Source organism: Pelophylax lessonae, assembly GCF_965119305.1.
Source record: "Pelophylax lessonae genome assembly, chromosome: 1".
In the NCBI taxonomy this organism is placed as follows: domain Eukaryota; kingdom Metazoa; phylum Chordata; class Amphibia; order Anura; family Ranidae; genus Pelophylax; species Pelophylax lessonae.
In genome coordinates this window covers 550,928,129-551,000,217 of record NC_138768.1, presented here as the reverse complement: position 1 = coordinate 551,000,217, position 72,089 = coordinate 550,928,129, and the positions used below count along the sequence as shown (strand labels likewise).

Genomic DNA, 72,089 nt, shown 5'->3' with positions numbered 1-72,089 from the left:
GGCAGTAAAAGTGATATACCTTCCCTGCCCGTGTTTGCTAGACCATGTATCTGTAGTCAGATGTATCTTGGCACCGACACTGTGTGCCAGAGATACATTCACTTGCCGCTGAACATGGCCATACAGCTCTGGAATGCCCTTCTGCGAGAAATATTTCCTGCCTGGGACCTTCCATTGTGGTATTCCAATGGCTACAAATTTCCGAAAGGCCTCCGAGTCTACCAGTTGATATGGCAGTAGTTGGTGGGCTATCAGTTCCGACAAGCCAGCAGTCAAACGTTGGGCAAGAGGGTTATCCGGCGTCATCATTTTTTTACACTCCAAAACATTTGGGCCACGGAAGCCTGCCTTTTTCCAGAACAACGTGAGGATGGCATGATGGAAGATGGAGTGGAGGACAATTGTGAGGGGAGAGGAGAAGGAGAAGAGGCTGGGCGGTGAGAGCCTGGAGTGTGGCTTTGTGGGTTCTGACGGCGTTGCTCCCACTGGGCTCGGTGATGGGAGTTCAGGTGCCTTCTTAAGGCCGTCGTCCATTGGTGAGTGTTGGGTGCACATAGAGAGGATGAGGAGGGTGCAGAAGAGGAAGGCTGAATGAGCCACTGAACCAAGTCTGGTGCATCCTTTGACATAATCGAACGCACCTTCTGAAACTTCACACTTTGGCTCCGGCCTACTGCTCCTGCCCTACCCCTACCACCCCTGCGTAAGGGCCTGTCTCTTCCTCTGCCTGTCATTTTTAAATTACCCTGTGACAAAAGTCTCTAGAGAACTGCAGTATATGTGGAACAAGGTATATAACACCTCGCTTCAATCTGTGGTATTGTGGGGCCACTGGTTTATCACACCAGTTCTACAAATAATTGGCCAGTAACTGTTAACGCAGGAAAAGAGGCAATATTGTTGAAGGAAACAAATACACTTAGACAAGTATACTCAGATAACACCCCACTTCAATATGTGGTATTGGGGGGGCCACTGGTTTATCACACCAGTTCTACAAATAATTGGCCAGTAACTGTTGTCACTGTGTATAGCACAGTTAACGCAGCAAAAGAGGCCACATTTTTGCAGGACTAAAATACACTCTTATAAAAGTATACTGTTAAATAACACCTCACTTCAATATGTGGTATTGGGGGGGCCACTGGTCTATCACACCAGTTGTACAAAAAATTGCCCAGTGAGTTTGGCACTGTGTGTAGCAGAGTTAACGCAGCAAAAGAGGCAATATTGTTGCAGGACACAAATACACTTATAAAAGTATACTCAGATAATACCCCACTTCAATATGTGGTATTGGGGGGCCACTGGTCTATCACACCAGTTGTACAAAAAATTGTGCTAAAGTGATAAAGACCATAAATATTTTATGAGTCCATAAACATCCCTAAATGAAGTGAATGAATAGTTTAAAGTCCAAATGATCGACAGGAACTCCTCATATGCAGGTGATATATATAAATACTGCTTACCAGATGCAGCAGTATAAATCACCTCATACAAAGATTCGCCAAATCCAAGCAAAAACCATATGACAGGATCTCATACGAAGATTCGCCAAATCCAAACGAAAACCATATGACAGGATCTCTCACCAGGATTCCCGGCCAAGGATCATGAGATATTGAATAATCGGGTGAAAAATTCAATAAAAAACATAGCGTGATACTGTATTACCAGTGAATGAGTTCACAAAAATACACCCTGTGTAGGGTGAAAAGGAATAGGTGCTGATACATAAACACCACCACCCTCACAGGCTGCTTACCAAATGAGAAAAATTATATAGGTATGACAGACAGAACCAAATCACCATCAAATTCCGTCCATGCAATATCTACAGTTGTATCTATATGAATTAACTTGTATCCCTGCTTACCAAAAACAGACAAGTTGAAAGCATATGAATAATCAGATGTTCTCCAGGGATGTGAAATTCTTATAGATTTCTTATCCTCCAACGATGTAATTATCTCAGAGATCATCAAACATGTGCAAAAGAGATATATGTACACATAGCGTAATATTTTCAGATGAATCGGCACACACCCAAGGTGATTTAATAAATATAAAACGTGAAGGGAGCCGCCACCACCCTTACAAACTCCTTACCAGATTCATGCGAATAGATAGATATCATATGAAGAAAAACTGCCACACACACCAACTCAGTGACACTGATATCACGGCCACCATAAACCATATATCGCAGCTTACCAGAGGTATAAGATTGTAAACCAATAAAGAAGGATGATTCCCGATGGAAGAATTACTATCGCTCTCTCAATGGTAATCGGTCACAATCAGGTGATGATCCGTAGTTTAACTCAGATGGTCACATGTAAATAATGGAAAGCCCCATAGTGTAAAACCATTTATTATGTAGAAAAAAAAAGAATTGCACTTTCAGGGAAACAAAGAAACAGCGCTGAATCGAAGCCGCCGGCTGGACAGCTTCAAACACCCGCCCAAGCGTCTCACAGAGGTGACGTCAGCACGCCGCGACCGACGTACATTTCGTCAAAACTGACATTCTCAAAGTACCCTAAGAACGTCAGTTTTGACGAAACGTACGTCGGTCGCGGCGTGCTGACGTCACCTCTGTGAGACGCTTGGGTGGGTGTTTGAAGCTGTCCGGCCGGCGGCTTCGATTCAGCGCTGTTTCTTTGTTTCCCTGAAAGTGCAATTCTTTTTTTTTCTACATAATAAATGGTTTTACACTATGGGGCTTTCCATTATTTACATGTGACCATCTGAGTTAAACTACGGATCATCACCTGATTGTGACCGATTACTATTGAGAGAGCGATAGTAATTCTTCCATCGGGAATCATCCTTCTTTATTGGTTTACAATCTTATACCTCTGGTAAGCTACGATATATGGTTTATGGTGGTGGTGATATCAGTGTCACTGAGTTGGTGTGTGTGGCAGTTTTTCTTCATATGATATCTATCTATTCGCATGAATCTGGTAAGGAGTTTGTAAGGGTGGTGGCGGCTCCCTTCACGTTTTTTATTTATTAAATCACCTTGGGTGTGTGCCGATTCATCTGACAATATTACGCTATGTGTACATATATCTCTTTTGCACATGTTTGATGATCTCTGAGATAATTACATTGTTGGAGGATAAGAAATCTATAAGAATTTCACATCCCTGGAGAACATCTGATTATTCATATGCTTTCAACTTGTCTGTTTTTGGTAAGCAGGGATACAAGTTAATTCATATAGATACAACTGTAGATATTGCATGGACGGAATTTGACGGTGATTTGGTTCTGTCTGTCATACCTATATAATTTTTCTCATTTGGTAAGCAGCCTGTGAGGGTGGTGGTGTTTATGTATCAGCACCTATTCCTTTTCATCCTACACAGGGTGTATTTTTGTGAACTCATTCACTGGTAATACAGTATCACGCTATGTTTTTTATTTAATTTTTCACCCAATTATTCAATATCTCATGATCCTTGGTCGGGAATCCTGGTGAGAGATCCTGTCATATGGTTTTCGTTTGGATTTGGCGAATCTTCGTATGAGATTCTGTCATATGGTTTTCGTTTGGATTTGGCGAATCTTTGTATGAGGCGATTTATACTGCTGCATCTGGTAAGCAGTATTTATATATATCACCTGCATATGAGGAGTTCCTGTCGATCATTTGGACTTTACACTATTCATTCACTTCATTTAGGGGTGTTTATGGACTCATAAAATATTTATGGTCTTTATCACTTTAGCGCAGCTTTTTTATTTATATTATTTCTGGGATGTTTGTCACATTTAAGTTGCTGCTTTGACTATTCTTTGATATTTAGCGCAGTTCTCTCTTTACTGTACAAAAAATTGGCCAGTGAGTTTGGCACTGTGTGTAGCAGAGTTAACGCAGCAAAAGAGGCAATATTTTTGCAGGACACAAATACACTTATAAAAGTATACTCAGATAACACCCCACTTCAATATGTGGTATTGGGGGGCCACTGGTCTATCACACCAGTTATAATACTTTAAAAGTGCTTTTGTCACTGTTTGTAGTATTGCTGCAGAAACGCTCAACACACCAGTCACAATGCTGCACAGTGCACAATACATATCCAGTATAATATGCTTTCTATATTAGAAAGTATATTATAAGTGGATTACACCCCTATATAGTGCACTGCACACCTATAACAAATACCAGTCCTTAAAATGACTTTTGTGGACCTTAACAGAGCGATTTGTGTCACTGACGATCTGTTCCTGGTGCACACAGCAAACCTCTCCCTACACTGACAAAAGAGTTACTACACCTATACCAAATACCAGCCCTTAAAAGGACTTTTGTGGACCTTAACAGAGCGATTTGTGTCACTGACAGTCTGTCTCTGCTGCACACAGCCAACCTCTCCCTACACTGACAAAAAGCAGAATGTGAAATGGCCGCCAGGTCAGGTCTTTTTTTAAGGTAGGGGGTATGTCCATGTGCTGAAATGTTTCAATTGGCTGTCCCGTTCCACCTGATGGCTGTGTCATGGGTCAAAGTTCTCCCCAATGTAAACTAATATGGCCACCACGAACAACGCCATATGTTCGCAAAATCGGCGGGCTGCGAACAAGCAAAGTTTGCCGCGAACCGACCGCCGGGCGAACCGCAAGGCCATCTCAAGTTCAGACCATCCAGTGGGCCTATAGAGCCAAGGGCCTGGCACCTCTGGAGGCGGTGACTGCTCACTCTTCCAGAGGAATCTTTACATCATGGGCGGCCTCCCAGCATGTTGCGCCTGAAGTTATCTGTAAAGCGGCCTCGTGGTTCTCAATACCTTTATGACACATTATTGTGTCGAACCAGCTTCTTTGTCCTCCTGTTAATTTTGGTTTCCAAATTCTGTCAGTGGATGGTGCAAATTAAACCTTTTTCTATTTGACCAGCAGTTGCCAACTCGGGTGAGTATGGCTAGTTATTTTCCGTACGTATGCTGCCATGGAGTCTGTCAGGAAAACTGAAAATTTCTTATCAAATATTTACTGTAATTTTCCTTTCCTGATGGACTCAATGGCAGCAGGAGTTCCCTCCCATCTGCTGGAGTAGGCTAGTCATGGAACATGGCTCCTGGCACGGAGCAAAATTTTCTGGGAGTTGGGTCCTATGGGCTAGGAGAGGAGGCAGAGCTACCCGTATGTATGCTGCCATGGAGTCCATCGGGAAAGGAAAATTACGGTAAGTATTTGATAAGAAATTTTCAGTTTTCTCTCTTATTTCAGCACTCTAAAAGGTGGCACTATAATTTTTGAAAAAATGATTTTTTTTTCTCAATTTAATATGTTTTAGGCTCCATTCACACCTGAGCGTATTGTTTTCCGGCACTTTTTCTGTTTTTTTTATGCGTCTTTTGCAGGTTATTGGAGGCAGGCATTGACATCCAACAAAAACGCTTGTAATCTGCCAAAAAAGAAACTCATGTACTTTTTTGAGCTTCAGGCAACAGAACGCTCAGATGTGAACAGGGGCCATTAAAATGAATGGGATTTTGCTTGTTGGGTGTTTTGAGACTTCAGAGATGAGCATTTTACAAGCTGAAAAATGCTCAGATGTGAACAGGGCCTTAAGGCTGGAGATCCTAACCTTGATTGTGACCCTAGAGCTGGATACACACTATACAACTTTTTTTGTTCGATTTCCTTTAGATTTACCTTCAACTATGTAGTGCAAGGGCCTGCCTGATTGCATAAAAAATGAAAGTGTTTAGGTTTGACCTCATATTATATGGTTTTGGTAAATCTAAAGGAAAAAATCTGAAGAAGATTGTATCCAGTGTGTGTATCCAGTTTTAGGCTGGCCATACATGTCCAACTTTTGTTGTACAATTTTCTGTCAGATCTACCACAAACCACATAATGTGAGGTCAAAGCTAAACAACACATTCACTTGTATCCAATTAGGCAGGCCTTCGTACTACATACTTGAAGGTAAATTTCAAGAAAATCTGACAGAAAACTGAAAGAAAATTGTATCATGTATGGCCAGCCAAAAAATCACTCCCATTCCTTCAATTTGGATACACTGATATTACGTTTTTTTGTATACTTAATGAAAAAAATATATATATAGCTCAGTTGTGCTACTAAAATCATATCTGATGAAAAGATTAAATACTTGGCTCCCTATGGTGTGAGTTACATAAAAAACAATGTATCTAAATCTAAATCCCAATGTCTTTTTTTAGTTTTGGATGAAGTCTAAACCTCTCTTAAAGAAGAACTATAGGCAAAACTTTTTTTTATCATTTGGACAGAGTAAGCGTTATAACCCCTATGAAGTTTATTTTATCATCTTCGTCCCACTGGGGAGATTTATCTTCACTTCCTGTCCCATTGCCAAGGAGAGAAAAACTCTAAAAGATAAGGTAATCCCTTGGGAATCCCTAAGTCACCAGTACTATGGTCCCCATTGGAAGATTTCCCCTCTATTTCTTTTCTGAGGACAGCCCAAAATGTTGGATTTTCTTTTACTTTTACTTACGATTATGGTAAACAGGACAAAGAGAGAGGATGAATCTTCCTAATGGGGGCACAGACCGCAATAAAACCTGACAGGGGTTCTAATCCCTCTCCACTCTTATCCAAAACTAAAAAAAAAAAAATGTTGCCTTTAGTTATGCTTTAAGTTTTTATTGCTGTGTCCTGCTGGGTAGCTGTCCTGGTCACCAGTTATTTTTTACCAGAACAGGAAGTGACAGAAAGCTTTCAGTGGGCACACCTGCTCCCAGCAACAGCTGTCCTAGAAGGTAATTCCCCTCACATTTGAGAGATTTCCTCTCTGTTAGTCCCCGTTCACATTAGGTCGCTCCGACTTAGCGGGTGACCTGTGAAGTCACATGCAGCGAGACTTGCACGGACTTCACATAATGGAAGTCAATGCAAGTCGCCTCCAGGTCACCCCCAATTAGTACAGGACCCTTTTTCTAAGTCGGAGCGACTTGTGTCGCTCCTATTAGAACGGCTCCTGTACTACACAGTGGGAGCGACGGTGCATGACTTGTCAGGCTGACCAAGTCGTCTGACAAGTCGTACTAGTGTGAATGGACACTTACTGTCATTGTTTACAGGACAGAACAGTACAGTGACAGTGCATATTTTTAGTACTGATCACTGTATTAGTGTCACTGGTTCCCACAAAGTGTCAAAAGTGTCAGTGTCTGATTGTCCATCGCAATATCACAGTCCCACTATAAGTTGCTAATATTCACCATTACTAGTAAAAAAAAAAAAAATTAAAGATTCCATAAATATATACCATAGTTTGTAGCTGCAATAACGTTCGCGTAAACCAATCAATATAGACTTATTGGGATTTTTTCTTATCAAAAACATTTAGCAGAATACATATTGGTCTACAATTAGAAGAAATTTCTTATTTTATAGCAGGAAGTAAAAAATGTTGTTTTTTTTTTTTTAATTGTCAGTCTTTTTTTTTGTATATAGTTAAAAAAAGAAAAAAATGCATTGGTGATCAAATACTACCAAAAGTTAAAGTAACGCAGTGCCATATCACACAAAATGGCCTGGTCGAGTGATTAAAGGGTAAGTTCAACTTTTTTTTTTTTTTTCTAAAATCCAGGTCCCCTATGTACCAATATGCTATTAATGTACCTCGGTTGCAGAAAAATAAACGCTTTCTTTGATTTTTAGAACAAGGCCTTACCTTGGTCCCTGCTGTGTTCATAGACAAACTTCTTGATTTCCTGGGATGTAGATTTGGGATGTGAGATCAAGTAAAACAGAGGAAGCAGTTTACCGGATGTCCTCATTAGCACACACACCCTGCAACCACCAACTAGGTTTGGTTCAATCTCATTTGATTAAAATTTGTCATCAAAAATAATAAGTAATACAGAAATGAAGAGGAACCCCGTGGGGGCAGTAATCATATCTTTTAATCACGTAGAATGTATAAACAAAGGGTATCATAAAAACATATGGTATACAAGTTAGGAAAATAGACCATAACAAGAGTCATGCAACACCATCTCCGGACTTCTAGACGGTACCAAACAAAAAAAAAAAAAAAAGTTACTTTGTTAGATAGATTTGGTATCGCCCTCCACACAGATCAGAAAGTCTGGTGCAATCAGTTTACTGATATATTTTAAAATTGGTAAAGAAATCATGTTTTAAACGCTCTGGCTGAAAACTCAAGGTGGATATGAGAGTTGCAAGAAGAGAGAGAAAAAAGAAGAGAAGATAAAGAAGAAGGTGGCGAAGGAATATAGACTCCATCATAGTTGACTAGATTCTGTGGGGTTATCCTCTGTAATCCAAGCCTGGAAGGCTGCGGAAAAGCGAAACAAAGAACAAGAGGTCTAACTTGATTACAATTTTTCCTCCCTATCCATTTCTTGCAACAGCACATGTTCCAGATCCTTGGAGTCTAGCTCATTCCACAAGGGGAGGTGTGGTAGTCGTCTTCCAATATCAGGGAACGACCATTCTGACCACTGCTAAAAAGTGTCTGAGGACATCTTTTTTTTGATAGGGCCTGGAATCATGGAGAGGAGTGCCAGTGTGGGTGGCATGGGGATTTGGCACACCATAAGTTTACAATAGAGAGTGAAGATTTGTAAACAGAATGCTTTAATTGGGGGACAATCCCACCAAATATGGAGCATAATGCCTTTGGTGGGATGGCAAAACCAACAAGTATCCGAGACTGTATCATTGAATTGGTCTAGTCGGATTGGAATTGAATTACAATCCGAAGGAGTGATATTAGTTTGGAGTTCCCTTTCCCAGGTTAATGTGTAAGCAAGGAGGTCAGGCATGTAAACATCTATCAAGATAGAAAATAATTGAGAGATTGCTTTGTATTTTCTTAATGAATTCAAAGCATTCTCCGATTAGACAAGATGGCGTCCACCAGGTCCTCCAGCTCAACAGTCTGTCCCCTGATGGCCAAACATATAGACTGAATAGGGGTGGAAGAGCAGGCCACACTATCCCTATAGCACAGTGGAATGGTCAGTGTCTTGCTTCTAAAGAGGTAAGTCTGTTAGGCTCTTTACAGAGGGGCTCTTCTTTATATTGTGGACTGAGCTACAGGCTAATTGGGGTGTCTGAACTGTGTACAGACAGAGCTGTTTTGCCTCTGGGTGTCCCCAAGTTTGGCTGCTGCTTCCAGGGGGTTTGGTCTTCCCTACACAGTTGTTATCTCTCCCCTGACCCACACACCTCACCTTGCTTTATACACCTTGCACTCTCTGCTGCAGTCCCCTGAGGGGTTCTCTCTGCCCACACATCTTCTCCTGCACTACAGGCCACTTGCTCTCCATTCCTGGCTAGCTCTTTCTCTACTCTCCTTTCCTCTAACCTTCTCTCTTTCGCTCCCACCAGCTCTCTCTGCCACCTACCAATCATTTCAAACGTCTCACATTGCTCCCTGCACCTTCTCCCTGCCAGTGGAAGGGGCCAAATCTGGCTGTTGGCATCTATCCTCTCCCTTCACACTGTCCAATTAGCCATGGGGAGGAGACAGGCAGCCGTATGGCTGTGTAGCTTCTAAAGATGAAAGACTACACTAGCTTAGCTGCTGCACCCAGGACACATGCTCTGGAGGGGTTTGGACCCCCATACCCCCCTTTATCTATGCTCCTGATCCCGTACAATGCAGGACCAATAGTTCTCCATTGTCTGTGTGAACCCCAATAGCCTGCTCACATCCCAAGGCTGTCAGATAGCAGAGAGCATTGGCTGCTAGAGAGTGAGGTGTAAGGTAAACAAATTCACCTTATTTATCATCCACTGGTCACAATGAGCAGTTAACACTTGTGCAAAGGGAACCCACTGCAAGGGTAATTTTGTCTCCCAGCCCAGAGGTCGGCTATAAGCTGTCCCTCTCAATTATTTTCAAATGTTGTGAATTAGGAATAAGAGCACAACTAAGGTATTAAAGTATAACTTTTTTTTTTTAGTTTTGGATGGAGTGAAGAGGGATTAGAACACCTGTCAGTTTTTTTGTTGCCGTCTGTGCCCCCGTTAAGGAGATTCAACTTCTCTATTTGTCCTGTTTACAGTTCAGTCATCCATCATTGAAAGTAAAAAGTAAAAGAAAATCTCAAATTTTGGGCTGTCCCCAGAAATTTAGAAGAGGGGAAATCTTCCAATGGGGACACTAGTTCTGGTGACTTAGGGATCCCCAAATGATTACCTTAATTTTCAGAGGTTTCCTCTCACTTCCTGTTTGGCTATGGGACAAAAAGTGAAGGTAAATCTCCCCAATGGGACAAAGATGGCAAAAATAGACTTTACAGGGGTTTTAACCCTTGCTTACTCTATCCAAATAAAAAAAGTTTTCCCTAAAGTTTTTCTTTGAGAGGTTTAAAAAAAAAAAAAAAAGTAAAAGAAAAAACACATTTTGGGTTGTCCCCAGAAAAGTAATAGGGGGGAAATCTTCCCATGGGGACACTAGTTCTGGTGACCTGGTGGTCTCCAAGGAATTCTGCTAATTTGCAGGGATTTTCTCTCACTTCCTGTTTGGTTATGGGACAGGAACTGAAGGGAAATCTCCCCAATGGGACACAGATGGTGAAAAAAAAATCTGACAGGTGTTTCTACCCTCCCTTGCTCTATCCAAAAAAAAAAAAAAACTCACCTGTTTATCTATACCATTATCGGGTGTCATCCAGGTAAAAAAGGTAATCCGCGTCATGCAACACATGAATCACAATGCCCAGAAACCTTTTATTAAAGAATTGTCGAACTCCTTTAGACAATGCTTGTTGCCGTAGGCTCAGTTCACATATTGGCGTCTCGGGCAGAATCGATGTGATTCAGCCTGCGATCCTGACTCATTGCAAATCACAGGACGCCCCTGTGATTTCTTTGGCATGCAATGGCACCCCAAACGTGCCGCGATTGTCGTCCGACGAATTGCGGTAAAATTGTGCAAACAGAATTGCGGGACACCTGTTGCCCAAAAAAAGTACAAGAACTTCTTTTGGGCGACAAGCATCCTTTGATTCTGTTTGCACGATTTTACCGTGATTCGTCAGGGGACAATAGCTGCAAAAACGTGCCACGTTTGGGATGCCATTCCAAGTCACGGGAATTACATGGGCATCCCGCGTTTTGCAATGATTCGGGATCGCCGGCAGAATCGCTGCGATGCTGCCCGTGATCTGAGACGCCAATATGTGAACAGAGCTTAAAGGTTATCTCTGCCTTCATACTTCCCTAAAGGCTATCTCTGCCTTCATACTTGGCCACCGTGCTGCAGCACTGTGGCCAAGATCATACAGCGGTTTACCAGGACAGGTTCCATTCAGAACAGGCCTTGCCATGGTCGACCAAAGAAGTTGAGAGCATGTGCTCCGTGTCAAATACAGAGGTTGGGGGGAGGTCAGCCTGTCAGTGCTCAGACCATACGTCGCACACTGCAATAAATTGGTCTGCGTGGCTGTCGTCCAGAAGTAGGCCTCTTCTAAAGATGATGCACAAGAAAGCCCGCAGTTTGCTGAAGACAAGCAGACTAAGGACATGGATTACTGGAACCATGTCCTGTGGTCTGATGAGACCAGGATAAACTTATTTGGTTCAGATGCTGTCAAGCGTGTGTGGCAGCAACCATGTGAGGAGTACAAAGACAAGTGTGTCTTGCCTACAGTTATTGCCTACAGTTAAGCATGGGAGTGTCATGGTCTGGGGCTGCATGAGTGCTGCCGGCACTGGGGAGCTACAGTTCATTGAGGAAACCATGAATGCCAACATGTACTCTGACATACTAAAGCAGAGCATGATCCCCTTCCTTCGGAGACTGGGCCGCAGGGCAGTATTCCAACATGATAACGACCCCAAACACACCTCCAAGATGACCACTGCCTTGCTAAAGAAGCTGAGGGTAAAGGTGATGGACTGGCTAAGCATGTCTCCAGATCTAAACCCTATTGAGCATCTGTGGGGTATCCTCAAATAGAAGGTGGAGGAGCACAAGGTCTCTATCAACCAGCTCTGTGATGTTGTCATGGAGGAGTGGAAGAGGACTCCAGTGGCAACCTGTGAAGCTCTGGTGAACTCCATGCCCAAGAGGTTTAAGGTAGTGGTGAAAAATAATGGTGGCAACACAAAATATTGACACTTTGGGCCTAATTTGGACAATTTCACTCAGGGGTGTACTCACTTTTGTTGCCAGTAGTTTAGACATTAATGGCTGTGTGTTGAGTTATTTTGAGGGGACAGTAAATTTACACTGTTATACAAACGTTACACTCACTACTTTACATTGTAGCAGAGTGTCATTTTTTTCAGTGTTGTCACATAAAAAGATATAATAAAATATTTACAAAAATGTGAGGGGTGTACTCACTTTTGTGAGATACTGTACATGCACATACAAATATAAACAAGCATGTCAAGTCTACCTACGTATGAAAATGACAATTCCACCACAAATACTAGTTATTGCTGCACAAGTCAGAGGAAAAGCAGTCATTTTAAGGCCAGTATCCACTGATGACCATTACCCACCTAAATATTGGACACTTTCATCCCCTTCATGCCCAAGCCAATTTTCAGCTTTCAGAACTGTCACACTTTGAATGACAATTACTCAGTCATGCAACACTGTACCCAAACAAAATGTTTTATCATTTTTTCTTCACACAATAACTTTATTTTGGTTCTATTTAATTAACGCTGGGTTTTTTATTTTTTGCTTGTGTAATATTTTTTGACTGCATAACTTGGCCCAGTGGTGCTGTGATTCGATCCAGCACCAATCAGTCTTCAGGTCCAGCCAATGATTTTTGGCCTGGACCTGCTGATCGGTTCTGACTAATCACAGACCAGCATGTGCCTGCGTTTACGAAACACAGGCACAGGAAATTACGGTCTCCTCTCTTTTGGAGCCCTTTTCGGTTCCAGTGTGAGAAGAGAGCATCAGACAGTGAGTTGAAGCACTACAGTGACACCAGTTCACATAGTTAGGCACATTTAACCCCCTGATCACCCTCCCAGTTAACCCTTTCACTGCCCTGTCACAGAGTCATTAATACAGTGTACAGATTTTTTTTACTGTATTAGTGTCACGGGTGACCCTACATAGCGATAATGTCAATCCCAGATAGCATCAGTTTCCCTGCTACATATTCCCTAATACATTTTAACCCCTTGATTGCCCCCAGTTACCCATTTCACTGCCATGTCACAGTATTTTTTCTGATCACTGTATTAGTGTCATGGGTGACGCCAGATAGCGTTAGCGTCAATCCCAGGTTACGTCAGATTGCCCGCCACATATTCATGAATACATTTTACCCTTTGATTGCCAGTATCATTAACACACACACCCTATTGACCTCCATTACTAGTATAGTGTCTGAACGGATCAATATCTTTGATCAGATCAGAACTTTACTAGTGTCCCCCCAGGCCTGATATCTGCTAGCACCAGCAGATACATTTTATTTGTAGCGGTTCAAACAGGTGCTTTTTTCTACCTGTGAGTCGCACTAGGTACCTATAAATTTAGTGGCCAAAATGTCCAAGGAAAGGTACACTAGTAAAGAGGCCTACAGGATTCTGAGCATGACAGATGAGAGCAATGGGGAGTCCCCACTGGCAGAATCAGGCTCAGAATACGAACCTGTAGAGAGTAGAGGCATCCTGTTAGATAGCTCAGACAAGGACAGGCATACCCGACCCCATGCCCAAGTTGCTGAAATGATACAATTGCATGGTTCTCTTATGCAGCAGAGTACCAGCACTAGTGCCGCACTACCTTCAGGTGAACTGGCGAGCACCAACAGCCTAGTACATCCAGATCATAGACACACCAGCACTGCAGTAACACTTGGTGATGTAGCGAGTCCCATAAGTACAGTCCAAGCTGGTGCAGTGGCTAGCACAAGTAGTGTTCCGCAGCCACCAAGAATTCAATCACAGGCCCATAGAGCCCATAGTATCCTTTCTGATGTGCTTATTTAAATCCCCTTGGTTTTTTCTGAGCTGTTTTTCTTGGAAGATCTGTACAGATCGATTGGGGATCAAAGCAATTTATATACTGATCAATTTATCACCGCCAACCCAAATTCATTCCTTGCAAGAAGCATGAAAACATACAATATAACAATTTCCCAATGTAGGACATTTGTGGGCCTAACCCTCAACATGGGCATTACTAAACAGAATGAGTCGTGGTCACATGTGTCCACGGACCCAATTCATCAAATGCCCGTGTTGTCTGCTGCTATGGCCAGACATAGATACAAGAATATAATTCGATTTATGCATTTAATGACAATAAACTCTGTTGTCCTCAGGGTGATCCTAAATGTGTTTGAATAAATAATTTTAATCAAAAATGTACAGATTTGTATATGCCCCAATAAGTTATCTGCATAGATGAGTCCCTCATTAATTTTTCTGGCCCCCTTGCTTTCAAACAGTTTCTCTCCAGCAAGCATGCCAGATTTGGAGTTAAAATGTATGAGCTCATGCGCCAACACAGTCGGCCATCAAGGCCAATTTCACCTTCGCATGGCAGGAACGGTCGCTACCATATCTGGGGATACATCTTACATCATCCATTGCCACTTTATACACGCACAATTACCCATCTATATACAAACAACTTCGGGAGGACCTCACTCGCTGGTCGGTCAGCCCTCCATCGTGGTTCGGTAGGTTGAATACAGTCAAAATGAACATCTTGCCTAGACTGCTATATTTGTTCCGCACTCTACCTGTGATGCTGCACATGTCGGACCTCAGGGACTTTCAGGGGACACTTATCCGCTTTATATGGGGGGACAAGAGGCCCAGGGTAAATAGACGTACTCTCTTCACCCCGAAGCTTAGGGGTGGACTGGGGGTCCCTGATTTGGTGAAATACTATCACGCGGCTCAACTTGCTCACCTAATTCGCTTCCATTCCCAAACTCCTCACCCCATTTGGATGCGATTGGAATCGGCCCACCTGTCATTTCCGATACATCACGCACTATGGTTGAGGGCCAAGGATAGACCGGGGGTGCTCTGCCCCACTCTGTCCTTCTCCCTGGGCATATGGGATAGACTTTCGAAAAGACACAGTTTTAAATCCCCCCACGCGCCTCTGGCTCCTCTGTTGGGCAACCCCTCGTTTCCCCCGGGCCTGTGCCCCTCGGCTTTCGAGTGGTGGACAAACAAAGGCCTCCTTTGACTGGCAGATCTCTGTGATCACCGTGGATTGCTCACCAGGGACCAGCTGGAGGAAAAATACTCCCTCCCGAGCGGTGAATGTTACCGCTACACCCAAATTTCTCATTATGTAACCTCCCTAAAAAACAAGAGCGACATCACTACCTCCACGCAAATGGAATTTTTATGTCGCATGGTGGATAAGCAAAAGAGTTACATATCCTCGATCTATAACATGTTGCATGATGACGAAACTAAACTACCGTACATGCTCCGCTGGGAGGAAGATCTAAATGATGATTTAGACCGAGCTGAATGGAATACCCTAGCACAATCTAACTCCAAATCCATCCTCAACACCTCTTTGATAGAGGCCAACTACAAGGTGTTCCTTCTCTGGTACATGGTCCCGGTCAGATTGGCGGCGGCAGTTCGTACTGAGTCCCCCGACTGTTTTCGGGGATGCAGACAAGCGGGCACGGTATTCCACACTTGGTGGACTTGCCCGAAAGTAAGACGCTTCTGGATCCGAACATACAATTTGATCTACTCATTGACGCAAGTCAATTTAGTTAAATCCCCCCAACAAGCCTTATTGGGTGGGCGGATCAAGGGGGAGTCTAAACCCGCTAAGCGCCTTATAGCTTTTATATTTACAGCGGCTAAAATTGTGATAGCCCGCTCCTGGCGCTCGCCGGTTATACCGCTGGAGCTGCTCAAAGCCAAGCTGACGTGGATCATGATAAATGAACGGATGGTGGCGCTGCTTAACGATAAAATGCGCCAGTTTGATAAGACGTGGGACCCTTGGCTCAGATATTTGGCAGGCCCCCATTAAGGGGAAGTGCTATTGGCCCACACGGGAGCTGGGGTGAGCGAGGTGACCTGCTGGGGGTGGACGGACCTGGGCGCGGACGCCCCCCTACCCTCTTGACCCACCGCTACTTCTACCCTTTCTATTTTTGTTTTGTTCCCCCCTTTTTTTTTTTTCTCTTTCTTTCTTTTCCTTCTCTTCTCTCTCCCTGCTTCTTCGTTCTTACTCATTACAGTGCACTGCCGGAAAGCCGGTGCCCCCCCTCAGTTTAGGGAGGGGGGCCAGGGCCGGGGGTCTGGGGCCTCCTCCCTCCTTGGGCGCAGCGTGTTCCCTTGTGGGGCGCCGGAGGGGGGGCTCGGGCCCCTGGCCAACCTGGCGGCCGATTCAGGCTGCCATTCTTAGCATTACTATGTTTCTGTTGCATTTTTTCTTTTATTTTACACCGGCTATATCTGTATCAGTTGTGCCTTGATTTATATTATGGGATGTTATGCTATCCTTGAGATATATGTTTGAGCCTTATGGGCGTAAATTGCACTGTTGTACACTTTGTTTATTTTTTGCAAAACTTTAATAAAAGTATTGGAAATTAAAATGTATGAGCTCTGTGAGAGGGCAAAAAAGTAGTCACGTGGAGCCCCGCAACTGTCCAGACTACATAGGGAGAAGTGGCAAAATTGATTGGGACTTGGTCTCACCCTTATTCCGAAAGGGGTACCACTTGAACGTAGACAATTTTCTTACAAGCGTGCCACTATTTAGACACCCTTTTGAATTAGAAATGGGCTGCTGTGGCACCATGAGACCCAATCGTCAGGGCTTCCCCGATTGGCTTGTAAATACCCGTTTTAGATGGGGGGAGAGAGCCTGCTTGAGAAATGATAAATTGCTCGCAGCGAAGTGGAAGGACAAATGGGATGATTTTATCCTGTCTTTCATTCACGCAAATAGGACAGTCTAAATTACAACGGCAACTGGTGTTGTTGAGAAGCTCCTCTGTGTCCACGAATACAACCTTTACATTGGATGGTAGACTTCAATGACCAGATGATGGCACCATACTTAATTTCCTGTATGGTCCGATGCTGGTACAAGAAAGTGTCTGTATATTTATTCCAATTGGCTGTGTTCAATGCTTTTGTACTTTACAAAGCGTCAGGAAGAAGTGGATACTTACTAAAATTTCAGGAAGAAATCATAACAGCCCTTTTGTATCCAGAAGGTGCTGTGGACCAATTTCCCAATCCAGTTGCAGTGAGCTGGCTGCAGGAGAGGCATTTCCGGATGTCCTCCCTGGTACCCTGACCCACAGAGCACCCCAAAAAAAATGTTGTGTCTGTAGTAGACATGGATTTAGGCATGACATCTGTTATTTTTGTCCCTCCTGTCCTGGCCAACCTGGTCTCTGCCTCAGGAACTGTTTCCGTAGCTACCACACACTAGTGGAGTATTAGTATAGGGTACAGCACGGCACAGTCTAGGGCACACATTCACACAGGGTCTTGAAAGATGTTAGATAGTCAGGAAACTATTGCATTTTGAGAGACACTAGCCTGGAAAGTTTAGTTTTTTACAGTTACAGGTAAGTTACAAAAATAAGAAAAAAAATAAAACTAAAAAAGCCATAAATAGTTGTTGTTTTATTGAGCTAATGTTCTGCTTTTACTGTTTTAATATTAACTATTGTTTGCTTTGCAGGAATGCCATTCAGCTGCAGCACTGATCTGTTTATTCTGACAGCAGCAGGGTGTCCTTTCAGATTACAAACATCAGTGACTGCAGTGCTGTAGGAGATTTCTCCACCGCAGTTAAAAAAAAAAGAATGTATATGCTGAAGCATGGGGCCTGGGGTGGTTAGTGGACAGATTGCCCCCTATGCTTTGTTATATATAGTTTTTCAATTTTCTTGGCAGAAGTTTCTTCATCCACATCGATCGATGTAAATGGAGAAATCTGTTAGGTTTTTTTTTTAATGTTCATTTCATGTGCTGAATGAAAAAAAAAAAACATTGCATGTATGCCCATCATTAGAAGTGGGTGGATGCAGGGTGATATATATTCTAATGGTGGGCATACAACACACTTTTTCTGGCAAAGAAATTCAGTTTTTTTTTAGTTATTGTTCAGTTCTTACTATGTTTTATTGTTAACTGTTTTTGCTTTGCAGGAATGCCATTTCAGCTGCAGCAGGGATCTGTTTATTCTAACAGCGACAGGGTGTGCTTTCAGAATACATACGTCAGTGATTGCAGTGGGAGGACATTTCTCCACTGCAGTTAAAAAAAAAAAAAAAAAGAACGTATATGCCGAAGCATGGGGCCTTGGGTGGTCAGTGGGTGGATCACTCCTATGCTTTGGCATATACATTTTTTTTTTTTAACTGCAGTGGAGAAATGTCCTCCCACTGCAATCACTGATGTATGTATTCTGAAAGCACACCCTGTTGTCTATTTTTTTCACTTTTCTTGGCAGAGATGTTTTTATCCACATCGATCGATGGGCTGAACGGAAAAAAAGAACATTGCATGTAATGCCCATCATTAGAAGTGGGTGGATGCAGGTTGCTATATTCTAATAGTGGGCACACTTTTTCTGGCAGAGATTTCTTCATTCACATCGATCAATGTGAATGGAAGATCTGTTTGGTTCTCTTTTTTCGTTCAGCCCACAAGCTGAATGAAAAAAAAAGAACATTACATTATATGCTCAACATGGACCAGTAAAGTACTGGTACGTCGTTGGACTTTGAGTGGTTATACCGGGATAATGCCTGCAGGTGTAGGCATCATCTTGATATTGTTTTTTTTTTTTTAAAGTCAGCAGTCGGCCTTCTTGTAAAATCAATCCTATTGGCTAATTAGCTGCTAGATTGCTTTTACAAGCAGTGGGAGGGGGCATCCCCCTGCCTTCCACGGTTCCGCCAGCTGACTATAGAGCTGATTAGAGACCGGAACTGCTCCCATCAACTCTATGGCCTAAGAAACCGGAAGCTACAAGCATTTAATTACTTTGGTTTTGCCGGAATGTACATAGTTTGTCACCGCTGCACAGGTGTGCGCAAATTTAAAGCATGTCATGGTTGGTATCTATTTACTCAGTGTAAGATCATCTTATATAGTTTACCAAACAATTGGGCAATATATTGTGTTTTTGTGCATTAAAATTCAATAAAGTGTATTTTTTCCAAAATAATTTGCGTTTGAAAAAGCACTGTGCAAATACTGTTACAAAAAAATTTAAACACCCACCGTTTTATTCTGTAGGGTCTCTGCTTTAAAAAAATATATAAAAGTAATTTTCTAGCAAAAAAATAATAATTTTTTCATGTAAAGAAAAAGTGTAAGAAAAATGCTTGGTCCTTAGGTAGTCAGAAGAGTGGGTGATGTGTGGCATAAGCTTCTAATGTTGGGCAAAAAAAAAAAAAAAAGCCAGGACAGTTCAAACATCCCCCCCCCCCCCCAATGACCCCTTTTTGGAAAGTAGACACCAAATAGGGATACCACATGTGAGAGACTTTTTGTCAGTCTTGTCACGTACAGGACCCCGAAAACCAATCACCCCCTTCAGGCTCTCTAAAGGCGTAAATTGCTCAATTCACTTCCTCACTACCCATCACAGTTTTGGAGGCCATGAAATGCCAAGATAGCACAAAAATCCCCCCAATTACCCCTTTTTGGAAAGTAGACACCCCAAGCTATTTGCTAAGAGGCAAGTATTTTGCAGATCTCATTTATTGCCACATTTTTTTTTGGAAAATAAAGAAAGAAAAACAAAAACATATTTTTTCTTTTCTTTTTTCAATTTTCACAACCTTGTCACAAGAATGAGATCTGAAAAATACTCAACATGTCTGTTACCTATTTTCATGGGTGTCTACTTTCCAAAAAGGAGTAATTTGGGGGGTTTGTGCTATCTTGCCATTTCAGGGCCTCCAAAACTGTGATAGATACTGAGGAAGTAAAATAAGCAATTTACGTCCTTTGAAATCCTAAAGGCAGTGATTGGTTTTCGGCACCTGTATGTGGCTAGGCTCCCAAAAAGTCTCACACATGTGGTATACCCATACTCAGGAGAACCAGCAGAGTGTATTTTGGGGTGTAAATCCACATATGCCCATGGCATGTTGTGAACAATACAAACAATTTAGGCCCTTTGAAATCCTGATGGTGGTGATTGGTTTTCGGCACCCGTAAAAGTCTCATACATGTGGTATCCCTGTATTCAGGAGAAGCAACAAAACTTATTTCTGGGTGTAATGCATGTACACCCATGGCATGTGTGAGAAATATATAATTTAAGTGACAACTTTGTGTAAAAAAAAAAAAAAAAAGAAAAACATTTTGAAATTTTTAAAAACGTGTGATAAAAACTAAAAAAATCTTCCATGGGCTCAACAAGCCTCTCAGCAAATTCCTTGGGGTGTACTGCCCTGCCATTTTAGCATCTCAAGAAATGCAATCGGCAGTCAGACAGTAAAAGCTGCGTGAATTCCAGTATATATACAATAGTTTGTAGACGCTAAAACGTTTGCGTAAACCAATAAATATACGCTTATTGGGATTTTTTTTACCAAAGACGTAGCTAAATACATTTTGGCCTAAATGTATGACAACATTTGAGTTTATTGATTATTGATTTCTTCAAAAAGTAGAAAATACTGAGGTTTATTTTCAAACTTTTCGGTCTTCTTTTGTTTATATCGCAAAAAAAATAAAAATCCCAGTGGTGATCAAATACCACCAAAAGAAAGCTCTATTTGTGTGAAAAAAGGACATAAATTTCGTTTGGATACAGCATTTCATGACCACTAAATTACCAGTTAAAGTAGCACAGTGCCAAATAGCGAAAAATGCTCTGGTCAGGTAGGGGGTAAAGTGGTTAAGGGGACATGGGAGGGTGTACTATTCTTACATACTTTTGCTAATAGGTGTTTGTTCCTTGTTCCCATCTCAAAAAGTTGGGAGGTATGTGATAGCTGTACTCCCAGTGGTCAGGAAAAATATCAATTGTAAAGTAAAGAGGTAGGTCCACCAGGTGGCATGCACCTCGTTGGATTTAGTACTGTAGCACATTTTACAAAGTGGCTGAATTCCTGGAGTTTTGTTTTAACTGCTTGCTAACCACCACACATAGGAAAACAGCGGCAGAGCGTCTCTCCTGCGCCAGATCATGTACCTAGTACATGATCCGGCACTTCTGGGTAGGTGCCTGTGCGCGCCACGGCTGTGCTTAGACACAGCTGATCAGCAGGTGCCGGCCAATGGATGTCAAGGAGCAACTACAAGCACTAAATGTATTCTCGCTGAAGAAGAGAGGCTTGAGAGGGGATATGATAGCGATTCACAAAAACCCTAATGGTGATCCCAGCATAGGAAAAAAAAACTATTCAGTCTCAGGGAGTGTAAGAGGACACATGGCCACACAATGAGATTGGAAGAGAAGCGGTTTAACCTAAAATTGCGCAGGGGGGTTTTCACTGTCAGTGCAATAAGGAGGTGGAACTCTCTTCCAGAATTGGTGATGTCAGCGGGGAGTATTGATATTTTTAAAAGATATTTGGATGTGCATCTTAGTGAACACAACATACAGGGATATGGGAAATGATTACCGTCACTGACACACAAACACACTTACACAGGTTGAACTAGATGGACGATTGTCTTTATTCAACCTTAAAGCGGAGTTCCACCCATTTTTAATAGGTTGGATTACATAGATGTATGTAATCCCCTTTAAAACGACTTTTACCAATGGAAACTTTTTTTTTCTTTTTTTTTTGCTAGTAAATACCTTAATTTCTGCTTTATTCCTCCTCTCCTCACTTTCGGGTCCGATCTGCGATGACGTCATTCGGCGATTGTGTGCTGGGATGTATTCCATTCCAGAAATCTCGCAGTATCACCCAGGAGCTGAGCTGTACTGTGTGTATTCAGGCCGTGACCTGCCCCGCCTCCGCCCCGCCTCCTCTCAGTGAGTTGTACTGTATGCATTGTATTCAGGACGTGCTCTGCCCCGCCTCCTCTCAGTGAGCTCAGTGAGGATATAATGCTTTCAGTCCTCGCTCACTGAGAGGAGGCGGGGCAGAGCACGTCCTGAATACAATGTATACAGTACAACTCACTGAGAGGAGGCGGGGCAGGTCACGGCCTGAATACACACAGTACAGCTCAGCTCCTGGGTGATACTGCGAGATTTCTGGAATGGAATACATCCCAGCACACACTGCGAATCGCCGAATTACGTCATCGCCGATCAGACCCGGAAGTGAGGAGAGGAGGAATAAAGCAGAAATTAAGGTATTTACTAGCAAAAAAAAAAAGTTTCCATTGGTAAAAGTCGTTTTAAAGGGGATTACATAGATCTAGTTACGAAAATGGGTGGAACTCCACTTTATCTACTATGTAACTATGTCTGCTGGCATCCTTTGATTAGGGAGAAGAGACACAGAACAGAGCTCTGCCTATGTAAACAAGGCAGAGCTCTATTCTGTCAGTGGGGATGTGGTGGATTTTGTTCCCTTATAAAATCCACCACATCCCCAAAGTGACAGTGCATGTTTTTAGCATTGATCACTGTATCAGTGTCACTGGTCCCCACAAAGTGTCAGATTGTCCACTGCAATATTGCAGTCCCGTTATAAGTCGCTGATCACCACCATTACTACTATTAAAAAAAAAAAAATATTCCAGTATATATCCCATAGTTTGTAGACGCTATAACTTTTTTGCAAACCAATCAATATACAGTCACTGGGATTTTTTTTACCAAATATATAGCAGAGCACATGTTGGCCTACATTTTTGAAGTCATTGAAATTTTAAATTTTTTTAATGGATGTGTTTTATAGCAGAAAGCAAAAAAATATATACATTTTTTTTTCCAGAATTGTCGGTCTTTTTTTTGTTTATAGCACAAAACTAAAAAAATGCAGCGGTGATCAAATACCACCAAAGGAAAGCTCTATGTATGGGAAAAAAGGATTGAAATTTTATTTGTGTACAGCACTGCATGACCGCAATTGTCAGTTAAAGTAATGCAGTGCCAAACAGCAAAAAATGGCCTGCTCATGAAGGGGGGTAAATCTTCCGGAGGGCAAGTGGTTAACGGCGGCAGGTTGGCACGTTCCTGCTAATCGCTGTACCTGCACAGCGGTCCGTGGTATCGCTCCTGCCCACTCGGCAGCAGGGAAGCGGATCCACGAGGCTGGCGGCCACGATTGCGGCTGGGCACCCGCGATCGTTCCCCGTGAAGAGAGAACGGCAGTCTGCTGTTGTAAACACAGCAGACCGTTGTTCTCTCAGGAATCAATGCAGGGCTCCTGTGTCCTATTTAGGAACACAGGTCTCTGTATTGATTTCTCAAGCCCATCCCCCCACAGTTAGAAAACCCCCCCTAGGCTCACATTTAACCATATGATCGCCCCTGGGTTAACCCCTTTCCTGCCAGTGTAAGTACAGTAACAGTGCATATTTTTTAGCACTGATTATTGTAGTAATGTCACTGGTCCCCCCAAAAGTGTCAAAAATGTCAGTTAGGGGTCCGATCTGTCCGCCGCAATGTCGCAGTCCCGCTAAAAATCGCAGATCGTGGCCATTACTAGTAAAATAAATAAATAAATAACTAAAAATGACATAAATCTTTCCCCTAGCCTAGTTTGTAGACATGATAACTTTTGCGCAAACATATCAAAATACGCTTATTGGTATATGTAGCAGAATACAAATTGGACTAAAAGGATGAAAAAAATAGATTTTTACATTTTTTGGGGGGGAATGTTATATAGCAGAAAGTGAAAAATATTGCATTATAATCTGCACCTTCTTTTCCGTCTGGTAAGGAGGAATTTCACCTTGGTGGTGGGCTTACACATCGAATTGAGAAGCATTGTTTTCATCTTTTCACCAGTTTGAGTCATCAATTATGGACACTTATGATTATTTGCATTCATGAATTTTTGCATTTATTCATTTTGCCTTGCATTTTTCACTAATATTTATTTATTTATTTATTTTTGCATTCGTGTCTAACTTTACACAAGAACACCCTTGAGTAATTTTATTTGTTTGGGTAACACACCATTGTTTTAGCGCACCTTTATCACACATTTATTATTATTCACTATTCACTAGGCACTGAATACCGGTAGCAGCTTTAACCTTCTATCAACGCACCCTCCCAACACACACAAAGTGAAAAATATTGTTTCTTTTTTTTTTTTTTTTCAGAATTGTCGCTTTTTTTTTTTTTTTTTAATAGCTCAAAAAAATAAAAATCGCACAAGTGATCAAATACCACCAAAAGAAAGCTCTATTTGTGGGGGAAAAAGGACATCAATTTTATTTGGGTACATACAGCGTCGCACAACCGTGCAATTGTCCGTTAAAGTAACGCAGTGCAGAATCACAAAAAAAGACCTGGTCATTAAAGGGGCAAATCCTTCCGGTCCAGAACTGCTTAAATACTCATAGTTCTCTGTTTTATTCATGGCTTCATAAATGCAAACAAAGCATGTTGTGAATAAAAGAGCTCATGTACATGATCTAGATAACTATGCCTCTTACAAAAATAACGATCTTTATTAAGCACACGTTGCAATCAAGTAAAACAACTCCATAGACTTGCAGCAGCAGCACCATATCTCCTAGCCTGGCTCCTTCTTCCTCCAGCACACCTCTACTTCCGCTTAGCGCCCTCTTCTGTTCACAGCGAATATCTTCAACGTGGCTGAAAAGCGGAAGTGACGTATAAACCTGCAGACGGCGCAGTTGATGTGACGGAAAGTCTGTGCTTCTGGGGCTTTCTGCTGCATAGAGAGAAACAGCCGCAAAGATGTCCATCGAAATCGAGTCGTCCGAGTGAGTAAACTAGGGTGGTGTGAGGGATCCTCCGGTCACGTCTTGTGTGTTCACGGAGGACTCGTCTTTTACATGACTGGGGCTGGAATCGGCTCTGTTTAGGAGCCTCTCATGGAGGGGGTGACAAACGTTTGTGGCGTGTGCTTGGCCGTTTGTCTGGGGATGGTTAGAGATCAAAAACATAAAAAAAAAAACAAATTCCTTTTTTTGGTATTTTAGTGAAAATCATGAAATGAGTTGGCATTTCGCCATATTTGCAGTAAATAAACTAAGGCAAAATAAAGCTGTACCCCAGTGAATGGAAAAGTGCTCCTTTCTAATGGGGCTGCCCCCACATTACAGGGTTCACCGATGGTTTAGGTCTAGGGGACCTGGGCTCACGTCACAGTGGTTCTGCATGGGGGGTTTGTAGTGAATTGGCTGCTGTGTTTTCCTGCAGGAAAAAGGTTCCTGCGGTTTGTTTTGTTTTTCAGTGCCCAGAAGTGATGCCAGTCAGTGCCGCCTATACGTGCCACCTGTCATTGCCCATAAGTGCTGCATATTAGTGCCTCCTCATCAGTGTGCATCGGTGAAGGAGAAAAATTACTTATTTAAAAATACTTTCTGACAGAAACTAAGAAACTTTTTTTTTCTATAGGAAATATAGAAAACCCTGTGGTGATTAAATACCACCAGAAGAAAGCTCTATCTGCTGGAAAAAATTATAAAACATTAATTTGGGTACAGCATTGCATGACCGCACGATTGTCATTTAAAGTGTGGCCGCGCTGAAAATTTGCCTGGGCAGGAAGGGGGTGAAAGTGCCCAGTTGGCAAGTGAGTTAAGTACCAAGTTTTGTGTGCGATTTACATGCATTCATGCACCCGCACTAATGGGAACCTAGCCTTAAACCGGAGTTCCGGCCACGATAATGTTTTTTCAATAAAAATACCCCCAGGACAGTCAGGGCTAGTACATTCCACAATGGATAGCCTCTGTACTGTCCCGGTTCCCACTTACCTTTTAGAAGAAATACTTACCTTGAAAATTTCTTCTCCAGCGCTACCATCTCAGATGTGGGCAGCTGAAGCCGGCGCGTCCTCTTCCGTGTCCTCTTCTCCCAGAATGCGCCTGCACCGGCCCCGCTTGTCACTTCTGGTGCGGGCGTGTCATCCCTCCACAGCTTCTGGGCATGCCCAGAAGCTGTTTAGCAGGGACTGAGCGCCCGCATCGGAAGTGAGGAGCGGGGCCGGTGAAGGCGCATTGATTCCTGGGAGCGATGACGTTCAGCTCCCAGGAATCAATGCAAAGAGGAAGTGACGGCGCGGGCCGCGGCCGCAGAGGGAGGAAGTGGAAGAAAGGTGAGTATATTTTTCTTCAATAACAAGGTAAGTAAACAAAAAAAAAAAAAAAATTGTAACTATCCATTTCTTTTTCAGGTGACCTAGATCAAGCGGATGGCCACAAAATTGATTATATCGATTTTTGTGGCCGGAACTCCGCTTTAAGTTTATTTTACCGTAGATTGACTCTCTGAGATCCCATTCACACCTGAGCGTTTTTCTGCTTGCGGCTCTAAAGCGCTCAACAAGCCAAATCCCATTCATTTTAATGGCCCCTGTTCACATCTAAGCATTTGGTCTCCAGAAGCAAAACACCTGTAGTTTTTAAAAAGTACATGAGCTTTTTCTGGTAGCTTACAAGTGTTTTTGGCCCCATAGACTTCAATAGAAACACCTGACTTGAGTGTTTTGTTGTGCTTTTCTGCTCAAACAGCAGCTCACCCCCTCTAATTTCTTCCCCCTCTCCCACCCTTAGTGCTTTCTATTGGCCAAACAAAAATGCCTGAACCTGTAAGACTCTTGCAATACACTTCCAAAAATGCTCAAGAACTCTAAAATAAAATAGCCTGAAATTCACCCTGGTCTGATCTCAATGGAGCCTGAAGAGCAATCTATGTTCAGATCTCTCTACAGAAAGCATTTGACAGGCATCGTATTGCCTCTTTGCCTCCTACTTTTAGGCAAAACTAAACCCATCGATTTAACGGTTTCAAAAACAGTTACATTAACTGTCACTTCAGTGGTGCTCTCAAGCAAGCTATGAGTGACCAGAATTGTAGTTTCTGGTACACAGGACTTTGGACTGATGTGCCCTGTCACATGGAGTAAGTCACATGCTTCTCCATACTTGGAAGTACTAGGTATTTCCTTCAGCTTTCAGCACTGAATGAAGCAGCTTAGGAGGAAAGGAAACTTAGTCTATGTTGGTGGGAATGAGGCCTAAAAAAAGGCCCCAAAAAACTGTTGCGTTTCCCTGAATTTGCAAAACAGGCTTGCGAAGATGGTCTTTTTTGGTGAAAAGTAAAGCCTTAAATGTATAGGCTAGGGTGTTGCTAACCACAAGTTACTAATACTTCAGTATTTTTTAGGGATCGATCAATATAGTTTTTTCTGGGCCGATACCAATATTCCGGCCACCCTTCTGCCCGATATCTTATACTGGGTTCTGATATTCTGCACATTTAACGTTTTTATTTTTACACTCTTTTTTAAAAAAAAAAAAATAATAATGATTTGGTCACTTTTTTATTGCTGTCACAAGGAACATAAAAACATCCCTTGTGACAGTAATAGGCAGTGACAGGTACTCTTTATGGATGGATCCGGGGTCCAAAAGACCCCAAACACCTCCTCTGCATGTAAAAGTTTTCAAAACTCCAAGTTTGGCTGTTTTGAATGCTGTCATTTTTTTTTTCTAAATCTGGTGCCTTTTACGGCTCCAGTACCAATCACTTCCGGGTTTTTACATCTGAGACCCGATCAGAGCCAAATGCAGCTGTGTTCGGGCCTTCGGCCAGCTGGTCGCTTGGGCCAGTGGGACGGGGGACCCTAGAGAGCTCCCTGTACTGAAAATTGAGGTACTGCTAAGCCGCATCGGTTGTCATTAAAAGAAAGCCAACCGTCGCCTCTAAACAATGGTATCGGGGTGATGCCTCTAGCTGCAGGGATCACTCAGGTACAACCACTTGAAGCAATATCGGATAAATCTGGAAATTTGCGGCCGATTAAAAAAAAAAAGTGAATATCGGCCCCAATGATGATCGGTCAATCCCTGTGCACAGTCTGTCTGCCTCTGAACTACAGAAAATGTACCCATACACAGTGTGCCTGCAGTTCTCATAGTACTGAGAACTTCAGGCACACTGTATATGAGTACATTTTCTGTAGTTCAGAGGCGGGAGTGTGTATGTACATCAGAAAATACAGTAGAATTAGTAGCTTGTGGTTAGCATCACCCCATCCTATGCTTTTTTTTTTTAATGCAGATTACAATTTCACTAAGAGACCATTTACACAAGCCTGTTTTGCAAATTCAGAGAAAACCCTTTTTTTTTTTTTTTTTTTTTTTAAATGCCTTTTTCCAAGCACCACCGGCATAGACTAAACGTCCTTTCCTCCTAAGCTGCTTTATTCAGTGCTGAAAGCTGAAGGAAATACCTGGTACTTACAGGTATGGAGGAGCACGTGACAGGGCACATCAGTCTAAAGTCCTGTGTAAACTATAATTCTGGTCACTCGTAGCTTGCACAGGGCTTTCCTTAAAGTATATGCTGATGGCTATGTCTACATTTAAAGTGATATTAGGGTGTGTGTTATTTATTTAAAAAAAACATGTCCTACTCACTTGTTCTGTGTAATGGTTTTACACAGTGCAGCCCCGATCCTTTACTTGGGTCCACTGCCGGTGCTCCTGCCTCCTCTCCCTCAACCAGTGCCGTGCGCTCCCTACCCCCACTCTATGCATTAATAAGACATATAGACTTGCATCTCTGCTTCGCCAATCCCCCCCCTCCCTCCCCGCTCTCCTCATTGGCTCACTGGCTGTGGTTTACAGCAGTGGGAACCAATGGCTCCCGGTGCTGTCTTAGCCAATGAGGGGACAAAGAAACCCAGGACAGCCGAGGCTCCTGTGCACATCACTGGATTGAGAGGGGGCCCAGGTGAGTATTGGGGGGGGGGGGGGAGCAGCTCACAGGTTTTTTACCTTCGTGTATTTAATGGATGAAGGTAAACCTGCAGCCTTTACAACCACTTTAGGTAGAAATAAAACCTATAACTAAATAGGATATGCACCAAATTCAGGTATCCTGTTTAATGAAATTGTCAGAAAAAAACGCTGTTGTGCATGTGTTTCTTCTTTTGTTTTTTTTGCCATAATGAGCATAGAGATGTTTGTTACAACTTGCACCTAGTTGTCAAAGGCCCCTTTGCATATTTTCTCACGTGTGGGTCATGCTCTAATTTTTCAAAATGCATCTGTTTTTTACATAAAGCTAATCTCAATTTTCAACTTGGAACCCATTCAGACTAGCGCGACTTGTCAGGCAACTTGTCAGCCTGACAAGTCGCGGTCCATTGAGTAGTACAGGACCCGTTCTAATAGGAGCAACACAAGTCGCTCCGACTTAGAAAAAGGGGGTCCTGTACTACTTCGGGGCGACCTCGGAGCAACTTGCATAGACTAATGGCATTTTTCCACTGCAAGTACCGGCTCGTACCGGCTCGGCTCTACTTGGCCCTGCTTGGCCCGGTTTGCTTTTCCACTGCTGGTACCGCATGGTATAGTGTCGGAACGGTTCGGTACGGTACGGTATAGGTTTGCTTTTCCACTAAAGTAGTACTAAAGTTAAGTGGGTGGGATAACAAAGGGGTGGGTGGGATTCTCTGACCAATCAGTGGCTAGTAGTGACTGCATGCAAAGGATTGTGGGATATGGTACCAGTTTGGTACCTGTTGGAACCACAATCGAGTAGGTACTGTTTTTTCAGAGCCGTACCGTTCGGTTCCATGCAGTGGAAAAGCAAACCTATACCGTACCGTACCAAACCGTTCCGACCCTATACCATGCGGTACCAGCAGTGGAAAAGCACAAAAGCGTGCCGAACCGGTACGGTTCCATGCAGTGGAAAAGCGCCATTACATTATGTGAAGTCCCTGCAAGTCGAACCGAAGTCGCGGTGCACGCAACTTCACAGGTCGCCCTCCCGAAGTCGGATCGCCTCAGTGTGAACCGGCTCTTACTGTCTGTTGAAGCTTCACCCCGCACTTCCTAACAGAGTAAAGAAGAGCACAATAAAAACTGATGGAGGTTCTAACCCTTCCCCACTGTATACAGAATGAAACCATTTTGATTGAAGATCTACTTTAGGCTAAAATGTGGTAAGGAAGGTTTAACAAACAAAATTGCTTTGTCTCCTCAGCGTCATACGTCTTATCATGCAATACCTAAAAGAAAATAATTTGCATCGTACATTGGCTACATTACAAGAGGAAACAACAGTGTCTTTAAACACCGTGGACAGTATTGAGAGTTTTGTGGCGGACATTAACAGTGGGCACTGGGATACAGTTCTTCAAGCCATACAGTCACTTAAGCTGCCAGACAAGACGCTCATCGATCTCTATGAACAGGTAAGGTTTTAGTGGATTCATGTCTCCCCTGCCCTCCAATGCAGCTATTTCAGAACAGATCCTAGGTTACACTAACTGAGTAATGACTGCTGTGACCCTGAAAGCGACGTAATACACCGTGTTCATTTGTATCAGGAAATTAATGTTCCTCTTGCTTTCACTGTGAAAGAGAAGCTTCCCGTAGTACTTGAAGATCCCCATAAAAGTGATTAAGCGGCTTTAGAGACCTTTACCGGCTGTTAAAGCTGGCACCAAGTTCACAGCTGTTGCTGCATTTAAGAACATACAAAGATCAACCAGGCGTACGTTTTCAATCTGCGCCTGGCTGAACTTTGTATATTATTCTTAGACGTTATTAGACCAATTCCCGGACTCTACTGGCTATTGGCAGTGGTTTTTGATTCCTTTAATTCATTCAGATCTATACCTCATCCCTGGTGCAGGTGTGCCTCAGATTTACACCAGTATCTGATCTTTACATTTATTTTTCAATACTAGTGAGATCGATTTAATTACTTGTCTACCATTCTGTCTATAGATGTACTTTGGTAGACAAGTGGTCAAAATAAAAGTTTATCAAGTCTTCACTTTTTTGTCTAACTGCCACACAGTGAGTGCACGGTTCTTATTGTGTTTGCCAGCTCCAACTTACTTTCTGAGAAGGAGTGAACTAGAGCTTGAATAAACAGAAATTTCACAAGCACATTAGTTCACAAGCACAAGGAAAATGCCACGCCACCTGGCTTGCTTGATGGCAGCACTGCTGCTCCTCTTACCAGTCCCCCTGACTGTGTTGTCCAGGTATCTTGTATCACTTGGCTCTCTTAGCCTTTAGTCGCAGTGCCCTGCTGCATGGCCCGCTTCTGGCCTATGAATTTGGGGTTTGAATTCAGGACACCCTGATTGGAGTCGACCCGACTCCTGGAACTGAGACTTCCTGGCTGCTAGCTTGGGCACCTCTGACCTCTCTGTGAGACCCTGTGTCCCTTGGCTTCTTGCTGAGACACCTCTGACCTCTCAGTGAGACCCTCTGTCTCTTGGCTGCTAGGTGGGTTCACCTCTGTCCCCGCTGTGAGACCCTCTGTCCCCTGGCTTCTGGCTGGGTCCCCCTGACCCTTCAGTGTTGACCCTCTGACTCCCACACTGGGAACGATCTCCAAACTGGAAGCTCAGAGCTATCCTCAGACCTGAGTATATGATGACCCTGCACACCTGTGTACTCACACAGACAGATTGCAGGCGTCTAGAAAAACCCAGACACAGGATGAAAAATTCAGATTCAGAACTACAGAATCCAGGAGAAAGCCAAAAACACAGCTTTCGCTACTCAGAAATATTTCACGTGTACTTCCGTATGAAAAATGCATGATTGTAGAGGAGCCCCTCAGAAATATTATAAAATGTAGGCTATATGGTAAAACTGATCTTTAACCTTTTATACCAATGAAAGTGAATAGTATATGCGGAGCGAGGTATAATTGGATGAATATTTTAAAAGGTTATGAATTGATGTATAATGTGTTTGTGGTTTATTTTTTACTTAAATAGAAGCTGGTGGGCAATAGGAACCTAATTCTTGGGTTTTGGGGTATATTATTGTGTTTTCTTAGTTTGCATAGAGGTTCTCTCTTGAGGAACTAGAATTGAATGTGATATACACTCACCGGCTCATTTTTGTAGGTACACCTTGCTAGTACTGGATTGGGCCCCTTTTTTGACACCAGAACTGCCTTAATTCTTCGAGGCATAGATTCAACTAGGTGTTGGAAACATTTCTCAGAGATTTTGGTCCATATTGACGTTATAGCGTCTTGCATTTGCTGCAGATTTGTCAGTTGCACATTGAAGTACAGTAAACTCAATATCATGTTCAAAAAAACATGGTGCATTATCCTGCTGGAAGGAGGCATCAGAAGATGGGTACACTGTAGTCATAAAGGGATGGACATGGTCAGCAACAATACTCAGGTAGGCCGTGGCATTTAAAGGATGCTTAGTTGGTACTAAGGGGCCCAAAGTGTGCAAAAAGATATCCCCCACCCCCACTATTACACCACCAGCCTGAACCGTTGATACATGGCAAGATGGATCCATGTTTTCATGTTGTTTACACCAAATGCTGACCCTGCCATCTGAATGTCACAGCTGAAAGTGAGACTCCCCAGACCAGGCAAAGTTTTTCCAATCTTCTGTTGTCCAATTTCGGTGAGCCCGTGCAAATTGTAGCCTCCGTTTCCTGTTCTTAGCTGATGGTAGTGGTACCACGCGTGGTCTTCTGCTGCTGTAGCCCATCTACTTCAAGTTATGATGTATTATGCATTTAGAGATGGTATTCTGTATACCTTGGCTGTAAAGAGTGGTTATTTGAGTTACTGTTGCCTTTGTATCATCTCGAACCAGTCTGCCCATTCTCCTCTGACTTCAACAAGGCATTTTTGTTCACCCAACTGGATATTTTCTCTTTTTCGGGCCTTTCTTTGTAAACCCTAGAGATTGTTGGGCCATAAATCCCAGTAGATCAGCAGTTTTTGAAATACTCAGACCAGCTTGTCTGGCACCAATAACCATGCCACATTTAGAGTCCCTTAAATCCCCTTTCTTCCCATCATTCTAATGCTCGGTTTGAACTTCAGCAAGTCATCCTTCACCACGTCTAAATGCCTAAATGCATTGAGTTGCTGGCATGTGATTGGCTGATTAGCAGTTTGTGTTACCAAGCAATTAAACTGGTGTACCGAATAAAGTTGCCGGTGAGTGTATATCGATATGTGATATGTTTATTCTCTGTTAATGCAAACCTATGTAATAAAAAAAAATGTGTATATTTCACATGTGTTCAGTTTATATAAATTTTTGGTTAACATCTTACTGATGTATGTGATATCATTATTTTTTTTTTCTAATTTCCAGGTTGTATTGGAATTGATTGAACTTCGTGAATTGGGAGCTGCTAGATCTCTCCTGAGGCAAACTGACCCCATGATTATGTTAAAACAGACCCAGCCTGAAAGATACATTCACTTGGAAAACCTCTTGGCTAGATCATATTTTGACCCACGTGAGGTATGTTTGATCCAAAATAGGTTGACTTCTATAGGTATATTTTAAAAACTGTACAACTGACATGTAAGAACCCTTTGTAACCAATCAAATTGCTTTTTTTGTCATTTTTTTTTAAACCACTTGACCTCCGGAAAATTTTACCCCCTTCATGACCAGGACATTTTTTGCTATTTAGCTCTGCGCTACTGGTAATTGGGCTGTCGCCAAACAAAATTTATATCATTTTTTAAAACAAAATAGAGCTTTCTTTTGGCAGGATTTGATTACCAATGTGTTTATTTTTTGGGAAATTTTGGAAAAAACTACTCTATTTGCTGGCATATAAGATGGCCCCCCCTAATTTTTAAGTTAAAACAAAGGTTTTGGGCTATACTCGCCGTATAAGACTACACCCCCCCCCCAAGTAGGTAAGCGCTGACTGGATGTGTCCTATTAATATCCACCGTACTTTATTTAAGCTGGCCGAACAGTGACCATACAATAGCGTCATTTACACTAAAGGGTTATCCAGAATCCAAGTTGCCATAGAGGGATACCTTCACTTTGACCTTCACTGTGGTGAGATTTCAGCACTGGAGTCCGTAAAATAAAAAGATGCATGTACTTTATTCCCCCTGTAAATTTCTAATATGTAAATATCTATTTTGGGTGTAGTTCTTTAAATCGAATCCCCAGGCTAATATTAAGGACAAAAATCAACACGATTGTGTTTATTATTACATCCTAAAAAGCAGTCTTTTTTTTTTTTTTTTTTTTTATGCAGTCTAACTACCTGAATTTGACTTGGCATCAACCTCCTAAAATTAAAGCGGTAGTATCCCGCTTTTTGACACTTATAACTACAGGTAAGCCTATAATAAGGCTTACCTGTAGGTATAATTAATATCTCCTAAACCGACACGGTTTAGGAGATATTTGCAGTGCATGCAGCCGCTCACGCGAGCGGCGCATGCGCTCTGAAGGTCCGGGGGGACCTTCAGTTTTCCTTGCCGGGAGCTTGCCGGAAAATCGCTCCCGTGCGAATGTGCGGGAGTGACGTCATCGCGGCTCCGGCCAATCACAGCGCCGGAGCCGCCGAACCCGGAAGAGACGCCGAGGGATCATGGCAGCGCCCGCAGCGATGTCCGGGGGTCCATGTCGGGGCTTCGTTCTAAGGTAAGTAATACATAATGAGCTAGTATGCGATGCATACTAACTCATTATGCCTTTGTCTTGCATGTTTTTTTTTTCGGGTTTACAACCGCTTTAAGGACACAAATCAACACAATTGTATTTATTATTACATCCTCAAAAGCAGTCTTCTTTTTTTTTTTTTTTTTAATGCTGTCCAACTACCTAAATTTGACTTGCCATCAACCTCCTAAAATGTATTGAACAGCAGATTTCGGACTGGGAGAGAAAGAAGCAGCACAGCAGTTGCTCTGGAGAGAGCAGAGTTAGAGGGATGAGTTGATTGGTCTGCTCTTTTTCTGTTGGCTGTCCTATCACAGACCAGGGAATGAATAAGACCTGTAAGTGTTGCTTAACTGCAACAGATTAAAATCGGGTCTCCTATTCTGCCAGGGAAGGCTGTGTGGTGTGGTAGAACTGTGTAAATCTTATGACTGGGTGGGCATAAAGGCATGTTCTTTGGCAGGTTAAATGGCTCTCATTGGTTGGCTTGATTTGTTAGAAAAAATATAAACTCTTATATGACTAATAGTTAGTGCCTAAAATTACAAGTAAAGTGAATATTTTTGTGTGCTTCCCAAAGGCTTATCCTGATGGCAGCAGCAAAGAAAAGAGAAGAGCGGCAATAGCTCAGGCCCTTGCCGGAGAAGTGAGTGTAGTGCCTCCATCACGTCTAATGGCACTCTTGGGACAGGTAATAACATAATATTAGTGCAAACAAATAATCATGCGTTTTTCCTTTCAAACTTTATTAATCAAATACATACTTGCATTCAAATGAATCTATGGCGTTTGTAAATCTATTGTATTTTTAGTTTTCGCTTTAGATCTGTAGGAAATACATTTTCATTCTTCTTTTTTTTTTTTTTTTCTTCTTTCATATAACTTTGGGATTATACATTTGCAATGGAATGTGTATGGAATGCAAAGTTCTATGATATAATGTACATTTATGGTCTCTTGAAATTCTTAATTTTTATAATTTTCTGTTGTAATTTTGGATAAGAATACTCGTTGCTCTGTATAGTAAAAGGGTGTATATCTCTCTTCAATTTCACCACCTTCATTACCTTCTCAGGCGTTAAAATGGCAGCAACATCAGGGACTTCTGCCCCCAGGAATGACCATTGATTTGTTTAGAGGTAAAGCGGCTGTGAAAGATGTAGAGGAGGAGAAGTTCCCCACTCAGCTCAGCAGACATATCAAGGTAAAGCTGGTCAGGCATTTGTCATTTGTAAACTCTGGTGCCTTCTTGTCCTTTTTGCAGTACCCTCTCACCTACAAAAATGAAGATTGGCAACAGCTCTTATATTTATATATATATATATATATAATGTGTCTCAAATGCATGTGTAATATAAAGATTAGATTCTGGTGTGTGTGTGCTTTTTTTTTTTTATATTTTTTATTATTATAACTTTTACTGTTCTAACACTGTTTGTTTTATTTGGGTTTTTAAAGTTTGGTCAGAAATCACACGTGGAATGTGCTCGCTTTTCACCTGATGGTCAGTATTTGGTTACCGGATCTGTAGATGGGTTTATCGAGGTGTGGAACTTTACTACAGGAAAGATCAGAAAGGCAAGTACTGTTACAAAAAAGATTTATTTTTTTCAAGTTGTGCAGTGGTATAGCTTGTGTATTGGCAGCATCTAGGAGCCAGTTTTTTTTTTTTAAACAAACAAAGCTTTATTTCCAAAAAAAATAACATACTAAATTTACACATAAAGACGACTAGAACCCCACTCTCCTCTATAGCGCAATCGGATGGAAACAAACTGTCTGTCTGTTTCCATCCGATGCCATCTGATCCAATCCATGGGATGGATAGAAAATAGAACCACCATCCGTCTGTTTTTGACAGACAGGATCAGATGGCGGCAGATTACTGCTCCATAGAGGAGAATGAAGGGTTCGATCAGGTCTGCCTGAAAAACTGACAGGCGGACCTGATCAGACAGCCCGTGTGAATGGGGCCTTCGGCTGTGGCATGGCGATTAGGAAAAAAAAAAAAAAAATGACATTATTATATAATATATAATTTTTTTTGTTTTTTTTATAATTGAAAAAAAAAAGAAAAATACATTTTTTTTTTTTTTATAATTGAAAAAAGAAAAATACATTTTCTTTTATTAATAATAAAAATTTTTTTTTTTTTTTTTTTTTTTTTTTAATAATTTAAAAAGTAAATTAATAATGATAATAACCACACTCCCTGTCCACTTACCTTTTTAAACAAAGGTAAGTGGACAGGGAGATGAAGCCTGCAAAAACTTCCTTCTCATCTCCTCTTGGGAAAGGAGATAGACAGGCAGAGGAAACGGCCATTAGTTATTGCTTGTCAAAATCTGGCCACCACAAGAGGGCGCCAGTTCCCCGTTCTCTCACTGAAGAAGGCCGAAAAGCCGCGGCCTCAATTATCAGATGGGGCGGTAGTCCGTGCAATCGGTGAGTGGTTGGGGGGGGGGCGCAAAAGGGACAGGACACCTCTTGCAGTGCACCCCGGGGTTTGTCGAGCTCTGCGCTACAGACACAGATTGAGCCATTGTGCTATAAGGTTTTTATAAATAAAAAGTTTCTTTACAAGAATATTGCTTTTTGACAAACATAAGTGCAACTTTAAAATATATATATATATATATATATATATATATAAACTGTAAACTCTATTGGCTGTAATGGCATTGCACATATTACCTGGATTACCAACATTCAGTATTAAGAAAAAAGGCTTTTCTTATTTTTATTTATTTATTTTTTCCTTCAGCTTAGTAGATGCTCCCTACTTATTCTTATAAGGTAATGCAGTACCACCTCAATATAGGGCACATTGACCCCCAGTCCAATTTTCACGTTTCAGTGTTGTCACACTTTAAATGACAATTGTGCAGTCATGCAATGCTGTACCCAAACTACATTTTTATAATTTTGCTCACACAACTAGAGCTTTATTTTGGTGGTATTAAATAACCACTGGGTTTTTCATTTTATTGCTAAACAAAAAAAGAATTTAAAAAAAAAAAGCGTTTTCCTTTGTTTCTGTTATAAAATTTTGCAAATAAATAATTGTTCTTCATAAAGTTAGGCCAAAGTGTATTCTGCTACTTTTTTTTTTTTGGTGAAAAAAACCCAAATCGGTGTATATTTATTTAATCTGCGTGAAAGTTTTAGAGTCCACAAACTATGGTATATATCTGAAAATCAATTAATCCTAATGTACGGCCAGTCTCATTTCTTGAGGCCCACAAATGCCAGGACAGTACAAATGACCCCTTTTTGGAAAATAGGCAGTCCAAGGCATTTAAGTAGGAGGCATGGCAAGTTTTTTAAAAGTTGTAAATGTAAGTAAATGAATATATCTTTTTTTTTTTTTTTTACATACTGTCACCAGTGCAGTACAGAGTTGTCATATAACTGGTGTGGCGGTGATCAGGGACACAAACGTGACCGTACAAAGAAAAAAAAAATTTATTTGTTTGACATTGTGATTAGAGCAATATAATGTTACCATAGTACTACTCTGGGAAAGTGATCACTAATTTTTTTTTTTTTTCTGTTTACACATTATGATTGCTTATAGTGACCAATCGGATATCAACACAATGGATGGCATGAATTAAAGCCATCCATTGTGTACAGTTGTCATGTGACCTCCTGTAATTGGTTACAGAGGTCACATGGTACCAGCAGCAAGCCATACACTGTTCAGTCATCTGACAGCCTGTGATCCGGGAGGATGCCATATGACGTCCACCCAGATCGATGAAAAGCCCACCCTGCGTCATTTTTATAGGCTGGGCGGGATCTGGTTAATTTTAACATCAAATTTTGATTTTGTTTTAGTCAGTCTTTTGACTAAAATGCCATTAGTCGTATTTTAATTGACTAAAATAGTGTTAATTTTGTCGACAAAATGAACACTGGTTAGTACATGAATTCATCCCATACAGTTATCAAAATTGAATCTTAAGAAAATGAAATTTACAGCTATAACCATTTTCATTTGTGTAGAATTAAAAATAAAAGCTCTCAGCTTTCATTGAGGGACATGATAGACTGTTTGGTATACATCCTGCCACTTGGAGGTTGGATTGGTCCCTTCTACAGGGACCTGTGATCAGTTGGAGCCAACACTGCTAATAGTTGAAGCATTTCCCCCAATGTTAGAAAAAGGTTTCCTTTTCGTATTTTTATTTGGAGACACCGGCCCAGCTCATATTATTTTCTTGGTTGTCAAGCCTGTTGCCTGGTTAAAGGCTCATGGTTTTTACCGCTACCCAAAGTTATATTTTGATATCTAGGTACTCTTGGGGTCAACCTCCTTTTACAGAAGAATATGCTCTGTAGGAAAGTCTGCGAATACTTTTTGGCCTTGGAGATGGGTCAGAATTCTAAAAACTGTTTTTATTGTAGGATTTGAAATACCAGGCTCAAGATAACTTCATGATGATGGATGACGCTGTATTGTGCATGTGCTTTAGCAGGGATACTGAAATGCTGGCTACAGGAGCACAGGATGGAAAAATCAAGGTAAAGTTCTAATCTGCTGCAAAGTAAGTGGCCAGTTCATACCAGAGAGTGAAGGCAAGTGGGATGAAGGACGCTCTGGGTAAATTAGACTGACCAGAATGGATAATCCACAGTGTATTTGGAAGGCAGGGCAGGCAAAACAGACATCCTGGGGAAACACCTCAGCAGCACTCCAGGGAAGCAATGCTCTGGTAAAAGCAGAACAGACAGAAGGCGCTTCTAAGTGCAGTATTAACGGGACTTTTATTGCCCAAAGGATAATAAAAACACTTACTGAAATTATAAAGTATACAGTCTCTTCAAGTCACATAAAGGATCCAGTGGTAAATGCCCCAATGGATATCTCAAAAGGTTGGAAACCCTAAAAGGGAGATCCTGGCCGACCAGCAGTGGGGAGCTGCTAAACAGCCGCACTGCCAGGAGCAGCGTGGATTGCAGATACCCTGATGTGATGTTAAAGGGGACGGAACGTGTTTCAGAGCATGCATGATGGCTCCTTCATAGCCGCAAATGACTAGCCAGTGGGGGAAGCTATTTATGGTAACCAAGGCGAGACTATAGGCTGGGACCGGGACGGCACTCGCAGGAAGCCACACAGATAAAAACAAAGTAGATGGGGATATGAATCATGGCAAATGGCATCCCATGAAAATCAAAAGTATAGATAAAAACAAAAAAAATATAGAGATAAAAACATTTAAACGGACATGTTTAAAAACCAAAAGCAATAAGAGTAACACTTAGGGTGGACAATGGTCAAACAGACAGAGAGGCTGGTGGGACTACAGGTAGTAGTAGCACTACCTACAGATAAGAACACACAAACACTAAAAATAGGATCTTGCATATAAAGAAATATTATATTTTGTGGGCACTGTGTGCATGGAAGAATTACCTCTCAAAGACCAGTACAACCTCTCAAAGACCTCGCTGTCTAAGAACATATCTACTAAATGAAGCTTTAAGCTAAATTGGATTTGCTTGTAGCTTTAAGCCTCGTACACACGCAACGATTATCGGCGGACCGATTGCCGTCTTTTGTCCAGTATTGTTGTGTTGGTTGAAATGTGCTCTAGACTGCACATGAATTTTATCGGCCAAAAAAAAACAACTTCAGAAGGGATGTTATGTGCTGGTTTACTTTCCGTGTGTTTTTTCTTCTCTGAGCATGCCCAGTCTTGCTCATCTGATTTTTTTGTCTGCCGAAATCTGTACTGACTGACGGAAAATCGGGCGTGTGTTGACGGCCAACAAAAATTTTATAGCCTGCACACCAGGTTTTGTTCGGCCGAAAAGTCGGAGTCGGTTGTCGGAAGCATCATACTAACAAGCCGACAATCGGCCGATCGGACGTTGGCCGAAAATTCACGGCCAACAATCATTGCGTGTGTACGAGGCATCAGGCTCTGTTTAGTAGACATGCTCTAGGACAGAGAGGTTCTATCCCTTTAAGAGTAAACACTATATTACCAAAAGTATTGGGTTGCCTGCCTTTTACACGCTCATGAACTTTTATAGCATCCCAGTCTTAGTCCGTAGGGTTCAATATTGAGTTGGCCCACCCATTGCAGATAAAACAGCTTCAACTCTTCTGGGAAGGCTGTCCACAAGGTTTAGGAGTGTGTCTATGGGAATGTGTGACCATTCTTCCAGAAGCGCATTTGTACACCAGGCACTGATGTGGAAGGAGGAGGCCTGGCTCGCAGTCTCCACTCTAATTCATCCCAAAGATGTTCTATCGGGTTGACATCAGAACTCTGTGCAGTCCAGGCAAGTTCCTCCACCCCAAACTCATCCAATCCTCCATGTCGTTATGGACCTTGCTTTGTGCATTAGTGCGCAGTCATGTTGGGAGCATAAAAGTTGGGAGCATACAATTGTCCAAAATGCCTTGGTATGCTGACACCTTAAGAGATCCCCATAACTGGAATTAAGGGCCCAAGCCCAACCACTGAAAAACAACCCTACAACATAAGCCCCCCTCCACCAAATGTGGAAAGAAGTGCAAAAAGCCAGGTCCATAATTTGACTGGCCTGTACTAGGCAGAGTCTACTATGCACAGTTTCTGCAGTTTACCAGTAATTCATGAAAGACAAGCTACAATGTGGAGAGCTTTAGTGTCCATTGTGTTTTTTCTGTTTCCCAATGCAGAGATTGCTCTATGGTTGCAGTAGAGCCTGTCATGTATCTGAGCCTTAATTCCCATTTTTGTTGTTTTTATTTGTAAAGCACTGCACAGTTCTTTTATAAATGTATGCATTTGTGGAGTGTGTGTTTACCCTCCCCCCCCCCCCCCCCCCATGTGGCTGCAGTAAGACCATACTGCTTCTTTAGAACAGATTCTTAGGCTCCATTTACACCTGAGCTTATCGATTTTACTGGCATTTTTCAGGCATTTTTTTTTTTTTCTAAAGCATTTTAGAAGTGTATTAAAAGTGTTTACAGCTTCAGGGGTTTTTCTTTAGCCAATATAAAGCACTGGGGGGGGGGGGGGGGGGTTGGGAGTGGAGAGCTGCTATTTGAGCAGAAACCACTTGTGAAATGCTCAAGTCAGGCATTTCTATTGAAGTCTCTGGGGCCAAAAACGATTGTAATCTGCCAAAAAGCAGCTCATGTACTTTTTTAAGCTTCAGGCGACAGAACACTCAGATGTGAAGAGGGGTCATTGAAATTAATGGGATTTGGCTTGTTAAGCATTTTGTAGAGCTTCAAGCTGAAAATCGCTCAGGTGTGAACGGGGTCTAAGTGTTTTAGAACATGTAAAGATATTTTTTTTGTAACTCTCCTACAGGTGTGGAAGATTCAGAGTGGGCAATGTTTAAGAAGATTTGAACGTGCGCACAGTAAAGGTGTGACATGCCTTAGCTTCTCTAAAGACAGCAGCCAGATCCTCAGTGCTTCTTTTGACCAAACCATCAGGTAACATCGTTTTTTTTTTTTTTGGTCCCAAAAAAAAAAAAAAAACAGTTTTCTTTAAGTACTATCTTTGCCAAAATCCTGTTTAACCACTTGCGGAGGGGCGGCCTTCACAGTCAAAGCGTATGTCACTGCCTACTTCCAGGTTTAGGGCGCCTGACCCCACCTGCCACCACCCACTGTGATTGAACGCAGTGGGAGCCTGTCATCAAGTTCTGCCCAATGAGTCACGGACAGCTGGAACCTGCCGATTGGTTGTGTACAATAACAGCCAAGAGCAGTGGTTCTCAACTCCGGTCCATTAACAGGCAAGATTTAAGTATTACTTTGGGGAGATCGACTAGAATACTGCAATCACTGAGCAGCAAATGAGATCACCTGTGATGTAATTTAGTTATCTTGCAAACCTGGCCTGTTAGTGGGTCCCAAGGATCGGAGTTGAGAACCACTGGCCAAGAGCCTTGTGTTGGCAATAAACACAGAGAACTGTACAGAGAGAGCTATATGTCACTTTCTCATCCCTGCAAAGTGCTGAGAGATCCTGTAGTAAAAGCAGCACACTGTACTACTACGAGTAGTAGGTAGTAACTACTAGTACCAGTAATTACTACTGCTAGTGGTAGCTACTACTACCAGTAGCTACTATTACGAACTACCAGTAACTACTTCCAGTAGTAACTACTACAATGAATAACTACCAGTAGTTACTACTACTAAATACTCCCAGTAGTAACCACTACAACTACCAGTAGTAACTACTAATCGTAGTTAGTAGTAATATTAGTTACCAGTAGTAACTACTACCTGTTCACTACTACTGCTACTAGTATTTACTACTACTACTATGAATCCGGATTTGATCGGGACTCCAACAAGCTGGCGGAAATGCCGGCTGATTGCTCGGGTCTCCCGGTGGGATGGGAGACCCGGGCAGAGCCACTCGCTGGAGTAACGGCTGAGCGGCTCCCGAGCCGCATCAGCTGTGATCACCTGAAAGCCGACCGCCGGCTCTAAAAAATGGTACAGCTAGAGGCATCATCCCGGTACAACCACTTCTCCAAGCCAACGTAGAGTTACGTCGGTTTGCGGGAAGTGGTTAAAGTGTTACTAAACCCAGGAGCCTGCATTTACTAAATCTGGTCTCCCACAGTACACAGAACATGGAAATGCAATCATTTTTGTAATATAAACTGCTAAATACCTTTTCTCATCAGCAGTGTATAGCAGTCTTGTGACTTTGATCAGTGTCAGGTTAAAGCTAGTAGGAGGAGTTTTCATGCTTCTCTGACTGTCCTATGAGGCTGCAGGACCCCCTGACCCTCTGTCTGGACAGTGCTGATTGGCCCTTTGCTGATCACATGCACCCTCCCAAGAAAAAAAAAAACTCTCTAGCTATACACACCAAGCATGTGCAGAGTGCCCGCAAGGCTCTACTATCAGGAGATGGATTGGGGACAGCAGAAGAAGGTGAGGATCAGAGAAGACAGGATCAAACCAACTTTTTACACCATGAGGAGGATTAACTCCTTAGGGCCCACAGTGAGTATAACAAGCATGCTTTACTGCATGTACAGACTGATTTTACTGTTGTGGGTTCAGTAACACTTTAGGATTAGCTTGTATGTAAACTCTGAATTTATATGATTTTGCTGTTTTTATTTACAATGTGACTCATCTGTATGGTAATAAGTTACAATGCTCTTTCTAAATCCTTCATATATGTAGAATCCATGGCTTGAAATCTGGCAAAACACTTAAGGAGTTTAGAGGACATTCCTCGTTTGTGAATGAGGCCACATTTACACAGGATGGTCACTATATCATCAGTGCATCATCTGATGGCACAGTAAAGGTATGTACAATGTGATGCTATAAATCCTAAAATGAGATTGTTTTCTTAATTAAAATAAAAAGGGGGTGGGGTTATTGTAGCAGAATTGGCCAATTAAGCCCCTTTCACATTTGTACGACCTGAAAGTCGCGTGATTTAGCCACAACTTACATAGTTACATAGTTGGTGAGGTTGAATAAAGACAATAGTCCATCCAGTTCAACCTGTGTAGGTGTGTGTGGCCGTAATCATCTTTCATACCCCTGAATGTTCTGATCCTTGAGATGTACGTCTAAGAGTTTTTTGAAAGCCACCATACTTCCCGCAGAAACCACCTCTTGTGGTAGAGAATTCCACAATCTTGTAGCCCTCACAGTAAAGAACCCCCCACGTTGCCTGAGGTTAAAACGCTTCTCCTCTAATCGCATTGTATGCCCTCGAGTCTTCATGCAATCTCTTCGACTGAATAGTTTTTTTTTCTATGCTGGGATCACCATTGAGATATTTATAAATTGCTGTCATGTCCCCTCTCCAGGGAGAATAAATCAAGCGTTTGCAGACGCTCTTCATAATTAAGGTCCTCCAATCCCCTAATTAGTTTAGTTGCCCTTCTCTGGACTCTCTCCAGCTCCAACACATCCCTCCTGAGGACTGGCGACCAGAACTGGACAGAATACTCCAGATGCGGTCAGACCAGAGTTTTATAAAGTGGCAATGCCTGTGTAATCCTGAGGTCTCTGGACCTCGTGTCGCATCAAAGTCAGACCAAAGTATTGCAGGGACTACTTTTTGAAGTTGCACAGATATGAACAGTACTCATTGGAAATCATGGGGTATGATTTGTCATGCGAGTTTGCAGTGCCAATTTGCACAAGTATGAAAGGGGTCTAAAGCATAACTTATGAAATTAAGAGGTGCCACGGTCATTGTGGTTACATAATGCATTAGGAACTTGAAGCTATACTAGTACTCACTGCAAGCCACCAGATATTATTGAATGGAGAAGGAGTTCTTCCTGATTCAATTCAAAATGAAATGTTCTATGAGGTTCTGTAATGATCTGCTTGCAGAGAATACTGTGTAGTCCAGGACAGTACAGACCATGGTATTCTAAAACGGTTCCTAGCATGAAAAGGAATAAAATGTGTTTATACAGTTATTGTGAAGTCTAACTTCAGTCACCTCCAAAAAATTTCAGAGAATCTTTATCAGTAGAGGCTTTTATTTCGCACTCCATCACCTTCATACAGGCTGTGCCCTGCTCCATCCCTGAATGAGACCTAGAGTATAAAACGTCTATAAAACGTCTAATCTGCAATGACTAAGGTTGGCTGCACACTAGAACATGTATTTAACCACTTAAGGACCAAGCCTATTTCTGACATTTGTTGTTTACAAGTTAAAATCAGTATTTATTGCTATAAAATTACTTGTAACCCCCAAATATATATAAAAATATATATATTTTTTTTTCTTTTTACATAGACTTTGGAGAATAAAATGGCAGTCGTTGCAACAATATTTTATGTCACACGGTATTTGCGTAGCGACCTTTTAACCACTTAAGCCCCGGAAGATTTTACCCCCTTCCTGACCAGGGGGTATTTTGCGATTCGGCACTGCGTGACTGTTAACGGACAATTGCGCGGTCGTGCGACGCTGTACCCAAACTAATTTGACGTCATTTTTTTCCCACAAACAGAGCTTTCTTTTGGTGGTATTTGATCACATGTGCGATTTTTTTTTTTTTTTTTTTTTTTTTTTTTTTTTGGATCATGCACTATAAACAAAAAAAGCGACAATTTTGCAAAAATAGCAATATTTTTCACATTTTTTTATATGAAATTGCCCCCAAAAAATGTAAAAATCAAAATTTTTTTAAATTTTTGGCCAATTTGTTTTCTGCTACCTATGTTTGGTAAAAAAAAATCACGATAAGCGTATTTTGATTGGTTTGCGCAAAAGTTATTGCAATTACTAACTACGGGAAAGATTTTTGTCATTTTTGTTTTTTTTTTTTTTTTTTACGCGTAATGGCGGCGATCTGCGATTTAAAAAAAAAAAAAAAAAAAATTATTGGAGAGGGAGGGGTTAAGTGTGTCCCTAGGGGCGTGCTTCTAACTGTCATTGGATGTGGCTAGTGGTGTAATAGCACAGATCAACGGTCCTACATAGCAGGACCGAGTGATCTGTGTTTTTACACAGGGAAGAATGACAGGCGGCTTTGTTTACACTAGCCGCCTGTCTTTCTCCCTCTCTGCCCGACGATCGCGAGTGACCGGCGGACATCGGGTCCGCCGGTCACACGCGCCGGCTTCCTCTGGTACGAGCGAGGGCGGGAGCGCGCCTCCGGCGGCGCGCACTCGCCCCCTATTCGCTCCCAGGCTAGTGACGTACCGGTACGTCACTTTGCCTGGGAGGGGCTGACCTCCGCCGTATATAGTCAAGCGGCGGTCGGCAAGTGGTTAAACAAAATTTTTTGGGAAAATCTACACTTTACGGTTTCATTTTTTTCAATTAAGTTAGCCCAATTTTTTGGTATATTGTGAAAGATGTCACACCAAGTAAATAGATACCTAACATTATATGCGTTTCACCGGCGCAAAATATAAATCAAACTAATATTATCTGGTTTGCTGCAGCTAGAGTAGCTCCATATACTAATGAAAATCTGTGTGTAGCTGCGCTAACCTCTTAATAAAACCAATCTCAATTATCCATTACCTTTTGCTTCACCACGAGTAATTGTGCAACAAATACCAAAACCAAACAATATAGCAAAAATCTAAGTAAAAACATTAATGTGAACTGTGTATTACAAAAAAACATTCAGATGTCAAATCAAAGTGTCCATGGTTTTGTTTTCCGTGCCAATTCGTGAATCTTGCTGATATGGTGCTGTCACCCAACTTTTAAAAGTGTCTAAATCCACCACCTTCCAAAATGCACACTCACCAAAAGGTAGTGTAATATATAACTGAATAGTGTACGTCACTGTTGGTTCCTACTATGGGTCTTTCTTATGATCCTGGAAGTTTGTGACAATGCAGAGCTTTCAAGAAGCTTCCTGGTGATGCATGTCTAATTTTGAAACGCGTTGAGGCTAGTGGATGGCGTTTTTCTTTGGTGTGAGCGCACACGGGGACGGGGATGCTTTTAACATTTTTTTTTTTTTCACTTTTCCTTTTAAAAAATAAAAAAAATCGGATCACTTTTATTGCTGCCACAAGGAATGCAAACATCCCTTGTGACAGTAATAGGCAGTGACAGGTACACTCTATGGTGGGATCGGAGGTCTAAAAGACCCCAAATCCCTCCTTTGCACTTAAAAGTATTCACAACACCAAAATCTGCATTTTTGAATACTGTCATCTTTTTTTAAATCGGCGCCATTGACTGCCGAGTAAACTGGAAGTGATGTCACTTCTGGGTAACTTCATCGGAGCCACGATCGAAGCCAAATCCAGCTTCGTTCAGGACTCTGAGCAGCCGGCGGGCGTGCCACCGGGAGACCCGGGTGGAGTGGCAGAAGACGGCAGAGGGGGATGCCCTCTCCTGCTCCTTATAACTGCCGAGCCGCTACTGAGCCGCATCAGTTGTTATCACAAGAAAGCCGACCATCGGCTCTAAAAAAAAAAAAAACAGTACTCTCTTTCCCATTTTTTATTAATTTACAACCTACTGAACCTGTGTTTTGACTTGGACTACCTACCCAGGTCCTATGTATTACTTTGTACAGAACCATGGTAAAAACTGTTTTAAAATACATTAGACAAATAGTGTAACTTCATAGTGCTTTAGTGCTAATTCACACTAGACATGCTTAAAAATTGATGAAAAAAAAATGCAGGTTTGACACACGGGGGGATTTACTAAAACTGATGCACACAGAATCTGGTGCAGCTATGTATAGTAAAAACTCGGCTTCTAACGTCCGCTCATTCAATTAAGCTTTGACAATAAAACCTGGAAGCTGATTGGTTACCATGCACAGCTGCGCCTGATTCTGTGTGCTCCAGTTTTAGTAAATCTCCCCCATAGAGACATGATTTTATATTTACGTGCATTCCAGTTTTCATACTCATTGACATCAGTTTTCATATTCCCTTTTTTTTTTTTTTTTTTTTTTTTTTTTTTTTATGTGCCTATTAGACTGTTTTCCTCCCCAATGATTATGGGGATCTATGGGCAGGGGGCTTATCACAATATGGAAGCTCCTTTTAACCACTTTACTACCGGATCCTAGCCAAAAGACAGCTACTGGCTCTTCTGTGGCTCTTCAGACACAGCTTATCACGGAAAAGGGCCAATTGTAGAGGCCTTTACCATGTGATCAGCTGTGTCCAATCACAGCTGATCACCTGTAAACAGACTTACCAGTTATCGGCAGTCTTCTTCTCACATGCTGTGTCTTTGTGAGGAAAGGATTGCAGATAAGCGGCAAACCTGCCAGTAGATTGTTTACCCTGATAATCAGGGCACTGATCATCAGTGCTGCCTCACCAGTGCCCATCAGTGAAGAAGAAAAATTACTTATTTTCAAAGCTTTTTAACAAACTAAAACTTTTTTTTTTTTTTTTTTTTTTTCAACATTTAAGGTCTTTTTATGTTTAGCAAAAAATAAAACCCCCAGTGGTGATTAAATACCACCAAAAGAAAGCTCTATCTGTCTCTAAAAAATGCAACAAATTCCACATGGGTGCAGTGTTGCATGACCGTGCAATTGTCATTTAAAATGTGACAGCGCTGAAAGCTGGCCTGGGCAGGAGGGGGGTGAAATTGCCCGATATTGAATTGGTTAACGTAAGAGGGCTTCCAGGATATCCTCCCTCCCTACACTATGTGAATTAGTAAGGGATCGTAACTAAGGACCATAAAAAAAATCTGGAATGTAAAACACAGTGACACCATAGTCACACTGCATAATTTAGCACAGTATTGCACAAACACAGGTCCCTGCACATGGTGTAAACAAACCCTCCTTTTTTTTTTTTTCTTTTCTTTTGTTATAAGTGTGTGATGTTTATTTGGTAACACGTCATACCGGTATTTTAATTTATTTTAGGAAAGGGTTCTGCAACTGTGAAATGCTATTCATAATCAGACCTAATTATTACATATGTTGGCTTTTTTCTTTCTAACAAAGATGTGGAACATGAAGACAACAGAGTGTGTCAATACCTTTAAGTCCCTTGGAAGCACTGCGGGGACAGACATCACAGTCAACAGTGTCATTCTCTTGCCGAAAAATCCAGAGCACTTTGTTGTGTGTAATCGCTCAAACACAGTTGTGATTATGAATATGCAAGGACAAGTAAGTGGCATGTGCAAATGTCATCACACGTTACTGTAGTATGTAAGATCACAAGCCTGATCAATGTATTTGGTGACAAAATGTAACCTTTATGAAAGGATGGCGATGAGGATTTACCAATGGCAAGCAATTTATATTTAGGAATTCATCATTTTATATCTGTTGAAACAATGAAAGATAATTGGTTATTGGTTTCTAAAGTGTACACTCTATTGCAGTGGTCGCCAACCTTTTGGACCTCACTTACCACTGAACTTCACAATTTTGATTCTGGCGGACCACTAACCTGAATTTTACATGCGTTACACACACAATGCTCCAGCTATTTGATAACCCCCTGCACTGTGCATCACACTGCTGCTTTACACGGATCTCTAACGGATCATTGGATCTCACCACCTTATCCAGCTATGTACTTGAGTTCCGTGTTCCCTACCACAGTCTCTGATCTGCGCTGCCATTGGAAAACCCCTCCTTCACCTCCTGCTCTTTGCACTACTCCCAGCGCCTCCCTCTGAGTTCACAGGAGCCGAAATTACAGAGAAGGCATCGGGTATCGATGCTCGCTGACAGTATTAACTGTCAGCGCGCATTGAGAACACTAGAAACAACTTTGGACATCCTACAAAGTTGATTTGCGGTAGAACCCATGGGGACCACCAAAATTTTCTCAAGGACCACATATTGGCGACCACTGCTGTATTGCACTTAGATTTTACAAGTAATGTTTAAGGTATGCATGAGCACTATTGGATTGAATTGTGGGTTTGTCTCACACAAAACCATAAAAAATTATTGCTATGCCGGATGGTTTCTGGAATTGTTAAATGTAATTGCAAGCCCATCATGGAACTGTAACACAATCATCTGACTTCAAAATGCCCAATACTTTGGTACAACTGATAATTCTAGTAGGGATTTTTTTTTTTTGCCACTCAGAACTATAAGTAATCATTAGCGTCATCCAGTCAACTGCCATAGAAAGCTAAAATATTGTGAGTGGAGCTTGCCTTCAAATACGCCTGTGAGTGAGAAAATCAAGAAATCATTTGCATGAGGCGAACTGCTGCCCTCAGTCAAATATTTTGGCATATCTGTTACTTTACCTGCAGCTGTCAGTAGCCTGGACCTTTTGATCATTAGTAGCATATATTTTTAAACCAGAATGATATTTACATAATGAAGAGATGTGAAAAGTACTGCTTATAGAGAGGCTAGGGTTGTGTGTTAATTACTCCCATGTTTGTTGCAATATTTCATTGCAAAGTTCCAATGCACTTCTGACAGATGGTCCCTTGTGTGCTAGGTTCCTATACTCATACTACCAATATAAGCCCACAGGAGATTTCTGATAGATAAGGGTAATTAAAGTTCAAAACATCCCTATGACCAGTACTCTGCAGATGCAGACCCATGGGTGGAGGGCACAGAAATTACACACTCACTTGATATACAGTATTTAATTTGTTCTGATAAATATTTGCTTTGTGTATCTATCCTCTTTGCTAAGAATCTATTTTGCCCATGTTCCATCAGATTGTTAGAAGCTTCAGCTCTGGTAAAAGAGAAGGTGGTGACTTTGTGTGCTGTACACTATCGCCCCGAGGAGAGTGGATCTACTGTGTTGGAGAGGATTTTGTGCTTTATTGTTTCAGCACAGTAACTGGCAAGCTGGAAAGAACATTGACTGTGAGTATAAACTTGGTTGGTTGATATGCTATGATTATCTGTAAGCAATAGGTCATTATTTCAGTGGCCTGTTACTGTAGTTGGCAACAAAAACCAGACAGCTGTGCTAAGCCGTTCCCACACTTTGCAAAACTACGTTTTTATTGGAGTTCCAGTCACCTGTGGAAAAAATGAGTCCGCAGCTACAAAAACTGTAGCTGCTGACTTAAAAAACACACGCTCACCTGTCACATGATAAAGCGATGTGCTCACCCCAGTCAGTCTCACCCGCTGTCTTCGGTCCCCGGCACCGGCATCTTCACTATGGGCACCCGGCTGTGACAGCTTGCGGCGCTCGCAATGGAAGTGGGAAGCGGGTACCTGCTATAACCCCCCCCCCCCCCCCAGATCCTCGGAAGTGGCAGTTGTTCAAGAGGAGCGGGGTCCTTAAAGTGAAGCTTCCTCTTTTGATTGGAGCTCCGCTTTAAGGTCAATTTAGCTGTTTGACCCGTACAACTTTTGTAAGAATGTAATAGTTTTGCAGTCACCCTTTATTTTATGCATATGCTATGACATGTCATATTCATAGAAACATAGAAACATAGAAACATAGAATGTGTCGGCAGATAAGAACCATTTGGCCCATCTAGTCTGCCCAATATATCTGAATCCTATGAATAGTCCCTGGCCCTATCTTATATGAAGGATAGCCTTATGCCTATCCCATGCATGCTTAAACTCCTTCACTGTATTTGCAGCTACCACTTCTGCAGGAAGGTTATTCCATGCATCCACTACTCTCTCAGTAAAGTAATACTTCCTCATATTACTTTTAAACCTTTGCCCCTCTAATTTAAAACTGTGTCCTCTTGTGGTAGTTTTTCTTCTTTTAAATATGCTCTCCTCCTTTACCGAGCTGATTCCCTTTATGTATTTAAATGTTTCTATCATATCCCCTCTGTCTCTTCTTTCTTCCAAGCTATACATGTTAAGGTCCTTTATCCTTTCCTGGTAAGTTTTTTCCTGCAATCCATGTACTAGTTTAGTAGCTCTTCTCTGAACTCTCTCTAGAGTATCTATATCCTTCTGGAGATATGGCCTCCAGTACTGCGCACAATACTCCAAGTGAGGTCTCACCAGTGTTCTGTACAGCGGCATAAGCACTTCTCTCTTTCTACTGCTTATACCTCTCCCTATACATCCAAGCATTCTGCTGGCATTTCGTGCTGCTCTATTACATTGTCTTCCCACCTTTAAGTCTTCTGAAATAATTACTCCTAAATCCCTTTCCTCAGATACTGAGGTCAGGACTGTGTCAAATATTCTATATTCTGCCCTTGGGTTTTTACGCCCCAGGTGCATTATCTTGCACTTATCCACATTAAATTTCAGTTGCCAGAGTTCTGACCATTCTTCTAGTTTTCCTAAATCCTTTTCCATTTGGCGTTTCCCTCCAGGAACATCAACCCTGTTACATATCTTTGTGTCATCAGCAAAAAGACAAACCTTACCATCGAGGCCTTTTGCAATATCACTTATGAAGATATTAAACAAAATTGGTCCCAGTACAGATCCCTGAGGTACCCCACTGGTAACATGACCTTGTTCTGAATGTTCTCCATTGACTACAACCCTCTGTTGTCTGTCACTCAGCCACTGCCTAATCCACTCAACAATATGGGAGTCCATGCTCAATGACTGCAGTTTATTGATAAGTCTTCTATGTGGGACAGTGTCAAAAGCCTTACTAAAATCTAGATATGCAATGTCTACTGCACCTCCACCGTCTATTATTTTAGTCACCCAGTCAAAAAAATCTATAAGATTTGTTTGACATGATCTCCCTGAAGTAAACCCATGTTGTTTTTCATCTTGCAATCCATGGGATTTAAGATGTTCCACAATCCTATCCTTTAATAGGGTTTCCATTAATTTGCCTACTATTGATGTCAGACTCACTGGTCTATAGTTGCTCGATTCCTCCCTACTACCTTTCTTGTGAATGGGCACGACATTTGCCAATTTCCAATCTTCCGGGACGACTCCTGTTACTAATGATTGGTTAAATAGATCTGTTAATGGTTTTGCCAGCTCACCACTAAGCTCTTTTAATAATCTTGGGTGTATCCCATCAGGACCCTGTGACTTATTTGTCTTCACTTTAGACAGCAATCTTAGAACGTCTTCCTCTGTAAAGACACATGCATCAAATGATTCATTAGTCATCCTTTCAAGTGGAGGTCCTTCTCCTTCTTTTTCTTCTGTAAAAACTGAACAGAAGTATTACTTTTTCTGTCATAACCCTCTGGTGCCTCATACTTACACTTGCCTACAATGTAGTACTTGGTGTTTTTAGCAACCTATTGCCAAGTCTGAGCCAGACATTTCTGTTGTAATTCTTTTGTTGGTGATCTAAGACAGCCTGCTTTTAATGCAGAAGAGGAATTCCCAACCATACCAACTTTTGCTCGTTATTTGTCGAAAAAGCTGAATGTAAAAATGGCGGTGCATTTATTTTAATTTTTTATTGGTGTCTCACACCCATCTAGAGAGTGTTACTCTCTGTTTTCATGATGACCAGTGTCACCAGAACAGGAATAGAGGGAAACTCCTCCAGTGGGGGAACTTGTGTCAGTGAAAACCATGCAAGGTGGAAAGTCTTTGACTGCATAGTTTTTCTTTTCTTGTCTGGACTGACAGTGAAGGAAAATACAGATGGCCAAAATCTGACAAGTTTTAAAATCTTCTGTATCAAAAAAAAAAAAAAATGGCTTTAACAACTTCAATACCAGGCACTTTTACCCCCTTTTTGCCCAGGACAGCTTCCAGTGCTGTCACACTTTGAATGACAATTGCTCGGTCATGAAACATTGTACCAAAAATGCATGTTTATCATTTTGTTCACACAAATGGAGATTTCCTTTGGTGGTGTTCAATCACCACTGGGTTTTTTTATTTTTTGCTAATAAAAAAGACCAAACATTTAAAAACAAAGTGCTTTTCTTAGTTTTGGTTATAAAATTTTGCAAATAAATAATTGTTCTTCATAATAGGCCAAAATGTATTTTGCTACATTTCTTTGGTGAAAATAACCCAAATCTGTGTATATTATTTAGTCTGTAGGAAAGTTAGATCCCACAAACTAGGATATATATGGGGGGGGGGGGGGGGTGAAATCGCAATTTTTCTTTTTTCCATTTTACATACTGTTCAGCAGTGCAGTACAGCACAGTGTCATCATATAACTTGTGTGGCGGTGATCAGGGACACTGGTGAGAGTATGAGGGAAAAAAATGCATATTTTTTTGGAACACACTGACCAGAGCAATATAATGTTGTACTACTCTGGGAAAGTGATAAATAAAAAATAAAAATAATCCTTATTTTTTTACACATTTACCTAAAACGGTGAGTTACATTGCTATAAGCAAGCATTTTACTGTATTAAACTGATTTATTCAGTTTGTTTTGTTGTGATGAGCTGTGATTGGTCAAAGCTAATCACATGGCACAGATGTGCTGTGATTTGCCCAGTCTGTACCATGCAATCAATGTAATCAAATTAACCAATCACAGGTAGTAACACACAAGGGATGGCATGAAAGAAGCCATCCCTTGTGTACAACTGTTTTGTGACCTGCTGTGATTGGTCACAGAGGTCACCTTGTACTGGCAGTGAGCCGGTACTCTTATCCCTCATTCGCTGTGTCCCGTGGACACAGCCAGTGACAGATTGGTCAAAGAGGTCACATTGTACTGGCAGTGGGCCGATACTCTACTCCGTCATCGGCTGGGTTCTGTGGACACAGCCAGTGACAGATCGCGCTTCCGAGCGAGGCTTTCTGACAGGAAGTCATATGATGTCCAGTCAGGATCTTAAAGCCACCAACCGGCTGTCATTGTTCTATAGGCTGGCTGAAAGGTGTTAAATATAATTAGGGACTACCAATTGGATTCAGACTTGATCTAGAAGTTTAAATAATATTGGTAATTTAGCAGGATCGCCTGGAGTGTCCAGTAACCCTGTGAGGTGCTCTTCGAATTCTGTTTGTAGCAGTTGGTGAAGCATTCAAGCTCACTGAGCAAGTTAATTTAAATCCAAGAACTGCTTTCTAAAAGCATATTTTATGGGCAGCTCAAAAAAACAAAAAAATACATGCAGTCTGCATGTGAGCAAGTGGCAAAATTGAACAATGAAAAGATGCTTTTTGAAAGCGCTATTTTTGTTTTTAACTACATGTAATGTTTTTCACTCTTTATTATTTCAGGTCCATGAAAAGGATGTCATAGGAATTGCACATCATCCTCATCAGAACTTGATTGGCACCTATAGTGAGGATGGACTTCTGAAACTCTGGAAACCTTAATACAGAAGAATACCTTTTTATTAATGGGAACAGACTGTTTAGGCTGCACCAGTATGGTTTTAAAAAGCCTGTAATTATATTTTGTGTTTGCTTATACAAAGAATGTGTTTGCTTGTTTGATATGTCTTTATATGGATCCGATGGCTTATTTTCAATGTGGCATAATACAAAATGTTTAGGATTCATACTTGGATGCTGATTATTTTTGAGTTGGGACATTATGTGAAATTTTGTACATTTTATTCTTACTTTCTGCTACATTTTCCAACTCAATAAACTTTTTTTTTTTTTTTTTTTTCCAAATGAAAAGTCTTACATGTCTATTTGTGAACTATGGCATCCTACAGTCTGCTTCCTAACTTGGGTCAGTGGGGCATTTTAAACACATCAGTTGTACATTAAAGGAGAAGTACAGACAAAGCATGTTTGGCTGTACTACTTCTGTGGGTCACAGGAGTGCAGACAGTTCTGCACTCCTGTGACCTGTTTTCAGCAGACAGTGGGCTGATGTCACAGAGCCAGTCCAGATTCGGGCAAGATCGCAGAAATGAAGTGGGGATCTGCACCCCATCCAGCTCAGTCTCTCGGCAAACCGCTGAGAGCCTAAGCCAGCTGCTCCCGCCCCATCCACAGCGCTAGATAGAGATGGGGCCCAGGCAAGTATTCGGGGGTGCTGGGGCGGCTGCTTCACACAGAAGGCTTTTTATCTTCATGCATAGAATGTTAGATAAAAAGGAAGTCCTGTCACACAGGCGTTTGTCTTTTTCTTCAGTCACATTTTGTTTTGTTAAAAACTGTTGAAAAACAGACATGGATGTCAATTTGTCCTCCGCTAACATCCTTTTTTTTTTTTTTTTAACATTTTGCTATCTTTTTTTTTTTTTATCAGTTTTCATCTGTTTTTCATCCTTTGCGTTTTTATTTCCCAAGTCACTTTGCTCTTCCCCAGCATGCATTTTTTTACCATGCTGCTTTGTGGTCCCAGTGAATGACTTGGTGTGCATTAGAGTTTGTCCTGTGTGTTCCTGTCTTTCCTGTGATTGTGCAGTTACGAGCGATGGCTTCTTCCTGATATTGGGATGACGTGACATGCTTTGTGATCATGATTATTTGAGGAGTGGAGTACTGGAGGAGGAAGACATTTGAGCGAAAACGTCACACCTATTGGTTACATCCCATGATGCTGAAGAGACCCTATGAGTGATTTGTTAATCTGCACTACGCAGATTTGTGACGTTATCCGTTGAAATTCTATAACTCACATGTCTGTACCCACAATCAATTTCCTTTTAGAATAATTGCAAACATGTCTTCATCGGATGAACACCAACATGAGGTGTTGTGCGTCCCCAGAGGAGCGCCTCATAGTCGCTCAGGTAAATCAGCCTTGCTATTGTCATTCTAATTTAAGAGCCCCCCCTACTCTCCTCTGGCAATAATGTAAACATGTGTTATTTACCTAGGCAAGTACATAACTCCCACCCACCTAGCCCCTCCTTAACTAGCGCCCAGCCCCCAAGACACATTAAATGTACCGTAATTTGGAGTGCATCATATGCATTCAAAATGTTAAAAAGTCCTTGGAAAATTACTCACTGGCCACTTTATTAGTTAGGCCTGTTCAATTGCTTGGCAACATAAATTGTTAATCAGCCAATCACATGGCAGCAACTCAATTAATTTAGGGGGAGGGTGCTGTATAGTCAAAAGCATAGCATAGTTGCAAAGAAGGGCCCAGTATTGAATGTTTTATAGCTCATGAAAATATACTATTCTGTTAAGTCTTGTCTTACATTTTTCTTACGACACATCTTAGGTTTCTTGCATCGGGTCAGATATTCACCTGTTTGAACCACTTTTTCCTACTGGGCATATCAACAATTTCAGCAATTGTATATGACACCTGCATGGCTATATGGGAGTCCACTTGTAATGCCTGTTCCTGATGTACATATGTGGGTGGAAATAGATGGATTTTGAAGAAGACCCAATTCCCAAACTGCATTGGAGCCCTAGACAGCAAACATTCGTATTAATTTGCCTCCTGGGTCAGGCTCCAGGTATTACAAATATAAAAAATATTTCTCATTGGTACGGATGGCAATCTGCGATGGTGATAACAAATTTGTTGCAATGAATATCGGTGCATATGACTCTCCAGTGTTCAGGGCATCCAGAATGAAGGCTTTTAAACGGCCGGCTGAATTTACCTGCTGACAAACCACTGCCTGGAACATCTGGACCTGATATGCCCATGTCCTTATGGCTAATGAAGCTTTTGCACTGTCAAGGCACCTTTTCAGGCCATATTCCAAGCACAATTCAAACGACCAAAAGAGTCTTCAACTACTGACTCAATAGAGCAAGGAGGTTCATTGAATGCACATTTGGTATATTAACCAGCAAATGGTGCATTTTCCACAGTGCCTTACAACTGAACCTGAAGAATGCCGAAGGTGTGATCCAAGTATGCGGTGTGCTCCACAATATTATTTGGGAGAAGGAAGGCATCAGTATGGAAGAGGAAGATGAGACACATTTGCTCTCTGTCCAATATTGTAGACTGCCACCAAACAACTCTGTTCTTGCCCTACGTGATAAATTTGCAGACTATTTTATGTCACCTGATGGAGAGGTTCCATGGCAGTATGCACATATACAAGCAGTGCCAACTTTGATAATCACTGCCATTATTACCCTCACATTCTTTGTTTCAAATTGTTGTTTGTTTATTAAAGAGTACAAGAATAAAATGCACTTTTCCAGGCAGTCAACTTTTTGTTATTAACGTCATAGAAAATAATTGACCACAACATATTATATATCAAAATAGATTCTGTGCAACCATATGGTGTTTTATAACCTAAATAAAATATGGAAAAAAATATAGTGCTTTAAAAAGGTATTCATACCCCTTAACATTTTGCACATTTTGTCGTGTTACAAACTTTAACGTTAATGTGTTTCATTGGGATTTTAGGTGATAGACTAACACAAAGTGGCACAATAGTGAAGGGGAAGGAAAGTTATAGATTGTTTCTACAAATAAATATCTCAAGTGTCGCATACATCGGTAATCAGCCCCCAAAATCGAGTGGAACCAATTGCCTTCAGAAGTCACAAAGCATATTCATGTGTTAGAATGAGCCAGTCAAAGTCCAGACCTAAATCTAATTGAGAATCTGCTGCAAGCCTTGATAATTGTTGTTCAGACACTCTGTTCAATCTGACATAGCTTGAGCTATTTTGCAAAGAAGAATGGGCAAAAATGTCACTCTAGTTGTGCAAAGCTGGTAGAGACATACCCAAAATGACTTGTAGCTGCAATTGCAGTGAAAGGTGGTTCTACAAAGTATTGACTCAGGGGGGCTGAATACAAATGCATGTCACACTTTTCACATATTTATTTGTAAAATAAATGTAAAAACCATTTATCATTTTTCTTCCAATTCACAATTATGTGTTGGTGTATCCCATAAAATCCCAATAAAATAATAAACGTTTGCTTGTAACGTGACAAGAGATTGAAAATTACAAGGGGTATGAAGACTATCTTTTTTAAGGCACTTAATCTAACAACATGTTTATTTCCAAAAACATCTTGTTTAACAACATAGGTTTACAAATTAGAACAAAGCACATCACTCTTGCGTGATCAGTCTATAATTTTAATGGTAGGGTTATTTTAACAGTGAGAGACAGAATAACAAAAAAAGTAGACCTACACAAGGCTGGAATGGGTTACAAGACCATTGCCAAGCAGCTTGGTGAGCGGGTGACAACAGTTGGTGCGATTATTTGCAGATGGAAGAAACCCAAAACAACTGTCAATTTCTCTCGGTCTGGGGCTCCATGCAAGATCTCACCTTGTGGAATTCCAATGATCATGAGAACGGTAAGGAATCAGCCCAGAACTTTATGAGAGAATCTTGCCAATGATTCCAAGGCAGCTGGGATCATAGTCAACAAAAAACAATTGGTAACACACTACACCGTGAAGGGCTGAAATCCTGCAGCACCTGCAAAATCCCCCTGCTCAAGAAAGCACATGTACAGGCCTGTCTGAAGTTTGCTAATGAATATCTGAATGGATCAGAAGAGAACTGGGTGAAAGTGTTGTTAGATGAGACCAAAATCGAGCTCTTTGGCATCAACTCAACTCGCCATGCTTGGAGGAGGAGGAATGCTGCCCATGACCCCAAGAACACCATCCCCACAGTCACACATGGAGGTGGAAACATTATGCTTTGGGGGTGTTTTTCTGTTAAGGGGACAGGGCAACTTCACATCAAAGGGACTATGACCAGGGCCATGTACTGTTACATTTTGGGTGAGAACCCCCTTACCTCAGCCAGAGCTTTGAAAATGGGTCAGGATGGATATTCCCGCATGACAATTACCCAAAACACACGGCCAAGGCAACAAAGGAGTGGCTCAAGAAGAAGCACATTAAGATCCTGGAGTGGCCTAGCCAGTCTCCAGACCTTTATCCTATAGAAAAAAAAATTTGAAGAAACTTGAAGGTTTGATGTACCAAACGTCGGCCTCAAAACCTTAATGACTTGGAGAGGATCTTCAAAGAAGGAGTGGGACAAAATCCCATTTGAGATGTGTGCAAACCTGGTGGCCAACTACAAGAAACATCTGACCTCTGTGATTGCAACAAGAGTTTTGCAACCAAGTACTAAGTCTTGTTTTGCAAGGGGGTCAAATACTTATTTCTCTTATTAAAATGCAAATCAATTTCTAACTTTTTGAAATGCATTTTTCTGGATATTTTTGTTGTTCTGTCTCTCACTGTTAATATAAACCTACCGTTAAGGTTATAAACTGATCATTTCCTCTCACTTCCCTTTTTGGCTATGAAACAGGAAGTGAACGGAAATCTTCCCAATAAGACAATAATTGTCCAAAAAAGACAATGGTAGAACCTGAATATCCCCCCTCCAACAAAAAAATGGCTACTTTAAAGCTCTTGGTAATAAGAACTGGGGGATTTTGAATACTGGTTGGATGCTTGCGAGGAACTGCCAAAGGAGTGTACCTGTGAACTGGAGGACTCCTATAACGGGGCAACTTAGGAAACAGTGACCATAGGTCAATTCGTTTCAGTATTAATCATAGTAATAGGAAACACAAGGGTAATATAAGAACACTGAATTTCAAAAGAGCCAATTTCTCAAAACTGCGCTCACTGCTAGAAAATATCAAATGGGATAGAACCCTGGGAACAAAGAACACGGAGGAAAAATGTGAGTGCTTCAAGATCATACTAAACAAAGGGATTGACCAGTGCATTCCAAAGGGAAATAAATTTAAAAGAGCAAAACTAAACCCTGGGTGGCTAAACTCCAACATAAAAATGCATATTAATACTAAAGAAAAGGCCTTCAAAAAATACAAGGCTGAGGGGTCATTGGCAGCATTCAAGCATTACAAAGAGTGTAATAAGAAATGTAAAGACGAAATCAAGGCGGGTAAAATAGAACACGAGAGACATAGCAGTAGAGAGTAAAAAGAACCCCAAAAAATTCTTTAAGTATATAAACAGTAAGAAAGCAAGGCCAGAACACATTGGCCCTATAAAAGATGACAAAGGAAATATGGCCACAGAGGACAGAGAAAAGGCGAAAGTGTTAAATAATTTCTTCTCTTCAGTCTTCACAAAAGAATTGGGGGGCTACACTAACCCAGCTTGTAAGGCCAAACTAAATAACACACCTCAGGAAGTACCGCCATAGCTAACAGAAGATAGACTTAGAACTAAACTAGAGAAACTCAACATAAATAAATCACCGGGACCGAATGGCTTGCACCCGAGGGTTCTTAAAGTGCTTAGCCAGGTGATTGCCAGACCATTATTCTTGATCTTTAAGGATAGTCTACGGACGGGTATGGTGCCAGCTGATTGGAAAAAAGCCGACGTGGTACCAATATTTAAGAAAGGGCAGAGATATATCCCGGGTAACTATAGGCTGGTCAGCCTAACATCCGTAGTCTGCAAGATTTTGGAGGGGATGTTAAGGGACCACATACAAGACTTTAGTAATGAAATTGTATTATTAATAGTAATCAGCATGGATTCATGAAAAATCGTTCTTGCCAAACCAATCTATTAACCTTCTACGATGAAGTGAGCTGCCACCTAGATAAAGGTAAGCCTGTGGATGTGGTGTATCTGGATTTTGCAAAGGCCTTTGATACTGTTCCCCACAAACACTGTTCAAACTAAGGAAGGTAGGTATGGACCATAAGGTGAGTACCTGGATAGAGAACTGGCTTCAGGGGAGAGTCCAGAGGGTGGTGATTAATGGGGAGTACTCGGATTAGGCGGGTGTGGAAAGTGGGGTCCCCCAGGGTTCTGTCCTGGGACCAATCCTGTTTAATTTATTCATAAATGATCTAGAGGAGGGGATATCTAGTACAATCTCAATATTTGCCAATGATACTAAACTAAGCATGCCAATATCTTCTATGCAGGATGTGGAAACCTTACAAGTGGACCTGAACAAAATAATGGGGTGGGCAACTACATGGCAGATGAGGTTTAATGTTGAAAAATGTAAAGTAATGCACTTGGGTGCCAGAAACCAGAAAGCAAGCTACTCACTAGGAGGGGAACCTCTGGGTGAGTCTAGGATGGAAAAGGACCTGGGGGTACTGGTAGACAACAGGCTTGGCAGTGGCATGCAATGCCAAGCCGCTGCAAGCAAAGCCAACAGAATACTGGGATGCATAAAAAAGGGGATTCACTCCAGAAATAAAGAGATTATTCTCCCTCTCTACAAGACTCTGGTCCGGCCACATCTGGAGTATGCTGTCCAGTTCTGGGCACCGGTCCTTCAGGAAGGAAGTGCTGGAACTGGAGAGAGTCCAGAGAAGGGCAACAAAAATAATTAGGGGAATGGAGGGCAACGGCTATGAGGAAAGACTACAAGCACTGGACTTATTCTCTTTCTCGAGAAGAGACGATTGAGGGGGGATATGATATCAATGTACAAATACTGTACTGGCGACCCTAGCATAAGGAACAAACTTTTCAGAGAAAGGGAATACAATAGGACACGTGGCCACTCACTAAAACTAGAGGAAAGGCGGTTTAACCTTAAAATACGTAGGGGGTTCTTCACTGTAAGAGCAGTAAGGATGTGGAATTCTCTTCCACAAGCAGTCGTATCAGCAGGGAGCATCGATAGTTTCAAAAAACTGTTAGATGGGCACCTTAAAGGTCACAACATAGAGGGGTATACAACGTATGGTTAACAGCAAACACACACACACACACACACACACATCATAGGTTGAACTTCATGGACGGATGTCTTTTTTCAACCTCACTATCTATGTAACTAAGTTAGAGGTGTTTTGCTGGCTAAAAGGTGAAACCGGAGATGAAGGTACAATATTTTGGACAGTGGTGGTTGGTGTTCGTTGGTAATGCTGCATGGGATTGCTGGGGGGTATTGATGCTGAGCATATACAGTGGGTACGGAAAGTATTCAGACCCCCTTAAAATTTTCACTCTTTGTTATATTGCAGCCATTTGCTAAAATCATTTAAGTTCATTCTTCTTCCTCATGAATGTACACATAGCACCCCATACTGACAGAAAAACACAGAATTGTTGACATTGTTGCAGATTTATTAAAAAAAGAAAAACTGAAATATCACATGGTCCTAAGTATTCAGACCCTTTGCTGTGACACTCATATATTTAACTCAGGTGCTTTCCATTTCTTCTGATCATCCTTGAGATGGTTCTACACCTTCATTTGAGTCCAGCTGTGTTTGATTATACTGATTGGACTTGATTAGGAAAGCCACACACCTGTCTATATAAGACCTTCCAGATCACAATGCATGTCAGAGCAAATGAGAATCATGAGGTCAAAGGAATTGCCTGAAGAGCTCAGAGACAGAATTGTGGCAAGGCACAGATCTGGCCAAGGTTACAAAAAGATTTCTGCTGCACTTAAGGTTCCTAAGAGCACAGTGGCCTCCATAATCCTCAAATGGAAGACGTTTGGGACGACCAGAACCCTTCCTAGAGCTGGCCGTCCGGCCAAACTGAGCTATCGGGGGAGAAGAGCCTTGGTGAGAGAGGTAAAGAAGAACCCAAAGATCACTGTGGCTGAGCTCCAGAGATGCAGTCAGGAGATGGGAGAAAGTTGTAGAAAGTCAACCATCACTGCAGCCCTCCACCAGTCGGGGCTTTATGGCAGAGTGGCCCGACGGAAGCCTCTCCTCAGTGTAAGACACACGAAAGCCCGCATGGAGTTTGCTAAAAAAAACACCTGAAGGACTCCAAGATGGTGAGAAATAAGATTCTCTGGTCTGATGAGACCAAAATAGAACTTTTTGGCCTTAATTCTAAGCGGTATGTGTGGAGAAAACCAGGCACTGCTCATCACCTGTCCAATACAGTCCCAACAGTGAAGCATGGTGGTGGTAGCATCATGCTGTGGGGGTGTTTTTCAGCTGCAGGGACAGGACGACTGGTTGCAATCGAGGGAAAGATGAATGCGGCCAAGTACAGGGATATCCTGGACAAAAACCTTCTCCAGAGTGCTCTGGACCTCAGACTGGGCTGAAGGTTTACCTTCCAACAAGACAATGACCATAAGCACACAGCTAAAATAACGAAGGAGTGGCTTCACAACAACTCTGTGACTGTTCTTGAATGGCCCAGCCAGAGCCCTGACTTAAACCCAATTGAGCATCTCTGGAGAGACCTAAAAATGGCTGTCCACCAACGTTTACCATCCAACCTGACAGAACTGGAGAGGATCTGCAAGGAGGAATGGCAGAGGATCCCCAAATCCAGGTGTGAAAGACTTGTTGCATCTTTCCCAAAAAGACTCCTGGCTGTATTAGATCAAAAGGGGGCTTCTACTAAATACTGAGCAAAGGGTCTGAATACTTAGGACCATGTGATATTTCAGTTTATAAATCTGCAACAATGTCAACAATTCTGTGTTTTTCTGTCAGTATGGGGTGCTATGTGTACATTCATGAGGAAGAAGAATGAACTTAAATGATTTTAGCAAATGGCTGCAATATAACAAAGAGTGAAAAATTTAAGGGGGGTCTGAATACTTTCCGTACCCACTGTATATGCTGAGAAGATGGGTTGTGTGGAGCTGGCTCTGCTGTATAACCCTGGTACGGCTGTTTGTTGATAACTAATATAATTGTAAGATGGCATGGGATCACCAGCCATTGCAGCTCTTATGCATACACCAGTAAAATTAAAAATGGCCATTTGAACCTCCATTTTTTGGGAGTAGGTATTTGAGTAAGATGAGGGTAGAGGTTTCGAAGAAATAAAGCATATGGATTTGTTGGGTCATTAAACGGATCCATGGAGTCAACCCTCATCATCACCCTCATGTCCTCCATGAATGCCATCATCGCTGTATCCATGTCCGGATTGGATTGCCTTCGATGTTGGGAGGTTCTGGACATGGTGGCTTGAACAGGACGAATCTGTAGAGTAGGACGTTATTAAGAACATTTGTCTTTATGAACTTTTTATAATGGGGCTTTTGGTATAGGATTCTTACAGGCACATGTTGTCTTTGGTTTGTGGTACTTCTTGGACGATGTGGGGGCACTTGGGCAGATGCTGGTTGTTCTGAACCCTGCTCAGGTGATACAACTCCCATATCTGCCCTTGACTCTTGATCTGTATCCTCTGAGCATGCTTCCCCCTCCTCTTCCGTCCCAGAAATGTTGGAGCTGGTACTGTAATAAATAATGGAAATATGTTGATAGATGGATTACAGGTCATTACAGTGGATTTATTACAATACATTGCTCCATGTGGGTTATTAATGTTTAAAAGGAGTTTATCATTTGGTCTACTTGTCCAACAAATTAATTTTTGGGTAGACCAAGGTATTAACGACAGTTTACTACTTACGGTCTTAAGTCCATCACATTTCATAGAAAATCCAACATTTCAAAGAAAGGGCTTCTTTTTTTTTTTTTTTTTTTTTTTTTTTTATATTGGCTCCTGCCCAACTCCGGTTTTCCCCAGCTTAATCTTTCAGCTCTCGCCTATAGTGGTCCCTCTGCGACCTCCAGCGTGTCAGGATTTTTGTACCTAAATAAGCAATGAACAGTGGACACAATGAACAGAAAGTGATAGAAAAATTACAAGTCTCTGCATGCTAATAGTGACAGGTGGACTACAAGTCTCAGTACGCTAATAGTGACAGATGGGTGGGGACTACAAGTTTCAGCATGCTAATAGTGACAGATGGGTGGACTACAAGTCTCAGCATGCTAATAGTGCAACACCCGCCTGACAGCTACACTTTCCACAGGCTTACCACGTATCCGATATTGCCTCTCCTTGAGTGATGCCCAGTTAGGTGTCACCTTCACAAATACTTTTTCCCAGAGCCTAATTTTGGGTATCCTATTACTATATTCTTGACAGATGTTGTCCCATAATCCTGGCCTGACATGGACCAGGTTAATGAGACATCCATTGGACACATCTCTTACCATGTCTCTTAATCCCTCTAATATCTCCAGGCACTAGGGTGGATGTCATAGGTTGCATATTTTAATGTAATTCTATGAAAAAAAAAAACATATTTGGGTGAAAAACTGATGTCGTCCGCTAACATCCATTTTTTGTCTGCTGTGTCTTTTAAACGGAAGAAAAATAGGGCTTTCTTCCATCTCAAAAAACGTAACTTAACGGAATCGGATGTCAGCAGATGTTCATCCACTAACGTCCGCTAGCCCATAGACATACATGTATGTCAGTTTTTCATCCGCCCGTATGAAAGGACCCTAACAAACATGTCATACCTTCACATAGAGTTGATCAGGTTGTTGATTGTGGAATGTTGGTCCACTCCTCTTCAATGGCTGTGCGAAGTTGCTGGATATTGGCAGGACCTGGAACACGCTGTCGTATATCCAGAGCATCCCAAACATGCTCAATGGGTGACATGTCCGGTGAGTATGCTGGCCATGCAAGAACTGGGATGTTTTCAGCTTCCAGGAATTGTGTACAGATCCTTGCAACATGGGGTCGTGCATTATCATGCTGCAACATGGGGTGATGGTCATGGATGAATGGCACAACAATTGGCCTCGGGATCTTGTCACGGTATCTCTGTGCATTCATAATGCCATCAATAAAATGCACCTGTGTCCGTTGTCTATAACATATGCCTGCCCATACCCATAACCCCACCACCATGGGCCACTCGATCCACAACATTGACATCAGTAAACCACTCCCCCACACAACACCATACACCCTGTCTGCCATCGGCCCTGTACAGTGAAAACCGGGATTTATCCGTGAAGAGAACACCTCTCCAAAGTGCCAGACGCCATCGAATGTGAGCATTTGCCCACTCAAGCCGGGTTATGACGACGAACTGCAGTCAGGGCAAGACCCCGATGAGGACAACGAGCATGCAGATGAGCTTCCCTGAGACAATTTCTGACAAGTTTGTGCAGAAATTCTTTGGTTATGCAAAGCACAGCTGTCCGGGCGGCTGGTCCCAGACGATCTTGGAGGTGAAGATGCTGGATGTGGAGGTCCTGGGTCCCTCAATACAGAAAAGGGGGAACAAGTCAAATCTAATTGCACTCCTGGTCTGATCAAATACAACAAAAAGATTTAGGGCAGTTATAACAAAGTTAGTTAAAAAAAAAAAAAAAATGTAAATTAAGTATACACAAGACCTAATTAGTAATGGTTCTCTAATTGATGCACATAAACCAATTCCAATATTATTCCATATCCTAATAGGCACAAGGTGGAATGGATACATAATTATTCCCTACAGTGCCTAATAGGCTATACAGTACAGTTCATTCAATGCAAAACAGTCAATCTTATGTAACGATAATATAAAGTATTAAGAAAATTATTTAATGGCTTCCCGACCACCCGCCACAGTTAGGCTCGGTTCACATATATGCGATGCGGGAAGGCTGCGAATTCGCAGCCTGTTCCCGCATCGCACACGCACCCCCGGCAGTTCACACTGCCATATGCAATACGCTGGGGGTGTCAATGTAATCTTAACGACACCCCCAGTTTGATCGCATATCGCAGTGCGATCGTGCAGTTCGCACAGGATGGGATCGCACAAGTGTGAACCGCTGTGCGATCCGATCCTGATGCGGCTGCAAAAATGCCTCCTGTGCGTGTTTGCACCGGGTGCGATGCGAATTTAGCCATACAAACTGTATGGCTAAACTCGCACCGCACAGCTGATCGCATGTAATTTCGGAGCAGTACGCTCCGACATTACATGCGAACCCGGCACTCGCACAAATGTGAACCGGGTCTTATACTGCGGCCCTCCTGCGCGAACCGATGTAGGTACACATTGGTAGTGTGCCTGCTGCTAGGCGGCCCCCACTCGTCAGCTGGGACTCCCAAAACACGAGGCTCTGATTGCCGCCTGACACCCGCGATTTCTCCCCGGTGAGAGAGAACGGTCAGCTGTTGTAAACACAGCTGACCGTTCTTCTCTCTGGAATGATCACAGAGCGCCTGTGATTCTGCTATATAGGAACACAGGCCTCTATAATCATTTCACAAGGGGCATGTTATATAGCAGAATGTGAATATTGTTTTTTTTTTTTTTTTTCTTTTTCAGAATTGTCGCTCTTTTTTTTTGGTTATAGCGCAAAAAATAAAAATTGCACAGGTGATCAAATACCACCAAAAGAAAGCTCAATTTGTGAGGGAAAAAAAAAAAGGACAAATTTGATTTGCGTACAGCTTCGTAAGAACTGAGCAAATGTCCTCTAAAATAACAGTGCCTAATTGCAAAATATGGCCTTGTCTTTAAGGGGGAAAATCTTCCAGCCCAGAAGTGATTAAAAATGTATGTTTAAAAAAAAAAAAAAAAAAAAACTTTTTTGAAAGAACTTACCGTAAAAAAAAAAATTCTCGCGTCCAATGACAGACGCAGCCCTTATGCTTCTTATACCATTGGGTTATGCTGCCCCCCTGCAGGAGTAGTACTAGGCAGGTAAAGAAAATAAAATTCACCACACCCACAGGGGCTGTCCCTATAGGCATAACCCCCATACACCCTGCTCCAGCAAACCAGTTTCATTGCAAGCAGTGAAAGGAAGACACAAACCATCCCCACTTCAGAGGGGCGGGTGCTGCATCTGTCAATGGACTCAAGAGAAAAGGATTTTACGGTAAGTTCTTACAAAAATCCAGTTTTCTCTATCGTCCATTGACAAACGCAGCTCTTATGCTTCTTATAATATTGGAACGTCCCAAAGTAGTGTAGGCATGAGAGGTGGGGAGAAACGCAACCAGATAGTAAACGTAAACTCCAAAGGCTAAACTTAGCCAACCGGGTAACTGAAGCTCAACCAGGAACAACAGGAGCTCACCCATGAAAGAAAAAACCCCTAGAGAGAAATAAACGATTCTCTTATGAAACAGCAGCTTGCAAAACCTTGCGGCCAAAGGAAGCATCCAAAGATGCCAACAAATCTACCTTGTAGAATTTTGTAAAAGTGTGCACAGACTACCAAGTCGCTGCTTTACAAAGGCCTGATGGCGAAAAGCCCAAGAGGCACTCTAGTAGAATGAGTCTTCACTGGGAAAGGAGGAACCTGATCCTTCAGTGAATAAGCCTGAACAACCGTCTGCCTGATCCATCTGCATATGGTCACAGCAGACGTAGCCAAACCTTTTCGAGGTCCTTCGGTAAAAACAGAGTCCAATTTCCTAAAAGACTCAGTTACCGTCAGATAAACCCTTATCAACCGCACCACATCCAGAGAGTCAAAGGCAATTTCCTTGGGATGCTTAGGATATAAGGAAAGCAACACAATGTCTTCATTGAGATAAAAAATACACCCCCACCTTAGTAAGAAAAGACGGATTATGTCAGAGTACCACTTTATCTCTGTAAATCCACCAAATAAGGCGAACGACAGGACAGCGCCACCAACTCAGACACTCTCCCTAATGTTCTCAAAAAGGAGGCTTGTAAAGAACAGACAAAACTAGATTGAGATTCCACAGAGGCAACGGTGATCTCCTCGGAGGAGCCACATGACGCACCCGCTGAATAAAAGTGTGAATCAAGCTATTAGTAGCCAACGGACGTTGGAAGTAAATAGCCAAGGCCGACACTTGGCCCTTGATAGTGCCCAAAGCCAAAGCTTTTTGTAAAAAAGCCATAACCCTAGCTTTAGAAAACAAGTGAGGGTGCAGCTGCAGTGATTCACACCATGAAATGTACGATGATAGATCTTTCTGGATGTCGACTTCCTGGCATTCAACAGTTTAGGAATCACAGAGTCAGAAAGACATCGCTCTCTCTCAACACCTTGCTTTCAACAGCTATGCCGATAAATCCAGTGACCACCAGGATGCAAGATCGATCCCTGGGACAGCAGATCCTCCTGCAGAGGAAGTATCCACAGAGGATCAGCAACCAATTTTACTAGGTCTGCGTACCAAGACCGGTGAGGCCAGTCTGGGGCCGCCAAATGACCGGAATTCCTTCCATCGCCACCCTGTGGAGAAAGCTCGGCCGAAGTTTGAGTGGAGGGAAGACATAAATCAGCCGATACTGGCTCCAAGGAGCCACCAATGCGTCTGTGGCATCGGCCAGAGGGTCCCGAGACCTGGCCACAAACCTCAGGACTTTTTTTGTTGAGGCGAGATGCAAACAGAGTTCCCCACCGGACACACAGGAGATGAAACACCACCGGATGAAGGGGCCCCATTCCCCTTGATCCAGCACCTGACTCCTCAGGAAATCTGCTTGCCAATTCTCCACACCCGGACTGTGGACTACAGAGAGAGCCATAACATTGTCTTCCGCCCATACCAGAATCTCAGCCACCTCCATGGCCACCAGGACACTCTTGGTGCCACCTTGAGGATTGATGCAAGCCATAGCCGTGGCATTGTCCAATTGGATCCGAACCAGAGAACCACGTAGCAGATCCGTCCAGTCGAACAGGCAAAGCTTGATCGCTCTGAGCTCCAGAATATTGATCAGTAATGAAGACTCCTCTGTCCACAAAGTCAACTGGGCACAGAGCTTCCCCAGCACTCCACCCCAGCCTGACAAGACTAGCGTCCGTGGTGACCACCGTCCAAAACAGCGGCAGGAAGGACTTGCCTTGACACAAAGCTGGCGACTGGATCCACCAGAATAGAGCAGACTTTGTGAGGTGGCTCAAACGTATCATCTTGTCTAAAGACAGTAGATCCCTGTCCCATTTTGCAAATATCTCTTTTTGCAGTGGTCTCGAGTGAGACTGAGCAAACGGAACCACCTTGAAGGTTGATACCATCAGACCCAGGGCTCTCATGCAAGTCTGTAGGGAGGACCCGTTGGTTTCCAACAGCAACCTGATCGCCCTCTGCAACTTCTGAAGTTTTTCCAAGAGAAGAAAGGCCCTTGCCAAGGCGGGATCTAGAGTCAGCCCCAGATAAGTCAAGCGTACTGAGGGCGTCAAGAGTAGTTTTGTTTTTAAATTGATTGTCCACCCAAACTCTTGGTCTGAACTGTAATTGACAGGTCGCCCAGAGCCGAGTAAGAGTCTGCTCTTAATAGATCATCGTCCAGATATCTCAGGATCACAATCCCTTTCCGACATAACAAGGCCAACACCGGGGCCAGAACCTTGGTAAAGACTCTGGAAGCGGAGGCGAGACCAAAGGGTAACTCCACAAACTGAAAATGCTCCTCTGCCACCGCAAAGCGGAAAAAACACTGGTGTCCTGTGTAGATGGGGATCTGCAAATACGCGTCTGATATTGATGGAGGCCAGAAAATCCCTGATTCAAAGATGCTACCACCGACATAATGAACTCCATTGGAAACTTCTGCATCTGTACAAAATGGTTGAGAGCCTTGGGGTCCAGGATTGGATGCACCTTGCCCTCTTTTCTGGGCACCGTGAACAGGTTTGAATAGAAACCTTAAAAGCATTTCTGCGGAGGAACCGGCGCAATCACTCATTGAGCAAGGAGATCCTGCACTGCGTCCCAAACATCTTTCAAACGATCCGGAGACAGGCGAAGATTTGACTGAAAAAACCTGTCCGCCGGCCGGGACCAGAATGCGATCTTGTACCCATAACGAATCAGTTTGTGAACCCATTTGTCTTGAATAAAGGAAGTCCAGGGTTCCTGAAAGAAGTGCAGACGTTCCCCCATCCCAGAAAACAGGTGAGGGCGCCCCTTCATGCTGAAGAGGACTTGTCCGCAGAATCGGACTGACTAGTCTTGGTCATGCCTGACCAGGACTTCTTAGCCCCTCCAGAAGCTCTGAACGGCTTTCCTTTTTCTTGGGCCCCTGAGGGAAAAAAACCCATCTATGAGCGGTAAAGGAAGGCCCCCGCTTATTACGGGGTGCTTTACCTTTGGAGGTTTGAGAAAGAAGAGTATTCTTCCCACCAGTTAGACCCTTGATCAACTCATCCAGCAAGTCGCCAAACAATCGCTTTCCCAGGAAAGGAAGATCAGTTAAGGCCTTCTTGGAAGCCTGGTCAGCCGACCAGCTTTTCAGCCACACCATGCGACGTTAGGCAATTCCCACAGCAGACACTCTGGCCACCAGGGGAGCCGTATCCAAGGATGCATCACACAGGAACACCAGGGCCTGGGCCATCAGCTCCAGCGGAACTAAGTCAGGATCCAAGTTCCCCTTCAGAACCTTTACCCATTCCGTAACCGTCTATGATACCAAAACAGACACAAAAACCGGTTTCAGGATTGAACCCGCCCAACACATGAAGGTGGCGGGAATGGGATTCCACCCGCCTGTCTACCCGATCCATAAAAACCGGGGCACTAATAGTAGATTTGTTCAACCTGGAAACAGGATGATCCACCTTAGGCGGTACCAACAGTTTGAAACCGTCTCAGCAAAGGGATGAGGATGTTTAAAGCGCTTAGGCTTCCTGCACTGTCACTTTA

At 42.2% G+C, this 72,089-nt stretch overlaps 1 protein-coding gene across 1 annotated transcript; it reads left to right on the top strand.

Moving 5' to 3' along the window:
* The first annotated feature begins 24,698 nt into the window (after window positions 1-24,698).
* SMU1 (SMU1 DNA replication regulator and spliceosomal factor) lies at window positions 24,699-55,429 on the top strand. Its single transcript, XM_082255924.1, has 12 exons — window positions 24,699-24,822; window positions 30,065-30,275; window positions 33,186-33,338; window positions 35,092-35,202; window positions 35,587-35,715; window positions 35,970-36,089; window positions 38,922-39,038; window positions 41,831-41,958; window positions 43,681-43,807; window positions 48,933-49,100; window positions 50,637-50,789; window positions 55,037-55,429. Exons 1-12 carry the CDS (start codon window positions 24,797-24,799, stop codon window positions 55,133-55,135), a joined length of 1,542 nt encoding a protein of 513 aa, XP_082112050.1. The 5' UTR covers window positions 24,699-24,796; the 3' UTR covers window positions 55,136-55,429.
* Window positions 55,430-72,089: the final 16,660 nt, after the last annotated feature.

What these genes read in the sequence shown, in the direction of transcription:
- SMU1 (XM_082255924.1), top strand. Translation starts at nt 24,797, where the DNA reads ATGTCCATCGAAATCGAGTCGTCCGA. An exon ending in CTACAGGAAAGATCAGAAAG is followed by an intron (nt 36,090 to 38,921) that starts GCAAGTACTGTT and finishes TTTTTATTGTAG; the next exon opens with GATTTGAAATACCAGGCTCA. An exon ending in TTATGAATATGCAAGGACAA is followed by an intron (nt 49,101 to 50,636) that starts GTAAGTGGCATG and finishes ATGTTCCATCAG; the next exon opens with ATTGTTAGAAGCTTCAGCTC.